The sequence below is a fragment of the Orcinus orca genome, chromosome 8 (genome assembly GCF_937001465.1).
Source record: "Orcinus orca chromosome 8, mOrcOrc1.1, whole genome shotgun sequence".
In the NCBI taxonomy this organism is placed as follows: domain Eukaryota; kingdom Metazoa; phylum Chordata; class Mammalia; order Artiodactyla; family Delphinidae; genus Orcinus; species Orcinus orca.
This window is the reverse complement of record NC_064566.1, coordinates 4,183,460-4,254,219: the sequence shown is the minus strand read 5'-3', so window position 1 is coordinate 4,254,219 and position 70,760 is coordinate 4,183,460. Positions and strand designations below refer to the sequence as shown.

The 70,760-nt window shown below is 52.7% G+C and overlaps 1 protein-coding gene and 1 long non-coding RNA gene across 2 annotated transcripts; one reads left to right on the top strand and one right to left on the bottom strand.

Annotated features, from left to right (window-relative positions):
- Window positions 1–20,321: 20,321 nt before the first annotated feature.
- Window positions 20,322–44,353, top strand: LOC125965174 (spore coat protein SP85-like; the record flags this gene model as incomplete). Its single annotated transcript, XM_049713418.1, has 4 exons — window positions 20,322–20,559; window positions 42,600–42,776; window positions 43,745–43,806; window positions 44,054–44,353. Coding segments are annotated over exons 1-4 (777 nt in total), but the record flags the coding sequence as incomplete, so codon positions are not given.
- Window positions 44,354–51,907: 7,554 nt separating this feature from the next.
- LOC117195928 (uncharacterized) lies at window positions 51,908–53,028 on the bottom strand. The gene is made up of 2 exons (XR_004475828.2): window positions 52,786–53,028; window positions 51,908–52,228 (listed from the first exon to the last, which is right to left on the bottom strand). It is a non-coding gene; the product is annotated as an uncharacterized LOC117195928 (long non-coding RNA).
- Between the last annotated feature and the right edge of the window lie 17,732 nt (window positions 53,029–70,760).

The window sequence follows — 70,760 nt, the reverse complement described above, 5'->3', positions numbered from 1 at the left end:
TGGCCAGTGGGAGGACCAGAGGGAGGATCTGGCCAGAGGGAGGACCACATTATCCCTCAGCAAATGCGGTAGGGGGCGGCATTGTGGATGGAGAGACAGCACTGAAAGGGGCTGCCTGCTGGCCGTGATGTGGGCCTGGTTCGGAGACCAGCAATGTGCTCAGGACAGTGGGAGTGTGTGGCAAAGGAGAAGAAGCTGGAGCGTTGTTGGGGGTTTGGAAGACCAGGCTGAAGCGATTTAAAATTTAAATCATAGCACAGAAGAACTGGTGACGCAGCTGAAGGACATGGGAAACAGAGAGGGCAAGTGACTTAGCCAATGTCACACAGCGCTTTAGTGGCAAACTGGGACAAGAACGGGCATCCTGCTTCTCAACCCTGTGCGGTCTTCCGGGTACTGATGGGCCAGCTGTCCCAACAGCTTTCTGATCTGAGGTGCGGCCTCGGAGGTGAAATACCAAGCAGAGAGTAAAGCCTGCAGCACCCTTGGCCTGTGTCTGGGGGTGGGGGGGTGACATTTCCGAGTTATCTTTACTTTGCCTTGAAATCAGGCACAAGTCCTTTGCAACACAGGAAGTGGTCTCTTTGGGCCTGACATGAAATATTATTGCTGTCACCTTGCATTAAAGACTTAGGTCTCAGAGGAGAGGCATATTGAAATGGCTGGTGGGGTCAGCCCAGCCCAGAGAAGCCTTTGATAGCACAGCTGATAACAGACCCCCAGCTACAAATGCCCAGAATCAATCAGTGGCCGCTGCTGACAGCCGCCGTGTTCACATATCACGGCAGATGGGAGGAGGGCAGGGATAGCCATTTGTCTTGCTTTTCATATGGATTTCCTGTTTTTTAGGGAGCGAGAGAGGGCCCATCTGGTGATCAGATTGCGGGCTGAGATAGCCGCCTTCAGGTCACGAGCCCCCCACTCAACGTGTCCCCTCGGCCACGCGGCCCCAGCGTCGCGGTGGCTCCAGCGGTCCGGCCTGCGCAAATGGGATCCATCAGGGGGCCTCCCACCCCGTGGAAAGTTCCGGAGGCGGTAGGGCTGGGGCCGTTCCTGCCTTTCATCTTGCTTCTGCTTCCTTTCTGGGCACCTGGCTTTGCTCGCAGTCATTTCATTACGGTTTTTCTTCGAAGGCTCTTCCCAACTTGTACATGCATGTGCAAATGTCCGCACGCACTTGCGCACGTGTGTGTGCGCACACGCACTCCACGGCCGTCTTCCCTGTCCTGCGCAGGGCACTTCCTAGCCGGCTGGCTGCCTGTATGCTGTCCTGGACTCTTCATCCAGGTGGAGGCCGTGCGGTCCAGTGCTGATGAAAGCCTGGAGCGCTTCTAGTTCCCGTTCAGATCCAGCCTCCCCACCTGCCAGCCTTTGACCTGGTCGGCTCGTTCAATTTCCTGAACCTCAGTTTCCCCATCTGCATCACAGCGCCTCTGCCTCAGGTCCTTGTGCATCCGCGTAAAGCACTCAGGGAGAGCTCTGCGTGCAGTGAGCCCTTCGTGGTACTATTGGTTCTGATGGTGGCGTTGTAATTTCCACTCCTGAAGTCTTGTCCGCAGCATCACACAAAGCAGCTCTTGGAGAGGTGCCTTGGAGATGGAGGGCCCCCGCTCTCCTTGCCCCTCCTGGGGTGATGCTGTCATAGACCCTTCTCCATTCTCCCTCAGCCCCCAGCCCCAGTTATTCATGGAGTGTGTCCTTCCCCGAGACCCCGCGCTGGGGGCTGGGACATGTGGATTCTCTTCCTTTCCGGGCAACTGGTGAGGGGATGCTTCTGCTGTGATCACATCTCAGATGTATCCCCTCCCCCGGCTTATGAAATCTCCTGTCCCCCAAATTACATCCAGACAGCAGCAGTAGCAGGCATCTCTCCCTTCCAGCTCAGGGGCCCACCAGCTGGCCAAATGGGGCGTTTAATTGGAAAGAGAAGCTGGCGGTCTGCCCGGAAATCCTGAAGAAAGGCACCAGAGTGGACCAGTATTTTTTGTTTTTTTTTAAAATAAATTTATTTGTTTTATTTTATTTATTTTATTTTTGGCTGCATCAGGTCTTCGTTGCTGCACGCAGGCTATTCTCTGGTTGTGGCGAGCAGGGGCTACTCTTCGTTGTGGTGCGTGGGCTTCTCACTGCGGTGACTTCTCCCGCTGTGGAGCACGGGTTCTAGGCATGTGGGCTTCAGTAGTTGTGGCACGCGGGCTCTGTAGTTGTGGCTCACGGGCTCTAGAGCGCAGGCTCAGTAGTTGTGGCCCCCGGACTTAGTTCCTCCATAGCATGTGGGATCTTCCCGGACCAGGGCTGGAACCCGTGGCCCCTGCATTGGCAGGCAGATTCTTAACCGCTGCGCCACCAGGGAAGCCCTGGATCAGTTTTTAAAACCTCACCACACACCTTCACCGTGTATTTCTGTTTCAAATACTTGAAGGGGTTCTTGGGACCCTTTGAGAATTAAAAGCATCCGTCTGAAGGTATGCACTGCAGACCCCAGTCCCTGGGGTGAGGGGTGTGGGTGCCATGTGATGGCAGAAATGGACCACTTTGTACAGATGGGGAAACGGAGGCAGTTCAGGGGTGGAGAGAAAATGCAGTTCAATCTAGTTCAGGTCTTCAGATATTAACTGAGGTTCTTTCTGTGAAGCCCACGCTGCGTGCTTGCCTTCCCTCCTCTCCCTCAGATTCTGAAGTCAGAGCCTCTTTACGGATGTCAGCCAGAATTCCTCCCAATATTTTGCTCCTGCTGGATAATTCCTGAGTCTACGGGATGTAAACAGTGCGATGTCGAGTGGATGAAGGAACGGGTGGCTGATGGGGGAAGATGACTCCTAGAGGCCCTGAAGGTTTATTTGCCAAGCAGGTGGGGCTTCTCCCTTCAGAGAGGAATCGGGTCCGTCAGGGCTGCAGTTAGATCACAGGATGCTGAGAGTGAAGACAAAGGAAGGACTAGGGTACAGAGGGGCAGCCAGAGGCAGCTGGTCAAGCAGGTCCAGGCCCCGAGACCGAGGGTGGTCAGTGACTACCCTCCCCTAAGACCACAGTGGCTGGGATCTCGTCACCAGGGTCGTGTGGTTAAGAACTCATGCAATTGGGTGACTGTGGGCCAGACCTTTACCAGCCTTGCTTTCTTCCCCTGTAGAACCATAGCTGCAGTATCACGACAGAGGGCTGCCCCCATGCCATGCAGAGAGGCTGGTCCATCAACCCAGGGGCTGTTTCCATCAATTCAGGGCCGTCCCAGCTTTGACCTTTGTGAACCGTCTGACTCTCGGCAAGTTTCTAAAGTCCTGTGTCTCAGTGTTCTCACCTGTGAAATGGGACAGTAACAGTGCTAATTCATAGGGCTGGGGGGAGCTGAGCAATGGATTAATCCACATAAACCACCTGGAACAGTGCCTGGTTGGTGCTCAATGTGGGTTAACTGTTGCTGGTATTATGATGGTGATGGTGATGGTGATAATGATGGTGTTGGAAGTAATGATGGTGATGATGATGGTGGTGTTGATGCTGGTGATGATGATGGTGGTGGTGATGAACTGAGCACTTGTTATATTCTAAGGTCTGTCCTAGGCACAGGGATACCACAGTGAACAAGACAAACGTGGTCCCTTCTCTCCTGGGAATCCAACCTGACGAGGGTACAGCCTGTGAACTGAAAATACATAAATAGAAATATATATTTGAGTAAACTGATAAATATATAAAATCGTGTCGAAAGGACAAGCTAGAGAGCCATGTGATGGGCGGGGTACCCCAGCAGGCCCCTTGGAGGAGGTGACATTTGGGTACAGTGGGAGGGGTAGGTGTTAAGGACAGCCTCCCGTCCTTTCTTCCCCTCTATGCCCTTCCTGGCCCGTTTTGACCCTCAGCTGGGAAACTGAATCTCTGACATTCTTTGTGGCTTACTAGATCTGTGGTCTTGGATTAGCCGTTGTCCCCTCTCTGGGGCTCAGTGGTCCCATCTATACCTGTCGGGGGGCGGGGGCTGCAGCCAGACACTGGCTCGGCCCCTTTCATCTCTGGGATCCCGTGCTCATGGCCTGGACCCGCCGCGGAGCGATTGGCAATAAATGGAAAGCACGAGGGGCGCCTGTGGGTCAGGGCCCCGGGGAGGGTCAGCCAGTTCACATCGCAGCAGTTCTCCGTGGCCTACCTGAGACGAGCTGGCTCCAGGAGCAATTTCCCCTGGATGAAACAATCTTTGGAATCTACCGTATATCATTGGCCATGACGTCTTCTGTTTAAACAGCGGCAGCCGGCGGAGGGTGTGCGCTGAGGCCGGGTGTCCAGGGGGAGGGGACTCGGTCCCAGCCCCCTGCCCCGGCTCCCTTCCCCATGGAAAGGCCCCACTTGGGGGAAAGGGGCATATGGAACCCATTTGGGAAATTCTTTCTGCATAAACCGCTTTTTCCAGGTAAGACACACACGCGTATTGACTGTGAAAGATGAAATAGTTCTCTCGTTTGGCCGGCTACGATTTTATGGGTCTTAATTAAACACATGCCCTCCCCGTGTTGGGAAATTGAACCCTCGCTGAGCAGCCCCTTCTCAAGAGGTGGTGTTGGCCCGGGGGAGGCCCAATTATAACCTCCATCCTTGCCACCTCCCAGGACCTCCCAGACCCTCCAAATGCTTGGAAAATGTGTGCCCGACAGAGGGGCTTTGATTCCGCATGCCTGGAGAGCGTTAGGCCTGTTTCCAGGCCCGAGGCAAGGGGTGGTCAGAGTCCCAGGCCACCGATGGGAAGGCCTTGGGGACCAGGGCTTTCAAACTTCATTGAGCATCAGAGCTCTTCTTTCACACCCAATCACGTGTAGACCTCTCGATACAAACCAGATGAAACTGCTGGACTGAGGGGGAGGGGCGCCCACGTGGCCCCTTGCTCGCCCCCCCATGCCTGGATGGTCGGTTACGTGCTGCTGGGTTTGTTACGTGCATCTCCTCATTGATCAGTCACAAAAGCCCAGTGAGGGAGGTGCCACTGCCATTTCACACTTGAGGGAACCTGGGCACAGGGTGGCAGAGTGACCCGCCCGGTGCCGGCCAGCAGGGGTGGGAGGCGTGGCATCTAAGTGCAGCCACCCGTCTGGACCGCGGCTGGGAAGCTGCTGATGGGCACAGGGCTGTCCTTTCATGGCAGTGATGCTCCCAGCTCGGTGGCGTGCCTCCCTCTCTCACCGTGGTCCCAACTGGCAGGGTCCCCAAGGGTAGTCCCCTTCCTGTGTCTGGCTGAGTGGTTCCCAGGCACGCAGGTTCACCTCTTCCGGCAGGCAGGGCTGCATGGAATGTCTCTCAGCCTGGTGCTAGCATTCCACGGTTCTTGGGAGCATCTTCTGTTGGAGGAGAAGGCATTCTCACTCTCCTTTGTACTTTGGTGTTTTGCAAATAGTTCATTTTAAGGAAGAGATTCATTGATCAAAATCAGTTTGCTGACCTCAGGGTTACTACTCCTCCACGAGTGGGGAGGGCCTCGTTCTTCCTGGAAGTGATCCCGTCAGGCCCCAGAGCCCCAACCAGGCGAAGGGGGGCCCTTACCTTCTTTTGTTCTGAAGTCAGGTTAATGGAGGTGTAATTTACATACAGTGCAATTCATTCTTTCCAGGTGTACAGTTGGATGCATTCTGACAGATGTGTGGAGTATGTGAAAGTATGGACCATACTTTCCTTTTCCGAATTACCCAATTGTGTCCCTGGCCCATTTTTCTATTATTGTGTTTTTCTTTCTTATTGATTCATAAAAACTCTTTGTATATTGTAGATAGGATGGATTGGGAGCCATCATCCCAATCAAGACACAGAGTATTTCCATCACCCCTGAAAATTCCTGCCCACCCCAGGCCCCGCTCCCACAGATCTGTTTTCTGTCTCCTTTCTTCTGCCTTTTCCAGAACGTCATGTCAAAAGCATCACACAATATGCTGTCTTTGAAGTATGGCTTCTCTCACTCTGCATTATGTCTTCACAGCCCAGCCATATTCACGGGGACATTGTTTGCACCTTGTAGATTGGGTGGCTTCAGGGGAGGCAGAGATGGGCTGACCCACGGGGACACTGGAGCAGAGCGAGGCAGGTCCAGGAGCCCCGCCCAGTCAGCACTGAGGTGGGCAGCTCATGGCCGCACGTATCAGAGACCCGGCCTGTGGTCTGGAGGTCTGGAGGAAGATGGCCCCAGGGTCAGTTAACCCAAGAGCTCCACGAGGTGTGGGACCTGGTTGCCTCCTCCGGAGGCAAGATGGCGGCAGCCTCTTCTAGCATGATGTCCCTACATTACAACGTCCAAAGTGGCGAAGGGGCACCTCCCCATTTTCCTTTGCAAGTGAGGCAACGTCCAGGGGCACTCCCCAACCTCAGCTGCCTTCCCTGTGTCTCACGGGTCAGGGTTGCGTCACTTGCCCAGGGCTAATGCCACAGCAGAATTAAGACAGCCTCTAGGCTGGGGAGGGGCCCGTGAGGCACAGAGCAACAAGCACCTGGACAAAATTGGGGCTCTACTGGCAAGGAAGGGAGGGGGCACCCGTGGCGTGGACGACCAGCAGAGTTTGCTAGATGATGTGGGCGGGACCACCAAGTACAGCGCGACAGCAGGAGGGTTCTTGTACACGGAGGACCTGGGTCGAATGCGGTCTTCAGGGAAGTAGGTCACTGCCATGGCCAGTTGCGTGCAGTGGGCCCTTTCTGCAGCTGAGCTTCCCATGGGACTAGCCTTTATTTGGGTGTTCCTCAAAGGAGGGGGAACAAATGAGTGACGTATGAGCTCAGCATGCTTTCCATCCATTCCTGCATCCCTCCATCCCTGCACTCCTCCACCCCTGCATCCCTCCATCTCTCCATCTCTGCGTCCCTTCATCCCTCTAGTTCTTAAGACTTTACCTGTAATCACTATGTAAACCTCCAGGTGAAGAGCCCCCTTTTAGTTCTCAATATTCCAGGAGTGCAGATTTCCCCTTGCTTTAAAACCCTCCAACAAATTCTGCAGCCAGTCAGCTAACTTTCATCTCTCTGCTTGCTGTGTTTAACTAAGCTACACACATTCCAGATCAGGAGGAATACAAGTGTCCAGGTACCGCCGGCCTTTTGTCTGTTCCACTTGCCTGTGATGACGCAGGCCGTGGAGGCCCACCAAGATGCAGATAGAAATAACCCACTTTGGCTTTTCTTGCCGGCAGACTTTCTGGATGGTTTTGAAACACCAGACTGGGTCTGTGGCCAGAAGCCTTAATCCTTGGCCCAGGACGGTCTGGGTTGATATCATTTGAGAATACACTTGATTGGCTAATCTCCTTGTTAGCAACATTTGTGAAAAAATGAAAGTTGGTCGGTTTGTTTGTTTATTGTCTGCAAAGGAATTTTCAAGACTTACAAGGAAAGAACCTTTGCTGCTCCCATGCAGGAGCCTTTCCACCTGGCAAGAGAAGTCATCCGGAGCCGGGTGGTGGAGATGTCACATCACGTCATGTGGGAATAAGTAGGTGAAACTTCGCAGTGGTTCTGTCCCGACCTATTTAGGGTTAGCAATGCCTGCTCGCAAGCTGGAACACCGTCCACAAGACTGTGAAGGGCTAGGAGTCTTAGACGTTAGTATTCAAATCTAAAAATGAACATGGCGTGAGAGGGACCAAGGGCTGCCACCTGCCCGGGCAGCATGGGCACTGGTGTTACATCTCACTGAAGATTCTTGGCTGTGCTGGGCAGTCTCCCCCCTTTTCTTGGAGGAATGGGGAGGAGGGAGTGTGGCAGATTGCCTTGGGACAATGGGCCCCTGTCCTGTTGCATGGGCCGCTGGGCCGCTTGGCCCCAAACAATAGGCCGGGGCCAGCCCCTCTCCTGCTGCCCCCGGCCTGAGACAGATGCCCGGGAGCCCCCCGTGAGCGCCCCGGAGGTGACCTCTGGGGCTGCCCTGTTACTCCATGGACGAGACCCTGAAGGGCGGGAGGCAAACAATAGGGCTCATGCCAGGCGCCCGGCCTCTGGCACGGGCCGGGGACTCCCCAGGGAGAGCAGGGCCTGGCAGGTGCTGTTATTGTTTGGGGCATGGGGGCCCTCCCGGGGGTCTCCCAGCTCGGCAGTGGCAGAGGCCTGGGGCTGGGGGCCCTGTTGTTCTCTGGGGAGGACCCAAGGAGCTGATTTGGCCCCATTCATCCTGACAGCCCCTGCCCGGCCCTGGACTTGGCCTCTAAAAATGTCATTCAGAAAAGCAATTAACTGGCCTTGAACAGCACCGCGATTCCGAGTGTCAGAGTTTTACAACCAGACCTGCTGTAGGAAATGCCCGGCTTCGACCTGACATTCTTTCCTGAGTTGGGGCACAGGCAGAATTTTCCGGAGGAATATGTCAGCTTAGGTGGATGAGGGGCAAGCCTGGAGTGTGTTTTCTCTTCCAGCTATTTCCTCCCTGGGAGAGAAACCGCAGCATAAGCTGAAAGCAGCCCAGGAGCACATCAACTGGCCCTCCACCCACGGGAGAGGCGGCAGCGGTGTGCAAGTGCGCGCACGTGTGTGTGCGCTGTGCTGGGGTATTTTTCCCCATGATTATTCATAGCGTCTTTGTTTGTAAAGGCCCCAAACTGGAAATAACCGAAATATTCCTCAACAGGTGATTAAACAGAACGTGATAGTCCACACTGTGAAATACTACTCAGCAGTAAAAAGGAATAAGCGATCTACATACACAGCTGGAACCGTCCTTGTGTGTGTCTGCTTGGGCCGCCATAAAACCACCACAGACTGGGCGGCTCAAAGGACAGAAATTCATCTTCTCCCAGTTCTGGAGGCTGGAAGTCCGAGATCAAGGTGTCGGCTGCGTTGTTTTCATCTGAGGTCTCTCTCCTTGGCCTGCAGATGGCCACCCTCTCGCTGTCTCCACACGGTTTTCCTCTGTGCACACACATCCCTGGTATCTCTGTGTGGGTCCAGATTTCCTCTTTTTCTAAGGACACACGTCAGACTGGACCAGGGCCCGTCCAACAGCCTCATTTTCACTCAGTCACCTCCTTAACAGCCCTATATCTCAGGACTTCCCTGGCGGTCCAGTGGTTAGGACTCTGTGCTTCCACAGCAGGGGGCCTGGGTTCCATCCCTGGTCGGAGAACTAAGATTCCGCAAGCTGTGTGGCATGGCCAAAAAGAGGAAAAAAAGATCCAATCTACAGACAGCCACCATCAGGTACTGGGGTTTAGGACTCTACCCCATGAACCTCGGGGGACACGGTTCAGCCCCTCCCTGCCAGCTCTCACAGGGGGTAGTCTCAGTGAATCCAGCCAACCTCAAAAGGTCCCAGACTGTAGGATTCCATTTCCATGCCATTCTGGACGACAAAATCACAGAGATGGAAAACAGAATAGTATTTGCCAGGTACTGTGGATGGCGGGTACCAGTGGGTGTAACTAGAAAGGGTAGAATAAGAGAGATGTTTGTAGTGATAATTCTGTATCTTGATTGCGATAGATGCTGGGGATTTTTACAAACATCTATTCACCTGATCTTTACAAGAACCCACCAGGAAAGGCACCATTATCTGACTTTACAGACAAAGAGATGGAACCCCTGAAAGGCGTGTTACCTGACCAAACTCAAGGTCAAATCTGTGGGACTTCACAGCTGTGTCTTTTTTGACATCCGCTCCCCAGAAGGCCCTTTCCTTCCTCACCCCTGCTGCTTCCATGATCCAGGAGTGTGGCTAGGCTGCAAGGGTCACCTAACGGCTGGGTGGCCCCAGGGTCGGCACCTATACCAGGAATTGTGAATGAGGCCAGAGCTCCCCTGAAGGGCTCTTCGTCACCCTTGTTTTTCTTTGAGACGCCCTCTGCCCGTGTTGGCTGCTGGCCCAAGCTCCTTGCTGAGACCACTGGGCATTTGGAGGGATGACCAACCCAAGGGTAAAAGCCACCATGCCTCACTCGTAATAGAAATTGAGTAGAACCAGCCACGGCCCCAAATCCCATGGAAATTGGCCCCAGGCAGCGGCAAGTGGCTTCTTTAGGGGTTCCAGTGGGTTTGGAATCACAGGAAAACAGAATTTTAGAGCTGGAAGGGTCACTAGAAATGACCCCTCTGCACAGACTCGGAGACACAGAGAAAAGGGCTTGCCTGGGTCCTGGGGCTGCAGGCAGGGTTGCGTTAGAACCCGGGCGGGGATGCCCGCCGGGGGTGCACAGACTTTTGCTCTTTGGTGCTCCGGGCTCAGCATGGGGGGCAGCACTGCTCTGCACCTGGGTCACACGATGATTTTCTGGTGAGTTTTGCTTTGCACATTTAGAACTGTAATGACCCTGCGGGGTGGGATGACAGTGGACGGACTGGTTCACTTCCGACGGTGCAGACAGACGTTCGGGGCAAATTGTTTCGCCTAATTTGCCGAAGGTGCAGCAGAGGAAACGGTCAGGGACTCAGGCCTCGGAGTTCGGTCCCAGCTGCATGGGTGGTCACTTAGCTTCCCAGGCCTCAGCTCCCACATCTGAAAGGCGGGTGATAATAAAACCGCCCATGAGTGGGTTTATGCTGGCAAAGTTTCCTGCGTTGTGCCCGGCGCTGGCATGGGACAGGTGCCTCTCCTCTTTAGTGGAATCATTTGACCGTGTTGGTGGGGGACACCAGTCTGCATGGGGAAAATGGCCTGGAGCGTGGCGGGAGAGAGCCCCTCTTCTACACCGTGATGGGGGCAGGGAGGGAGGGATTGATCCCTGAGTCCGTGTGTTCACCCGTGGAGGTGGTGTTCTTTGCCCCAGGAAAGAGGCTACATTTGGGGCCCAGCGGGCTGGGTGCTTGGTGAGGACCGGCTGGCTGGGGTGCCCTGGCGTGAAGGAAGAGCCTGGACCTGTGTGGCACAGTGACGAGAACCCTGGCCCTCTGGACTCAGTTTCCTCATCTGTAGCTGCAGCCATGACCTTCAGCTCGTGAGCCAGGCCTGCGTTGCTGTCTCATCAGACCCAGGATCAAGACGGGTTGGCTGGCTCCCCACGGGCCCGAGAAAGGGCCCAGCGTGGCCAGGGTTGGCGGCAGGTCCCCGTGCCCCGCAGGCTGTCTGGGCCAGGCCAGCGCCGACCAGCCGGCCCCGGAGAAGCTGGTGATCTGGTGGCGGCTCCCCTGCTCTGCGAGCCGTTTGTCCCCCTCGGCCCCCAGCCCCCGCCGCCGATGACAAGTGGGCTTTCAGTAGATATGACAGCCACTGGTGGGGGGTCCCTGGCCGCGGTCCACGTCTCCACACTTGACTTGCTCACAGTTCACTGGCCCGAAATAATGTCCCCAATGCAAGTCGGCGGACGGAACACTCGGAGTGGACGCCTTGCTTTTTTTTCCCTCCTTTTTTTAATACATTAAACATGCATTACTGGATTTCTACCCCGTTCCTCTGACAGCTGTGGAAAAATAAAGAAAATTCAGTTTGAACTTAAAAAGCCGGGGCTTAATTTATATCCCGCACCTTTGTCTGCCCGGTTCTTTTTCCTCTTCCGATGGAAAGGCCCCAGGGAGCGGGAGACACAGGCTCTGCCACCCCACGTGGCCCCGTGGTGCCCGGGCCTTAATAGGGGCGCCCAGTGGCCAACACGAAGGGGAGTTTTCAGATGGAAATGCGGCCAGACAATGCAATCATCTGTCTCGCAATCTGTTTTGAAGGGGGGAAGGAGAGAGCCGGCCGGGAGGAGAGTCGTTTCTACTGGGGAGGTTTCATTCAGAGCGTTTTATAGGAAAAGACAGATGTCATGAATACTGATGTGGACGGCCTGGGTCTGGTAGTTTTTTTAATTTTCTGAGTTGTAAAGACAAAGTGTTTTAATGACACAGGGAAACACATGTTGATGGGAGGGCCCTGGGTTCATTCTAGTTTAACTCTCTCTTTCTCTCCCTTTCTTCCCTTCCTTCCTTCTTCCCTCCCTCCCTCCCTTTCTTTCTTTCTTTCCTTCTTTCTCTTTCTTTCTTTCTTCCTTTCTTTCTTCCTTCCTTCCTTCCTTCCTTTCTTTCTTTCTTTCTTTCTTTCTTTCTTTCTTTCTTTCTCTCTTTCTTTCTCTCTTTCTTTCTTCCTTCCTTCCTTCCTTCCTTCCTTTCTTTTCTTTCTTCCTTCCTTTCTTTTCTTTCTCCCTTTCTTTCTTTCTCTCTTTCTTTCTTTCCTCTTTCTCTCTCTCTCTCTTTGTTTCCTCCCTTCCTCTCCCTTTTTCTTTCTTTCTCTCTTCCCCTCCCTCCCTCCCTCCCTTCCTTCTTTCCTTCCTCTCTTTCTCTCTTTCCTTCTTTCCTTCCCCCTCCTTCCTTCCTTCTTTCCTCTCTCTCTTTCTTCCTTTCTTCTTCCTTCCCTCCCTGCCCACCTTCTGCTTCTTTTCCCTTTGGGGGGGTCATTCTCTTGGAGTGTCGTTTATCTGTGCTGAGGAGAACAGGAAAGTGAGACACAGTGAGCACCAACCACGTCTGCACCTGGAGACACAGGCACAGGGCGCCCTCTCCTTTTGGCCCATCGTGGGAGTTTGGGGGCACAAGAAACACTTCCTTTCTGCACCTTCTGGCGCACCGTCCAGTTGAGGGAAGGGACCTGCTTTGCTGGGACCCTGGGATTCTGCCTGAACCTCACAGTGTTTCTGCGTCAGGGTCAGGGTGGCTGAACTAAAAGAGGCATTTGTTCATGCAACAAGCATTTATTAAGCACCAAGTGTAAGCCAGGAGCTAGGAGAGAGGGGTGGGTCAGACAGGCTGCCCGTCCTTAAGGAGCTGCTGGCCTGAGGGAGGAGGTGGAGGGCCGGACAGGTGAGAGTGAGGTCCTGACCTGCTGGGAGAGGTCCCTGCCTTTGGGCAGCGGGGAGCTGTAACCCTGAGGGAGGCCCCGGGCCTGGTACTGGAGCTTCTCACCCGAGGCAGCAGGCCGGTACCTCTTGCCGTTCCCGTGACCTTGACGGCACAGATGCTAAGCTTCCCATTTGACAGTCAAGGAAACCGAGGCCCAGAGGCACGGAGCGACAGGTCCCAGAGGGGTGGCCAGAACTGCCCCTCTGCCCTGGGAGCCCAGATCGGGGTATGGTTCACCCCACACTTCCTGGATGCAGAGAAGGCCCACCGAGGTCATCAGACTAGACGCCACTTGTGGACGCTTAGTGCCCACCTGCTCAGGTAACAGGAGCCCTGCAGGGGAGGAGACACACAGAAAACAGAGAGGGCCAGCAACTTGCCTGTGGCCACACAGCTCCTAGCTGGTGGAGGCCCATTTGAGGTCAGAGCTGGGTTCTTTTTAATTGTAGTAAAATTGAACACGATGTAATATTTATCACTTGAACCATTTGTAAGTGTGCAACTCAGTGGCAGTACATACATTCACAACGTCAGGTAACCATCGTCACTGTCTGGACCTAAAATGTTCATTGTCTCCAACTAAAACTCTGTGCCCCTTAGGCAATAACTACCCCCAGCTCCTGGCACTCAGAGTCCTACTTCCTGTCTCTACGGATTTGACTCCTCTGGGGCCTCAGATGAGTGGACGCGTACAGGATGGTCCTTCTGTGACTGGCCTGTTTCACTCAGCACACTGTCCTCGAGGTTCATCCTCGCTGTAGCCTATGTCAGAATCTCCTCCCTTTATAAGGCATACTGTTGGGTTGGCCAAAAGGTTCATTCGGGTTTTTCCATAACATCTGATGGAAAACCTGAAGGAACCTTTTGGCCAGCCCCAAACTACTATGTTGTACGACTGGACCACATTTTGCTCATCTGTTGCTGGCAGATCTGTTTTTTAGGATAATGACTCTCTTCCACAGGCCTGTGTCTGGGTGGGTGGGGCTGCAGGGGGCGGGCCTCTCCTACCCACGAGGCCCAGGCCCTTCATCTGTGGCTGCAGGTCTGGGCGCAGAGGCCCCTGAGCGGGGCCCTTCAGCCGTCGGGGGTAGCTTTGGTGCCCGCTGTGTCCAGGCCCTGCACAGGGCACCGGATGGGGATTCAGAGGTGAGCAGACCGCCATCCTCTGCTGAGGCGGGGAAGGTGTAGCCAGCACATTTGTTCGTATGACAAGCGAGGACTGAGTGCCTTCTGCGTACAAGCACCTGGCGCCGGGGCCACAGCCTGGCCTTCGGATCTGACCTCCACCCTGTGGCCTCTGCCGGGCTCCTCCCTGACCTCCGAGGGAGGGGTCGGGGGCGAGCACCTTTCCTGGTTACCTGATGGGGACGGTCAGCTGGTGCCCCTGCCTTCACATACACCCCGAACGTGTCCCTGTCTTACGGCAGGACGATATCTCAAGTCAGTTGCCGAGCCATTATTAAATGCCTACTGTGTTCCCAAGCCTAGCACAGGGAGCTGCTTCTAGCTGCCTCATTCTTCTGTACTCCACCCTCCCGGCTGTACCTCCCACCCCTCCCTGGGTCGCCAAGTTCCCCAACTACTTCAACAGGAAAAGTCAAAAGCCTGTTGGTGAGGCACCCGCGAGTCGTCCCAAGGCCCCAGGTGGTCCTCAGCCTGCTCCACCCTTGGGGCCTAAATGACTGACCTCCAGATGGGCTTCCTGGAGGGGGTCCCCTTCTCTGGGCCTGGGAGCATGGGAAGGATGTAGCAAGGTGATGGGGAAGATCAAGGACTTAGGTGCATACCCACTCCAGGCCAGTCTGAGCCTGGGAACTATGGTCCATAGACCATGGCTCAGGCTGGCGGGGGGCGGGCAGGGACCACGAGGCAGGGGGTGTAGGGGTGGTAAGAACACCCTCTGGAGCCAGACACATCCTGACTCTCCCCCTTACCAGCTGGTGGCCCTTGCAAACCTCTTTACCTTTCTGTGCCTCAGTCTTCTCCTCTGTAAAGTGGGTCTAACGAGAGTCTTATAAGATAAAGGCTCTGAGGTGTCACTAGTGCCTAGATCAGAGCAAGAATGCAATAGTGTTGGCCATTCGAGGACCAGGGATGTTCCTCCCGGGGTGGTCGGCACAGGGACGCTTAGCAGGAGTGCAGGGAAGCCTGCCAGGTGGCATCTCATGGAAGTGGAAGCCTGGTCCTGGAGTTTGGCTCACAGGTGTCTTCCCAGAAAGCTCTGCCCTTGTCTCCCTGACCTGCTTCCTCCTTGACCCTCAAAGGCAGCCCCACACACCCTCCCCAGGGAAGGCCTCTCTGACCTCCTGGAGCAGGACAGACCCTTATCCTGCTCCCCCGGCCTGGACACAGACACTGTTTCCCACCTCTTCTCTCCGCAGGCAGGAACCTGTTGGCTGCCCTGCATGTCCCCAGCTCTCCAGCAGTGCTGGGGACTTGCTGACACAAAGGAGAGGGGTCCTGAGTGACATTCATACGGATGGGTAGGGCCCCACTGTGGCAGGAGCCCATCGCCTGAGGCTCACCCGTTCACAGCAGGGACACACGTGGTCTCTGGTGACCCAGTTTGGGAAGCTCGGGGAGGGTCTGGGGCTCTTAGGCGCCAGCTCTGGTTTGAGCCGGGATGACCTTGGGAGAACATCTGCCCTCAGTTTCCCCATCTGTCAACCAGGGCATTCCCCATGCAACCTTCCAGTTCTGATATTTGAGTTCATTGTTCCAGGGGTGGGGGGCTCCGGTGATAGCTGGGCAGATCTGCCCTGGTCTGGGGGGAACAAGTCTGCTTTGGGGAGGGGGCCTGTGCTGAGGAGTAGCCCCAGGGTTCGAAGGAAGCCTGGACACATTTCTGTTTGGGACCCCCCCAGGACCAGGCTCTCTGCTTCTAAAAGCAGGTCCTGATGGGTGGTCTGCTCCCCGTGGCTGCCACCCACTGCTTCTAACGCAGATCTCTGCGGCTCCCAGACCAGGAGCGCACGCTCCATCCGCGAGGCGCACGTCCACAGTTTCCTGGAAGTCCAGGCTGCCTGTGCCGAGGGGCAGACGTGTGCCTGGAGACCGCAGGGAGGAGCCATCCTCCTTCTGCTGACACTTCAGATAAGGCTCAGTGCCTGGGCCCCCAGAGCCAAGCCTCTGTGCACTTCTTTGGATTCATAAAAGTGGCGCTGCTGGGTCAAAGAGCACGCCCCCATCTGGGTGGGGCTGCGTGTGGCCAAAGTGGCAAGGGGGGCTTCACCAGCTGTGCCTCTGCTTGCTCCATCTCACTAACCTGCTGTTACGTTCTTGCGCATATTGCCGGTTTGGTAGGTGCAAACTAAGATGTTAGTTGTCTGTGCTTCATGTTGCATTATTGGCAACATTAAGCATTTTGTTACCCGTATTTATGGACCATACTTTCCTCTTCCGAATTACCCAGTTGTGTCCCTGGCCCATTTTTCTATTATTGTGTTTTTCTTTCTTATTGATTCATAAAAACTCTTTGTATATTGTAGATAGGAAGAAAGGTGAATGTTTCTTCATGGGTGACATCTCTTTTTTCTGGAGAGGACAGACAGAACTTTCACCCCACCCCTCAAAATTAGCTAATGTTTGAAATTCTCATTGTCCATTTTTCCCCGCTTGGCTTTACACTTTTCTTTGCGTTTTGCAGCTGTCTGTGCACAGACGTCCCTGACAAGCAAGGCTAGAGAGAGCTACAAGGGGACCTTGATCTCCGAGCAAAGGGCCCCGCCTTTCTGGGTCCCCAGGTGCAAGAAATGGTGTCTGAGTTCAAGTTCTCTGTCTCTTTCTCTGGCCAACAGATGATGGGGAAGAACCGAACCACCACCATCCCCTCCCCACAGACACAGCCCCTGGCCTCGCCAAACATGCGGCTACTTCTTTGGGGACAAGCAGGTTTTTCAAACAAAGTTTGCCAAATAAGCACATTTTGTGTGTGTGTGTGTGTGGTTTTTTTTTTCCTCCAGGGCAGATGCAAACGGTCTTTTCAAATTGGTTTGGAGGAAAATAAATGAGCCCATGCTGGGGCTTCAATAAATCTTTGCGTAGCCACAAGGGTGAGTTTGGGGCCTGATGAAGGGCCCAGTGTGTGGCTTATGAATGATGCCCAGTGATGGCTCCCCACCCCTGCCTTCCTCCTTTCTCCTCCTCCGTCCCCCGACCCAATTTAGAATTGGACATTAATGTTTTAAGACAAAGGGTGCTTTGGGTATTTCTCCCCCTCCCAGAGGAAGTCTCCTGGTGAAATATTTGTCATGGCGGGGCTCCGTGTGTGACTGGGGTCCGTGTCTCTGCGCCAGAGCCTGTGTCCAGGAGATGATGCGTGTGCGACCTTCTGCCCGGCGCTCGAGGACCCGCATCCCGGCTGCAGGCAACTCCGGTCCCCCCGAGGGGATTATCCCTCCTCACCTCCCCGCTGGATACTGGAGAGCACAGGGCAACCAGCCCGGCTCACATGCGCGCTGCCTCTGGTACAGTCCCCCTGCGCTGTCCCCATCCCCTGCCCAGATCGTGGCCAGCCGAGGGATGGTGCGAGAGGCTCTGAGCCTCTTCCCAAGATCAAGCCCACATCCTTTGCTCAGCAGCCTGTCTTCTCCTGCCCTTTCCCTGCTACGTGCTCTGCGTCCACCATCCCAGCCCTGAGCATGTGGCTCAGGTGGCTTGGCGCCTGGGGTGACCCTCGCCCACCAGGCCCACCAGGAGGAACCCCACTCTTGCTTAAGGGGTGCCCCCAAGGCTCCCCGATGCTGTGATGCTGCCTTGATTTCCCACCCCCACGCCTGGCAGCGGCCGTCACTCCCCTTGGCACTCGGTGGTGGGCGTGTGGCCAGCGCTCGCCCCATCCTGCGGTTTCCACCTGGTGCTGCCTGGCTCTTTCACCTGTCTCCTCACTCTGAGTCTGTCTGGCTCCGTTCCTAGAGGAACGTCTAGGGTGAAAGGCAGCACCAGGCATGGTGCATGTGCATTGCACAGGCCTCGGGGAGCCGTGAAGCCGGAGGCGTCTGTCTAGGTGGGCCAGGAGGGGGTCTCAGCACCCAGTGGAAGAGCGGGGGTCCCTCGATGGCTCCGTGACACACAGAGGGGCCACTTGCCCATCTCTGCCTGAGTGTCTGTGCTGGATGGAATCGTGTCCCCCCCAGTTCATATATACTTGGACCCTCAGAATGAGAACTTATTTGGAAATAGGGTCTTTGTAGACATAGTTAAAATAACGATCTCAGGATGTGACCTTCCTGGAAGAAGAAGGGTCCTACATCCAATCAGTGTCCTTATAAAGGACAGAAGCAGCGAAGATGACACAGAGGAGGCCATGGGACGACGGAGACAGAGACTGGAGGGATGCGGCCACAGCCAGGGACTCCTGGAGACCCCAGAGGCTGAAAGAGGCAGGCAGGACCCTCCCCTGGAGCCTTTGGAGGGAGCGAGGCCCTGCCAACACCTTGACTCCAGAGCTGTGAGAGAATCGATTTCTCTTGTTTGAAGCCAGCAGGTCTGTGGCCCTTTGTTGTCGTGGCCCCCGGACGCGCAGACAACACCCAATGCCAAGGAGACTAAGAATCCTTTTTGAAGGAGCAGGTGGCTGTTTTCAATTGGCAGGTTTCCCTCTTTGAGCTGAGGAGGTCTGTCCTCCCATCACTGCTGGGAGACATGGGCTGCTGTCACCCCTTCACCGGTGGGAAACAGGCTCAGAGCGGCGGGTGCGTAATCACGGCTACAGAGCTTGACCACTGGCTTATCTCCGGCTTGTGGCCCCTGCCCCCGGTGACCTGCCCAGGCCCTGGCGTGATGGAAGGGAGCCAGAACCAAAGTCCCATCGTCGGTTTTGTGACTCCAAATGGTGCTTGTACCCGTGGGGCCGCTGGGGTGGGAGCCCGTGGACTTTCCTGCTACCAGCATGTTTGCCCAGGAAGCAGTAAGAGTTCTCTGAATGACTGAATGCCTGGGTATGAAGGAACGGATGGGTCGATGAAGCCATTCTGGCAGACTTCAGGGTTAATAACCACTCGTAACTTGGTCCTTTCTTTTTCCCTGTCTTCTGCACGTGTATATAGTTGAGAAACAGAAACCTGCGAGCAAAGTGCCTGGACAGGTCGCTATGCGCCTATCGTTGTAGTAGAAATGGCAGGAGTTCGGTGGCCTCACCATCTTCAGCTACTCCTGGAAGCGTGACTCGTGTTGGATGTGTTTCGTTCTGTAAGAAGGACTCAGACGCGTGGCGGACGGAAAGAAGACACTTGGGTTGAGAGGACGGTGTGAACCAAGGCCAGGAACCCTGAAGTAGGGCTGACATGGGGGTGGACTAGGGGGCTGGGGGGGTCCTTTGCAGGAAGCTTTGCATGTCCAGGGGAGGCCCTTGGATTTTGTCCTGTGGACACTGGAGATTCTTGAAGGTTAGGGCAGGGCAGTGATGTGTTTCAGTCTGGCCCTGAGGGAGGATGAACCCAAAGGGACATATGGAGGTGGGACCTCAGAGAGAGACTTAGCATTGCCTGGTGGACCAGGCTACAAGCTAGTCATTCACTAAGTTACTGATGGATGGACAAACTAGCCAGCCAACCAACAACCAACCAACCATCCAATCAACTACTTCCTTTCTTCCTTCAATGGGAGGTGTACCTTGTTCCCCTTGCAATGCGCCTTTGGCATATTCCACTTGGGGAGTGGACGGCTCTCCCCGTTTTCTGAGAACGTCCCTGGGTTTTGCCCCTTGGTGATTCAGCCCCCTTCCATCCACAGACAGGCAACCTCCGGAGGTGTTCTCAGAACACAGGGCCAGCCAAACCTTGGAGTAGGTTTCAGGGTCTCCCTGAACGTTACATGAACATCTTGGCCTAGTCTGTGTTATATCAGGGGTCACGGCAGAGGGCTCCAAGTTCCACTGCCCTGTTCCGCCACCATGATTGGAAGTTTTAGCCCTGGCTGAGACGTCGGAGAATTTCTCCATTCTAAGGTCTGGTTTCTTCACCCAGGGAATAAGCTTCCAGGTTTATCAATTATGACAATTTCCCCCTAGGGTGACACTATCACAGCAGAGACAGCTGAGGGTGTGAGTTCCTCTGATTCTTATTTATACGTGAGGAAACCAAGACCCCAAGTTGTGTGACTAGCCCAAGGTCATTCAGTCAGCCTGGAAGGAAGGGAGCCAGGATTCAAAGCCTGGCTCGTGTGCTCCAGAGCTGGGAGGCTTCCTGCCAGGCCAACGGGAGACAGCTTGCGTCTCCTGGCTGGGCGCCACCTCCCACCTCCCAGCTTCCCCAATACATCTGACACAAAGGCTTGTCTCAGGGTGTCTGGCTGGTTTTTCAGCTCCAACCTGGCTCAGAATCCCATCTTGTTTGTTGGATCCATTCCCGGTGAAGAAGTGGGTGGGCTAGTAGCAGCAGAAGGAATCTGGGCTCTACCACCCAACCGTCCATCCATCTAATTACCCACCCACCCACCCACCCACATGCCTATCCATCCATCCACCTACGCATTTATCTATCCACTCACCCACCCATCTATCCATCCACCCACCCATCCATCTACCTACCCATCTATCCATCCCTCCACCCATCCACACGGCCATGCATGCACCTATCCACCCACCTACCCATCCACCAACCCACATGCCCATCCATCCAGCCATCCATCCACCTACCCATCCATCTACCCATCCATCTACCCATCCCTTCACTTATCCACATGGCCATGCATGCACCTATCCACCCACATACCCAACCACCAACCAACATGCCCATTCATCCATCCATCCACCCACCCATCCATCCATTTTCCCCCATCTATTTGTTGAGCATCTGTTGTGCTAGGTCCACTCACCTTCAATGCTGAGAGAGGAGATTTACTAGAGAGGATATGAAAACAAGTGCAGAGAACACCCATCCCTGTGTTTCCAAAGTCCGATTTCAGGTACACGTGGACTGTCTTGTACCGGATTCCTCTTGTGTCCTGCCTCCCGTTGTCTCAACTCACTTTTTCAACCAGCTGCAGGCAAGTGGGATCTGTCAGTGTCTCCTCTCGGCTGCCCCCATGTCTGCCCTTTCTGCTCTGGGCTTCTCGGCCACCTGACTCATGCACAAGCCTAGAAGTGTGAAGGCCACCCTTGACCATGGGGATGGGGGATGCAGCTGGTGGGCAAACCTCCCCCTTTTCCATGTCTTGGGCTGACACTCGCGAGAGCTGCATTCCATGCGGCTTCTCAGAGGTCCCCAGCTGGCGGCAGCCTCTGGTGCTCGGAGTGGTGTCAGCCCGACAGCGCATCCTCAGACTGGTTCATCCTCCTGCCATCTCTCACTCTTCATCTGTTCATTCATTCACTCGCTCATTCATTCATTCTCTTACTCCTCAGCCGGTCGCAGGTTCCTTTAGGATTGGGACCATGCTTGCCCTCATTCTGTCCCCTATAGTGACTGGGCAGCATCATTGCTGAATAACTCTTGGTGAATTAAGTTGAGGAGGCAGAAGCGTGATGAAAGGGGAAGATGCTGGAGCCAGACAGACATGGGTTCAGATCTTGCCTCCCCCGCTTTGTAGAAGTGAAATCTTGGGCATGCTGTTTCACCTCTCTGAGCCTCAGTTTCCCTATCTGCAAAATGGGCATAAGAATACCTACTTGAGTGGTCTCTGTGGGGATGCGACCAGACCTCCTGCTTTAGGCATGGAGCCTGGCGTGCTGTGAGCTTGTGTCAGGGCGAGGCGTTGGCTGTCGCCAATGGTGAGTGGGTGTAAGCAGCTTCGGGCAGTGGGGTCGGATTTCTGGCACCTGGCACCTCAATTCCGTTGGCCTTCCTTAGTCCCTGAGGCTACCCAGCACCGTCCTCAGGCTTGGACATGGCCAAGAAAATCAGCAGCCCATGACTCGTCGGTAGGAACCCAAAGAAACAAACATCTTGGTCGCCAGGAGGGGACGGCACCTTCCCTCCCGGTGAGGCCGCCGCTAGCAGCCTGACGTGGGGATCAAAGGTATCGGTAGGGCAGAGAGCCTCGCCCTGGCTGTGAGATGTTTCCTTGGAAAAATATCGCTCCTTTATGTGTATGTCAGCTGGTTATGAAATGAGAACTTTTTAGAGGCTTAAAGAAACCCACCCTGATCTTTGGAAATCTCTGCCCGCCCTCGTTCAAGTCCCAACAGCGCTTCCCTGCCGACAGCTCGTGAGTCACAGAGGCTAAATGTGCGACGTTAGCGCCCCCAGAATCGGATTTAAAGATAATGGAAACTTTCCAGTCGGAAAACACCTGATTTCTGAGGACATGCGAAAGGGCTGGCCACCTGGTGGGGTACCTATAGGCTTCCCTCCATGGGCCCAGGGAAGGACCTCCTTCTGGTAGGACTCGTGGTCCCCAAACCAGGGGTCTTTCCTGATTTCCGGGGGGGTTGCCATTCTTAAAGGAACAGAAGGATCAGATCATCTTTCTTTTTTTTTTTTTTTTTCCTTCTCTTATCATCAGGTCACTTCAGCCATCCTTTAGTGAAAGCTTCCATCTCATTTCCTTGTGTCGGCCTCACATCGTCCTTCAGAGCAAGGTACTCTCATCAGCCCATTTTACATATAGAGAAATCGAGGCTCAGGAAGGGAAGTATCTTGCTGGACGTGATGCAGCTGGGAGCAGAGGGGCCGGGACTTGGGCCCAGGGGGGGGCAGCCTGCATGGCCACGCACCGTACTTTCCTCTGCTCCCACGTGGGCTCTCCGGCTGCCCTCTGAACCCCACCGCTAGCCTGCCAGCTCTCGGCCACGGAGGGGCGAGGCTGCGGCTGAAGATGGGGCGTGAAGGGAGCCCTCTGAGGCTGCTGGTTCGTGGGTGGCCCACTGCCCCGCTGCACAGTTTCATGCGCTGCCAGCGCCTTGCAGCCCTGGTCCTGAGGCTGGGTGGGGTCACTTGGGGACGTGGTCCTCCCGCGGCCGCGGCCTTCATTCCTGGAGGGAGGGAGAACCCCAGGGGAGGGGCGGAGGGGCACCTCAGACTTGGAGGCCTGGGTCCCCCTGAATGCCCCATCCTGCAGACGGCTCCCGGCTGCCCGGCTGACCATGAGGCCGTCCTGCCTGGAGCCAGCCTGCCCGGCCTCGTCCGGCCTGCCCTCACCACGCGGCCCATTGGACTGTCCCCATCTGTTTCCCTGTGGAGTCTGGCGGGTGTCCCCTGGCCCAGGGCCCGGCAACAGCCTGGGAAGCACCAACCTCCATCCATAGCTCTTTGTTTTAATGCTTTATCCAATCGGTGAGTGTTGGGTGAGGACCTCAGAGAGCATCAGGTCCAGACTCCCGTCCCTCACAGATGGGGAAACCGAGGCACAGAGAGGCCAAGGGGCAGCTTAGTGGCAGAATTCAGTGGAGTCCTGCAGTCTTCCCAAGCCCCTGTTGGCTAAACTGCGGTCCCCAGAAGCCCTTGTCCATGCGGAGTCGTTGCTGGAACAGGGAGGGGACCTCTTGGGGATCACGTGGGTCAGTTTGTGCTCTGTCAGGGGTCTGCTTGCCCAGCAGGCAAGGGAGCCAGGGGCTAGGGCTGGTGAGAATGGAGGGCGTGGGGCCAGCCGCCCGCCCTCCCGGGGGTGGGGGCAGCCACCTCTGCTGGCTGCTATATTTGACGGGCCCTCTGGCCCCCACCGCATTCGCCTCTCTGGCGCATGGAGGGGTCCAACATATGTGCACACGCGACGGCAGGGAGCAGCTCACCAGCTCCCCGGATCTCCGTCTGCCGCGTGTGTGGCCCTGAGCAGAGGGCCCAGCAAAGCCGGGCCCGGCCTCCAGATACGGCCTTGGAGGACTAGTCCAGGAGGGGGCTTGGGAGTTCTGCTGCCTGTGACGCGGCCCTGTGGAGGCCATGATAACAACAGGAGGAGAAGTAACAGCTGAAATGTACCTAAGCCTCTGCTGGCGCGACTCAAAGCGGGTGAGCGTCTCATGGCAGCCCCGTAATGGGGGCAGGCAGTCCTCCCATTTTACAGATGAGAACATGAAGGCACAGAGAGGTTGAGTAACTTGCCTAAGCTCCCAGAGCCAGTTGAGCTGGAGCTGGGATTTGAACCCAGGTGGTTCCTATTCTCAAGTACTACCCAAAAGCGGCCTACAGAGAGGGGGGTGACAGGTGGACCGTGGGAAAGGTGTGAGGCTGGAGGGTGTGGTGGGAGGAACCAGAGCCCAGCGGAGACTTTGCAGGGGTGGGAGCAGAGCCCTGCCCTCTCCCTGCATCCCCGCCCTGGCTTTGCTCAGGGGAGCTCCTTCTTCCCACGTGGTCTGGCTGGAGGACGTGGCTTTAGTCCCAACCTTCCAAATGGCCTGTGCTGGGCGCCACTGAGCTACTGGCCTTCCCCACCTCGGTTTCTCATCCCTAAGGGGGGCCGAGAACACGGGCTGGGCTGGTCTCTCCAGGCTGTCTGCAGGGATGGGAACAGACACGGGCGTGGAAGCCCCAGGCGATCCTGGCTCTCCCGCAGGAGCCCGCATGGTGGCCTCGAGGTGGGCCTGTGGCTCCGAGCCAACCGCATTCTCGCTCCCTGTGCAAATCCCCCCACCTAGTTGTCGGGCCCTGAAAGGCAGCACGACTAGAGGCATTTTCTCTGTCTGCCTTAGTTGGCCACCGAGGACCTCTCAGAGGTCAGACAGGTGCCAGGAGAGGAGAGTAGAAAGTCACAGCCCTGTCCCCAGCCGTGCCCGGGAGCAGCAGTGCTGAGTCCGGCCCTCCCAGCTCCAGCTCTGACTCTCCCTGAGACCTCGCCATGCCTTGAGTCTCAATCTGAAAATGAGGAGTTTGGACCCGATGACCTGCCAGGTTTCTTCCAACTTCAAGATTACATTCCGAGACTCAGGTGTAACAGACGACCCCTGCACGGCCACTGTCCTCCCAGCTACCTGCCAAGGGCACCAATTCCCCTTTCTTCTCTGTGGGCAGAAGGCACTGCTGGCCGAACCCCTTATTCTGGGGAACGACACCCTGTTATCACCAGAAATTGGGGCACTACTATTCAGAGGGGCAAGTGTTGGTAGATATGACAATTCTGGGACTGAGCTCCTTGTGGAGGAAAGAGAGAGCCTTAAATAGGGGAGAATAAAGTTCAGATTTGGAGAAGAGGGGTTGTCAGACAGAATTCTCCAGGGCAGCGCCATCCAACAGAAATCTAAGATGGGCCACAAACATCGGCTGCTGGTGTGATGTCACACTTTAAAAAAAAAAAAAAAAAAAGAACAAACGGGCGAAATTTATTTTAATAATATATTTCATTATCTCCAATATATGCAAATATAATCATTTCAATGCGTAATCCATCTAAAACATTCTGAGTGAGATACTTTACACTTTTTGTTCATAGGAAGTCTTAGAAATCCAGCACATCCCATTTGGGGTTAGCCACATTCCACATGCCCAATCGTGGTGGGCGGCTGGTGGCTACCCTAGTGGACCGCACAGCTTTCAAGATGGAGATGGGTTTGAGACCCGCCTGTACTGCCAGCTGGCTACGTAACTTACACTTACGGTGTGCCAGGCGCTGTTCTAAGAGCTTTACGTGTATTAACTCACCTAATCATCATTCCCATTTTTTAGTTGAAGAAATGAAGGCACAGAGAGGTTAAGTAATTTGCCCAAGGTCACACAGCTATTGAGAGGCGGAGCCGGATCTGAACCCTGAGTTTTAGTTGTTAGAGCGCTTTATAAACTATTCCACAAAGTCAGATCATTAATCAATCAGTGAGTCAATGCACAGGGCAGCTCCCCCAGAACGGGGCTGAGCCGTTGAATGTCTCCGTGCTCTGGGAATTCACTGCAGTTCAGCAGACATTTATTAGTTGTCTGCATCGTGCCAGCAGCCCGAGGCAGACCTGGGTTTTTCTCCAGGGATTAGCTTTTCCTCTCCTTCCCACGGAGCCCCCTCCTGCTGCCGGGTGTCCATCCAGAGCCCTAGTGGGCTGGGTTCCCCCACCCTGGCCTCACCCCGAGAGCTTGCAAGTCCAGGCCGAGACCTGTGGCAGCCTGGGCATTCCTGCGGGTCGGGGAGGCTGGGCCTGCGTCCACGGATGGAGTTTCACTGCCCTGCCTGCCCTGTCACCGGCCGGGACTTTTGCCTGGGAATCTGAAGGATGCTTCCTTTCCTCTGGGGCCTCCTGGGGCCTCCTGGGGCCCTGGAAACAGGTACGGGTCCCAGCAGCCAAGTCACTTCCTGGTCTGGGTTTGTTTCTCCTTAATCACAGACTTGCTCAGCCTCTCCCCTCTTTTCTCACTCATTGAAAAACCATTGAAAATTATTTTTTTAAGTTGAGCTTTACCATATGATTAAGTAACATGCACACACCTCACGTGGAGCACACACTGGGTTCATACGTATGTCTACACCCGTGAGGCTACCCTAGGTCAAGGTCAAGTACAGTCCCACCCCCTGCCAGGTTGCCCTGGGCCCTTTCCCAGACAGTATCCTCAATAACCCCACTCCAGGTACCAGTCACCTGATTTCCGTCACCGTAGATTAGTTCTGCCCGTCTCTGAACTTCGTAAAAATGGGATCCTTCAGCATGTGATTTTTTTCTATCAACTTCTTTGATCAGCATAATCTTTTTGAGATTCATTCATACTGTTGTGTAGATCAATGATTTGCTTTTTTTTTTTTTAATTGTTAAAACTTCTACCTTTGTAGGAACCTTCCGCAGTTCGTCCACTCACCTGTTAGTGGACACATGACTCGTTTCCGTCTCAGGCCGGAAGTTATTAACAGAACTTCTGCGAGCATTCTAGTGAATGTCTTTGGTGGGTACACGAGTCATTTCTCCTGGACTGGAGATGCTGGGCCAGAGCTTCACGCTTGTTTAACTTTTATTTTGAGATAAATGTGGATTCACATGCTGTTGTAAGAAATAACAGAGAGCAATCGCATCTCCCTGCCACCCAGTTTCCCCAGTGGTAACATCTTGTAAAGCTATAGTACAACGTCATAACCAGGACCCTGACATGGATACAGTCAATTTACAGAGCGTTCCGTCACCAGGAGGATCCTTCGTGTTGCCTTTTTATAGCCACACCTACTTCTCTCTTATCCCACCCCCCTCCTTAGTTCCTGGCCACCACTGTTGCCACAATCGGAACCAACACAGAATCACGATCTGTTGTCCATTTCTATAATTTTGTCATTTCGAGAATGTGTTATACATAGAACAATACGTTAGCTTTTTCCCCACTCAGCACACGTCTTTGGGGACGCATCCAGTTGCTCTATGTGTCAATAATTCATTCCTTTGTAGCGCTGAGTGGTATTCCATGGGGTGGATGGACCACAGTTTGTTTGATCCTTCAACTGTTGAAGGGCATTTTAGATGTTTCCAGGTTTTGGCTATTACAAATAAAGCTACCTTAAACGTTTGTATACAGGTTATTGTGTGAACATAAGTCTTCCTTCTTCTGGCGCAAATGCGTAACTGCTGGGTTACATTGTCAGTGCATGAGTAACTCTTAAAGAAACCCCCAAACTGTTTTCCTCAGTAGCTGTACCATTTCACATTCCCATCAGGAATGTATGATGTGCCCACGTACTTTGCATCTTCACCAGCACTTGGCATTTTCACAATTTTTTTTTTAGGTGGGTAGTTGTAGCTTGTTGTGTTTTTTTTTTTTTTTTGCGGTACGCGGGCCTCTCACTGTTGTGGCCTCTCCCGTTGTGGAGCACAGGCTCCGGACGCGCAGGCTCAGCGGCCATGGCTCACGGGCCCAGCCGCTCCGCGGCATGTGGGATCCTCCCGGACCGGGGCACGAACCCGTGTCCCCCGCAATGGCAGGCGGACTCTCAACCACTGCGCCACCAGGGAAGCCCAACTTGTTGTGGCTTTAAAGTGCATGATTAATGGCTAATGATGTCGAACATTTTGCCATGTGCTTATTCACCATCTGAATATCTTCTTCCGGGAAATGTTTCTTCATGTCTTTTGCTCATGTTCTAATTGGATTGTTTGCTTCCCTGCTGTTGAGTTTTAAGAGCTTTAAAAAAAAATATGTCCTAGATACTTGTCCTTTCTCGTATATATAGATTGCAATTTTTTTTTTTTTTACCAGTCCGTAGCTTGCCTTTTCGTACTCTTAACAGGGTCTTTGGCAGAGCCAAAGTTTTTATTTTTGATGATGTCCAGTTTATCAAGTTTTCTTTTTATGCCTGGTGCTTTTGGTGCCAAGTTTAGGAACTCCTTGTCTAGCTCGAGATCCGGAAGCTCTTCTCTCATGCTTTTTTCTAAAATTTTATAATTCTACTTGTTGGAGAGGCACATGATCCATTGAATTAACTTTTGTTAAAGATGTGACACTTAGACCAGAGCTTATTGTATTGCCTATGGCTGTCCAATGACTCCAGCATCATTTGTGATAGATGCTATCTTTCCTCCACTGAATTGCCTTTGCACCTTTGTCAAGAATGAGTGGGGCATATTTGTGTAGGTATATTTCTGGGTTCTCATTTCTGCTCCATTGATCTAGTTGTCTATCCCTCTGCCAGGAGGACACAGTTTTGATTGTTGTATTTATAAAGTTTTGAAACCAGGTAAACTGATTCCTCCCATTTTATCCATCTTTTTCAAAATCATTTTAGCTATTCTACTTCCTTTTTCTTTCTATACACATTTTAGAATAATCTTGTCTATATCTAAAAAATCCTGACTGGGATTTTGATAGGAATTGCTGTATATCAATCAATACCTTTATACTAATCTAGTTAGAATTGACACCTTTATTATGTTGATTCTTTCAATCATGAACATGGTATCTCTCTCCATTTATCTAGATCTTCTTTGATGTCTTTCATCAGGGTTGTGTAGTTTTCAGCCTATAAGTCCCATACATGTTTTGTTATATTTACAGCTAAGAACTCACTTTTGAGCACATTAAATGGTATTGTATTTTTAATTTTGCTATCCACATGTTTATTGATACTATATAGAAATACAATAAATTTTTGTATGTTTATCCTGTATCCAGTGTTGTTGCTGAACTCACTTATTAGTGACAGGAATTTTATTTTTTTTTGTGTGTGTGTGGCAATTCCTTAGGATTTTCTACATAGACAACATGCCATCTGCTTATAGGGACAGTTATTTCTCCTTCCTCATCTGTATGGCTTTCATTTCCTTTTCTTGCCTTATTGCTCAGGCCAGAACCTCCAGCACTATATTAAGTAAGAATGGCGAGAGCAGACTTCTTCCCCATCTTTGAAGGAAAACAGTCATTCTTTTATCATTAAGTATTATGTTCGCTTAAGGTTTTTTTTTTTAATAGATGTTCTTTATTAAGTTGAGGAAAGTCCTCTCTAATCCTGTCTATCTCAGAGTTTTTACCATGAATTCATATTGAATGTTGTCAAATTTTTGTACATTGGTTGATATGATCATGTGATTTTTCTTCTTTAGCTTATTACTATGATTACATTGATTAAATTTTGAATATTCAACAAGACTTGCATTCCTGCAATCATTTGGTCATGGTGTATAATTCACATTATATATTGTTGACTTGTATTTGCTAATTGCTTCTAAAGGATTTTTCTGTCTGTATTCATGAGGGATATTGGTCTGTAATTTCCTTTTTTCTTTCCTTTTCTTGTACTGTCTTTGTTGGATTTTGGTATCAACGTAATACTCGTTTCATAAAATGAATTGGAAAATGTTCCCCCCTCTTCTATTTTCTGAAAGACATTGTGTAGAATGGGTGTTAATACTTCTATAAACATTTGGAAAAACTCTCCAGTGACATCATCTGGGCATGAAGATTTTTGGAGGGGAGTTTTTAAAAATTATAAATTTTGTTTCCTTAATAAGGTATTCAAATCTCCTATTTCACATTGGGTGAGTTGTCATTTTCCAAGGAATAAGTCAATTTCACTTAAGTTGTCTAATTTAGGTGTGAAGAGTTGTTCATAGTATTCTGTTATATCCACTCGACATTTCCAGGATCTGTAGTGATATTCCCTTGTTTTATTATTGATATTGGCAGTTTGTATCTTCTGTTTTTCTCTGTCAGTTTTGTTAGAGGTTTGTCACTTTTATTGTTCTCAAAGGACCAGCTTTTTGTTTCTTTGTTGTTTTTCTGTTTCCAATTTTTAAAAATTTCTGCTCTTATGTTTATTATTTCTTCTGTTTTCTTTAGGTTTACTTTGCTATTTTTTCTCTAGGTTCTTGAGGTGGGGGCTTAACTTACTGATTTGAGATGTTTCCTTCTTTTCTCTTATTCATTTACTGCTATAAAATTTCTTCTTAGCACTGCTTTAGCTGTGTCCCACTAATGCTTATAAGCTGTATTTTCATTTTTTGTATTTTTAAAAAATTTCCCTTGAGATTTCCTCTTTGACTCAAGGATTATTTAGAATTGTGTTGTTTAGTTTCTAAATGTTTAGAGGTTTTCCCGTTATCTTTCTGTGCTTTTCCCTCAAAATTTTTTTTTTTGCCCATGCCACACAGTATGCAGGATCTTAGTTCCCCAACCAGGGATCGAATCCATGCCCCCAGCATTGGGAGCATGGAGTCTTAACCACTGGGCTGCTAGGGAAATCCCTTATCTTTCTGTTATTGATTTCTAGTTTGATTCCACTGTGGTTGGAGAACACACTCGTATGATTTCTATTCTTTTAAATTTGTTGAAGTTTGTTTAATAGTCCAGGATATGGTCTACCTTGGTATATGTTCCATAAAAAAAAATGTATATTCTGGTGTTGCTGGGTGGAATGTTCTGTAAATATGGATTAGATCCTATGGGTTGATGGTATTGTTGAGTGCTTCTGTTTCCTTGTTGATTTCCTGTCTAGTCATTCTATCAATAATGGGGAGAGGGGTGTTGAAATCTCCAACTATGATTCTGTCTTTGCCTATTTATCCTCTCAGTTCTATTGGTTTTGCTTTTGCATTTTCAAGATTTTATGCTTAGTTTTCAGAAGTTTAATTGTTATGTGTCTTGGTGTGGATTTCTTTGACTTATCCTATTGAGGATTTACTCAGATTCTTGAATCTGTAAGTTCATGTCTCTTTACGAATTTGGGAAATGTTCAGCCCTTATTTCTTAGAGTACTTTTTCAGTCCTGTCATCCTTCTCTTTTACTTCTGGGACTCTGATGACGTGAATGTTAGATTTCTTTTTTTTTTTTTTCCCCACAGATCCCTGAGGTTCTGTTCACTTTCTTTTAGTCTATTTTCTCTCTGTTGTTCAGATTTGTTAATTTTTATTATTCTATCTTCCAGTTCACTGATTCTTTCCTCTGTCCCTTCCATTCTGCTGTTGAATCCATCAGTGACTTTTTAGTTTCAGTTATGGTATTTTTCAGTTCTAAAATTTCCATTTGATTTTTCTTTATCTTCTGTTTCTTTGCTGAAGATTTATATTTTTTCAGTTGTTTCTAATGTATTCGTAATGGCTTATTGAAGTATCTTATCATCTTTGTGTGTCAGATCATTCTAATATCTTTGTCACCTTGGTGTTGACATCTACTGATTGTCATTTTTCATTCAGTTTGAGGTATCCCTAGTTCTTGGTATTTCAAATAATTTTCAACTGAAACTCAGACATTTTTGTATTATGTTCTGAGACTCTGGATCATATTCAGAGCTTCTGGTTTAGCTGGGCTTTTTGAACACAACTCTGGCAGTATAAGGGGGGATGTTGCCTCATTAATGCCAGGTGGAGGTAAAATTAATTTTTGTGCATGGTGTGAGTTAGAGGTAAGGGCTAATTTCCCCACATTGACTATCAACCTAGACTATTTATTGAAAAGATCATCCTTTCCTCCCTTGGTCCTTGTGACTTAACCAGGTAATTGTGCAGGTGTGGGTCAGTTCGAGACTCACTGCTTCACTGTTAAAGTGTCAACTGTGTGCCAGAATCCAGGCAAGGAACAAGAACCTCATGGACTTAATGCTTATAAAGACATGATCTTGAAAAAGGGAGTAAGTGTAATGGTGAATAAACTCGTAGCTGTATTACAGGGGCACAGCAGAGGGCTCCGCAAACTAATCTGGAGTGGGGTGTGGTATCATTGAATGTGTCCTGGAGGTGATGATCCCAGAGCCATGTGTGGAAGGATGGGTAGGAGTTGTCCAAGAGAAGAGGATGGCAGCAGAAGGACACTCCAGGCCAGAAGGAAGGGACCATAGCTACAGAGAGTCAAGAAACATCTGTTTTGGGACTTCCCTGGTGGCGCAGTTGTTAAGAATCCACCTGCCAATGCAGAGGACGTGGGTTCCAGCCCTGGTCCAGGAAGATCCCACATGCCACGAAGCAGCTAAGTCCGTGCGCCACAACTACTGAGCCTGCACTCTAGAGCCCGTGAGCCACAACTACTGAGCCTGAGCTCTAGAACCCATGAACCAAAACTACTGAAGCCCACGCACCCTAGAGCCCATGAGCCACAACTACTGAGCCCATGTGCCACAACTACTGAAGGCTGCATGCCCTAGAGCCCGTGCTCTGCAACAAGAGAAGCCACTGCAATGAGAAACCACGTACCGCAACTAAGAGTAGTCCCTGCTCGCCACAACTAGAGAAAGCCCGCATGCAGCAATGAAGACCCAACACAGCCTAATAAATAAATAAAATTCATAAAAAATAAATTAATTAAAAGAAAAGAATCATCTGTTTCTTGGGGTGTTGTCCATGGGGTGCTGTTAGCAGTTTAGTTTTGCAGGAGCCAAAATTTCTGGAGATGAGGCTGGAGATGTTGATGGGGGCAAATCCCTGGGGCATGACTGACCATGTCACAAAGCTTGGGATTTACTCTGAAGGCAGTGGGCACCTAGGGGAGGGCATGGTCAGAGGATCCTTGGGGACAGAGGGGAGGATGCACTGGAAAGGCCGGGCTAGAGGCTGAAAGACCCATCAGGAGAATGACGCAATGGTCCTCAGGGATGATGAGGGACCAGCCACACTGTGGTATGGGGCTGGGGAAGGGGGTATGGGTGGCATCTGCTCCCACCAGTCAGGTGATTGTCAGGCCAGGGAAGGAGCAACTGGGCTTTAATGTGGGTTCGCCAGCCATGCTGGTAGTAGGCCTGGAGTGGATACCAGATCTCCTGACAGCAGTCCTCTCGCCACAGAGACAGAGGCTGACCACAGGTGCACAGGGCAAAGGGGCCACCTGATGTGGGAGACAGCTGAGGTATAAGGCGGTTACGTAAGTGAGGTGCTGCTGTCTCCAAGGCCCAGTGGTACTCAAGCAAAGCAGACAGAACACGATTCAGGTCAAGCGGGAACGTGAGAGACTGATCGGATAAGCAAGGAGGGTGATGAACACCCATCGATGGTGGATTTGTAAACACAGATCTCCCCAGTGCCTGGGGGCCTGGGGAAATAGTTTGCTCAGTTTCTGCCTTCTAAACATGGACGCTGCACTCGTGCTCTGACCACTGCCTTGTCTGAAAGGAAGGATGTGCTAAGTGTAGACACTTGGCGGAATGCCTTTCTAGAACCCCTTCTCTTAGAACAGGCGTCTTTCTTGTCATCTCACTTGGGCACCCCACCCTTATGTCCTCTGCCCCTCCCCACCTGCCACGGAGATGGAGCCAGGATGGGCCCCTGACCACACCTGTGTTGACCATGTTGTGTCTGGGCTGGTCTCTTGACCAGAAGAACTGAAATGGGCCCTGTTGGAGGGGTGGCCAGGTGTCCCAAGAAGCAGAGAACAGAGGAATGAAGGCCATCAGACAACCCTGTGCTTGGGGACAAGAGATGCCCCGTGTCCTTATGTAGAAGCGGCCCTCTTGTTTAAGCCAGCCTGAGAAGGCTTCTCTGTCTACAGCCCTCAGTGCTAGTTGTCGCACTGAGGGTTAACATCACGGCCTTGTTGAAATGACCCTATAATCCAAAGTCTGGGTGTGTGCCCAAGGGAACGGTGTCAGTTATCCATTACTATGTAACAGAATGTCCCCAAACACAGCGCCTTCAAACAATGGTAGACAGATAATGGCATTATCTCACATGGTTTCCGAGGGTCAGGAATCTGGAAGCAGCTTAGCTGGGTGTTTCTGGCTCAGGGTCTGCAGCCTCTGTGAGGCTGCAGTCAAGCGGTCAGCTGAGGCCGGAGGAGCCCCTTCTCAGCTCACTCACTGGTTGTTAAGATGCCCCAGGTCCTCACTGATCGTTGGTCAGAGGCTTCAGTCCCTTAAGACAGGGCATTTCTATAGGACTGCAGCTCGCTTCCCTCAGAGAGCGAGGGAGGAAGAAGAGGGAGAAGGAGACAGAGAGAGAGGACGTGTGGGATGAGTGGGGTTGGTAGGTAATGGGGAGGAGGGTGGGAACAAGCGTTCTGCAGAGCTTAGAGAAAGCCTGTGGTGTTCCAGAATGTTGCTTAGGGCCCTAGTGATAAGATGCAGCAGATGAAGAAGGTGGGGGACCATGAAGGCCTCGGTGGCACTGAGGGAGCGGGGGACAGGGACATCCTGGGGGTTATACAGTACGGAGCCCAAGGGTTTAATCAGGGAAACGACATTTTCTCATAACTCCGGCATCAATGTGTAGAGAATGGAATTGGGGAAGCCAGGTGACAGCAGAGAGATACTTCATTTCCTGTTCTCAGATGTGGAAACTGATTCTTAGAGAAGTGAAGCAGCTTGTGGGAGGCCACAGAGCTAGGAGCTGTGGAGCTGGCTGTGAGCTTGGGCAGTCTGCCTGGAGCACACGCCCTTCACCTGACTGCTCTAAGCACCTGTGACAGGTTGAATTGTATCCCCCCAAGAGATATGTCCATCTCCTGATACTTGCGAGTGTGGAATGTGATCTTATTTGGAAACAGATGTAACCATGTTAAGGATCTTGAGATCATGGTGGATTTGGGGTGGGCTCTATAGCCAATGACTGGTATCCTCATAAGAGAAAGGAGAGGGAGGTTTGAGACACACACACTGTGGGGAGAAGGCCAAGCGGAGAGGGAGGCAGAGACTGGAGTGAAGGATCTTGAGATCATGGTGGATTTGGGGTGGGCTCTATAGCCAATGACTGGTATCCTCATAAGAGAAAGGAGAGGGAGGTTTGAGACACACACGCAGGGGGGAAAAGGCCAAGTGGAGAGGGAGGCAGAGACTGGAGTGAAGGATCTACAAGCCAAGGATGTCCAGGTCCGCCAGCAGCAGCCCCGGAAGCAGAAAGGCACGAACAGACTCCAGCGGGAGCGAGCGCCTGCCGACACCTTGGTTTAGGGCTTCTGGCTTCTGGGACGGGGAGAGAATGAATTCCTGCTGTAGTAAGTCACCCCACTTGTGGTCATTTGTTACAGCAGCCCTAAGACATTAATTCAGCTTCCGAAGCCCCTTCCAGGGACAGCCAGATGTCCCCATGTTTCCAGATACTCAGCAAGCCTGGAAAGACCCTGAGCACCCAGACCTGAGTGGGAGAGTGAAGGGACCCCGCCTCCTGCTGCCTGATTGTCCCAGGAAACTTCCATGATGCCACCTGCTCCTCTAGGGCCTGACCTGAGCTAAAGATGGCTTCAAACCAAGATGGAGGTGGGGGGAGAGAAGGAGAGAGAGAGAGAGAGAGAGAGAGAGAGAGAGAGAGAGAGAGAATGAACCCAGATGGAGAAAGAAGGGCCTCTCAGACTTCAGTATTCATAAAAATCATCTGGAGGGCTTGAAACACATCCCTGGGCACCTCTGCTCCCCCGCTCCGACACCAAGAGGGTCTGATTCAGTAGGTGGGAGGTGGGCCTGGGAACGTGCATGTCTCACACGCTTCCAGTGACATTGATGCTGCTGGTCTGGGGCCCACACTCTGAGTAGCACTGTTCTAGGCAGAGGCAACAACCTGGACAGAGGTCAGGCAACAAGAGGGGTTGGAGCAGAAGCGTGGGCAGGAAAACCCCAGCAGGCGTGGAGCACAGAGGCCCCACCTGGGAACGCCTGATGATGGCGTGCAGGTGGGACGGCGCACGTCCACGAGGGTCAGGGGCGTGTCTGAGGCCAGGATGCCAGCTCCAGGGTCTGCTCCTGGAAGGGGAGCCGTGCGTGCACCAGGCATACACAGGAGAGCATGAGACTTGGGGGGCCAAGTGGGTCAGTTGGGGCCTTGGGTCAAGGCTCTTGAGCATGGGGGTTGGTGGCTGCCATGGACGTTCAGAGAAGGCCCCCACCTTCGGGCTGGGGGAGCCAGTTCCTAAACGTCAGTCCCACCAACAGCATCTCCGTCAACCCAACTGGGTCTCTGCAAGTTTCTCAAAATCCCCAGCCTGTGAACGCTGGCACTGGGGCTGGCAGGCGAGCTCAGCTGCAGGGGGTCCAGCTTCAGATTGTCTTCAGGAGACAAAACTGATACACAGGCCATATTGAAACCAGTCAGGAGGCCTCAGAGGGAGCCTCTGTCCTCCCGTGACTGTTCCCAAAAGACAAGACCCCTTCCATCTGCAAGGCTAGGTCCCTGGCTTTGCAAATGCCACCCACCCCCCATGGAGCCCCGCAGAGCCCAGGCAGCTCGGCGGGCCCTCATAAACAGCCCTTCCCCAGCTGGTAGGAGCTGTTTTCTTTTCCCCTGTAAGAGGTTTGTTCCTGGTCATAAATTCTGCAGGCCCAGTCGGCCGGGCTAGGATGTACACGTTGGTAAACACTGCAGTTAAAAACACGCTTCCCGGCTGAGAAAGGGGCCCAGACAATGGAGCCTTGTCTCCAGCAGCAAATCTGACAGCCACCTTCTTTGATTCCTCAACCTTGCTGCAGGCTTGTATGAAATTGGCCCCATTCTCCAGGGTCCATCAAACGTGCATTTAAACTCCTTCATTAGCATCTTCCTCTGATCCATAACCGCTCGGCAAATCCAACAGTCATTTCGGTGAGGGCAGCGCGGTTTCTATCTGGTGAACATCTAAAACTCCTTGACAAAGTTCCTTTTAGAATTTACTTCCTTTGTTCCGTCTTCGTCTTCTGTTGAGATCTTTAGTGGCCAATGTACTCCGAGATGACTTGGGGACAAAAATCCCGTCTGGCCCAGACAGTAAATCTAGCCTCCATTCAGACGGGTTAAATGCATGCTTTATGCCTATTGTCACAGGCTCTCCAAAGTTCCTGCGCCTTTAAGGGTTTCCTACAATAAATTAAACCCATCACACCCGGTTGTGGTGGAGGGAGGACCGGCCTGGCTGCAGTGCGGAGGGTCCGCGTTCGCCTGGGACGAGCGGGCTGGACCGAGGCCGCCAGGCATGGGCACCAACCTCCCTGCACAGCCCACCAATCCCCTTGGACTTCTGGCCTCGAGCTACTTGGCAGTCTTGTTTGCAAGAGGCCAAAAACCCAACTCCAAGTGGATGTGGCCAAAATGCACTGGCAGGCACAGGAAGCCCTGGAGCGGGGGAGTGGTTTGCTCGGGCCTCCACCGGCCCAGGACTCCGCTGCACTCTCTCACCATCCTCGGGGGCCACCATCCCCAGGCTCCCTCCTGGTGGTCACAGGATGTCGGCAGTGGCTAGGGCCTCAGGCGCCTCAGGTTCCCGTCTATCAGGACTGAGCGAGAGTCCTTGCCCAGCTTTCCCTAGCAAGAGCCTTATTGGCTCGGACTGGGCCACATGACCTTCCCTGACCAATCCCAGCATTCCCTAAGAAGAGCCTCATTGGCTGGGATTAGGCCACGTGACCATCCCTGATCAATCCCAGGCCTGGGTTGTGTGCCCTGCCTCTGGTCAAGGCAGTGAGTCCACCTCCAAAAGGGACTGTGGGGTAGGGGAGTGCTCCCCAGGGGAAGAGTGAGTTCTGGCTCCCAGAAAGCAGGGGATGGACGCTGGGTAGCCAGACCAAGGGCACTGGCTATGGTCTCTAACCAAAGGCATCCCCCTCGTCCCACAGACCTAAGAGTCATGGTGGCAGCTGGTGGCTCGGAGGCGGGAACCCAGGCACCTGCCTCTGCTTCAGCCTGGGATTCTGTCACCCCGTGGCCATCGTGCTACCTCCTGTTCACCGCAATGCAGATGGGCTGCCCATGACTCCCTGGCGTTTCTCTTTGGGAAGACTTTCAGCTGGAAGGGGATTAGTGTTCTGCAAGTCAGGAGTTCACTGGTCTGGAGACCGCCACGAATCTGAGCGCCGCGTGTGCTGGGGATGGTGGCTCTGGCTAGCATGGAGAGCACGGGCAAAAGGGTCAGGGGTTTCAGCAGATGCTTTTGAACCCTGGGTCTCTGACCATGGACCAGTCCAGTAGAAAGAGCATCGTGGAGTGTGGCAGAGACCAATCCCCCCATCTTTCATTACTGTCAAAACCACGATTTGGACAAACACTGACCCAGCCTTCTTTACCGATGTGCCGAGTACATGACACGGTAGTGGCCAGTGACATATGATGGGGGTTATTGGAAGGGGCTCCTGGGGAGATCCCTTAACAGCTAAGTGGCCCCTTCTGCCCTTTCCGTACCCCCTGCCCCAAACACACATGTGGTGGGATCCCATCCTCCCATCATGGTCTATATTTGACACTGTCAGACTTCTTCCTTTTTTTTTTTTTTTTTTTTTTTTTTGCGGTATGCGGGCCTCTCACTGCCGTGGCCTCTCCCGTTGCAGAGCACAGGCTCCGGACGCGCAGACTCAGCGGCCATGGCTCATGGGCCCAGCCGCTCCACGGCATGTGGGATCTTCCCGGACCGGGACACGAACCCATGTCCCCTGCATCGGCAGGCAGACTCTCAACCACTGCGCCACCAGGGAAGCCCTAAATGTTACCTTTTTAAAGATACTTTTTATGATTGTTGTTGGTGACTAGGAATGTAATTGAATCGCTCTGATTTTCTTGGGAGAAAATAATTTATCAGTGAATAAGGGCAAATAGGTATAGTTAAAGATCAATAGAGAAATAGAATTCCAGAAGATATTCAATTAAAAACAAAACAAAACAGGCAGGAGAGGAGGAACACAGGAGAAAATGAAACAGAGGAGACAAATAGACCTAAATCCAGCTACATAAAAATTGTATATATGCTAATGAATTAAACACTTCATTCTAAAAAAAGAAGCAAAGTCCAACCTGCTCTGGACAAGAGGCACACTTTAATATAAAGACACAGACAGACTGAGAGTAAATAGATGGAAAAATGTTAAGCCAGGCAAATGATAAGCATAAGAAGGTTGAAGTGGTTTTATTAATGAAATAAAATAGGCTTCAAGACAAAGTGTAATGCTGAGATAAAGAGGAACGTTTTGTAAGCATACGAACTAAAGATATCAATAGTTAATAAATTTAGAAAATAGTAAAGGAGCGTGAATAAGGAAACCTTCAACTGTAATCGTCAATGTGCTCACTTCTGTTTTCAGTTCTGTCATTTTGTGCTTAGAGTATTTCGATCCTCTGTTACTCAGCACACACATTTAGGATGACCACGTCTTGGTTAAGTGACTCTTTTAGCACTGTACAATGTCTCTCTTTTTAAAAAAAATTTTGTTTTACTTATTTATTTTTAACATCTTTATTGGAGTATAATTGCTTTACAATGTTGTGTTAGTTTCTGCTGTATAATGAAGTGAATCAGCTATACGTATATATATATATCCCCATATCCCCTCCCTCTTGCATTTCCCTCCCACCCTCCCTACTCCACCCCTCTAGGTGGTCACAAAGCACCGAGCTGATCTCCCTGTGCTATGTGGCTGCTTCCCACTAGCGTTAGCAACCTAAGTGTCCATTGACAGATGAATGGATAAAGAAGATGTGGCACATATATACTATGGAATATTACTCAGCCATAAAAAGAAAGAAGATTGCGTCATTTGTAGTGAGGTGGATGGACCTAGAGTCTGTCATACAGAGTGAAGTAAGTCAGAAAGAGAAAAACAAATACCGTATGCTAACACATGTATATGGAATCTAAAAAAAAATGGTTCTGAAGAACCTTGGGGGCAGGACAGGAATGAAGACACAGACTTAAGAGAATGGACTTGAGGACATGGGGAGGGGAAGGGTAAGCTGGGACGAAGTGAGAGAGTGGCATGGACATATATACACTACCAAACGTAAAATAAAATGCCCTCCTTGTATCTTTTCTTCTGTCTTTCTACTTTAAACCTAGTTGTGTATTTATATCTAACGTGGGTTTCTTGTATATAGCGTGGAGTTGCGGCTTGATCTTTTGTTTTTTTTGCGGTACGCGGGCCTCTCACTGCTGTGGCCTCTCCCGTCGCGGAGCACAGGCTCCGGACGCGCAGGCTCAGCGGCCATTGTTCACGAGCCCAGCCGCTCCGCGACGTGTGGGATCCTCCCGGACCGGGGCACGAACCCGAGTCCCCTGCATCGGCAGGCGGACTCCCAACCACTGCGCCACCAGGGAAGCCCGGGCCTTGATCTTTTTTTCCAGTCTGACAGTATCCAGGAAGAATTTTGAGTGTGATTAAATACTTTCTTCTGACTCAAAATTGCCACCACATGCCCCATGTCTCATTTTTTCAGGGACCCAGAGTGTGTCTTCCTCTCATTCCTCGCCTTAAATCGGTCCTCTCTGGTCAGCAGGGAGAATGACTTCCATTTTACAGATGCGGATGCGCAGACTCCAGGAGCGGGTGTGAAGCGCTCCAGCCCCTCCCACCAGACTTTCCAGCTCCCCTGTCCACGTGGCGGCTGCAGCTGCGGGGCAGGAGGGCGACCTTGAACGGACCCTGTGGGCTGCCACGAGGAGCTTCTCCTTGTTTACACAAATAAATGGATCCACACAGGCTGTTGTGCATTTAAATTGGATTGATCAGGAACCCACTTAACACTGAAGTGAATTTTCCAGAAACTACAGGACGTAGGTTTGCCCTAGAATTAATTGGCACCTTGTACTTATTGTTAAAAAAGAAAAAAAAAAAAGGTTCTTGTAAACCTCTGCCCACATCTTCAATGCTGGGATAATGAGTATAATTGAAAGAGATTTAGGAATTTTTTAAAAAAGAAAACCTCGCGGCCTTCTGCTTGGCATATGGCTGAGATGGGGCAGAAAGGGAAACTGAGCTTGCCTGAGCAGGGAGATTGAATATCAAAGGTGGCAGTCCCTCCCGAGAGTGTGGTGTTTGTTGAGCCCCATCTGGACCCCTGCGCAGTCGGGAGGTGGTGGATGGGGAAGGCCTCCACTCCCAGGTCACTCGATCTGCTCCCTTCCGCCCACTCTCTGCTGGCTCAGGTTAGCCCCGGAAACCCTCCACACGTCTGCAGGTACACACGTCATCTGTCCAGCTAAATCAGGAGGGGATGGATGCCTCCACGGGATTTTCCAAACCTCGAGGGGCATTTAAATCTGCAAGTACCTCCTGATTGGCGTGGGGAGTCCCTGCGAGGCCCCATGGGAGCCAGCCTCAAGCTCAGCCTGGGCCACCCGCTCGTAAATGGTGGAGACACATGAGGCTCAGACGCGAGACACAGGTCCCCTGAACTCCAGGACAGCACTAACTGTTAAGTGACAGTGGGGACAGCGGGGGCTCTGGGGTCAGAGAAGGGATCCAGAGGCAGGTCTGAGGAGTGCTGACGGGACACGGCCGATATGCCCCATGGGAGGCAGGTTTGCCCCAGGACGAGGTGAGCGCTTGTATCTATCGTTTGAAAGGGATACAAAGCTTGTAAGCATCTTGCCCCTCTGACCTGTGGGAGCCCGGTTTTCCACACACAGTCTCTTTGGCTCGTCCGGAGCTACCCCATCAGGTTCTTATTACCTCACATCTCAGTGGGGGAAGCTGAGGCTGGGGGTCCCTTCAGGCACAGTTGCAAAGATAGGCCTCTCAGAGGAGGGCGCCTGTGTCTCCAAGGCCAGGTGGGGCTGGGGTGAGGCTGGAGGGCTTTTCTCTTGCACAGCAAACAGGGAAGCTGGCTTTGGAAGCGGGCTAGCTCAAGACCTGTCTGGGACCCAGCAAATGGCCCAATGGAAACAGACCACAGGGTCTGGGCAGATGAGTTACTGGATAAGGATGGGGCTGTGCTGGGAGCTTGGAATCCCAGACAAGGTACGGCCTGAGTCCAGCATGGTGGGTTCATAACTGTCCTCCTACTAAGATTACCTCTGTCCTAGCTCCGTGGGGCTGGATGAGACGCAGGGATGTTGTCTTATTTTACAGACGAAGAGACCAAGGTGCAGGGGGAGTGAAGGACTTTCCGGAAGCACCAGCTGAGTAAATGGCCAAGCAAAGATGAGACTGCCAATCTCCCCATCATGGTGGGCTCTCCATTCCTGGTTCTCACACTGCCAAGGGCACCATCCTTTCCTAGAAGGTAGGGCTGCACCTGGGCCCGGCCCACGCGTCTGGCTTCTCCCTTGGCAGTAGAATTTGTGGGGTCTGTGTGTGGCGCCGGTGGGATGGGGGTTGATGTCGAGGGTCTAAGGCTGGGCAGCTTCTCCCACTCCCATGAAACTGAGCCTTTTACATGTTCCCCCACTTGGTGAAAACCCCCTCCTCTGTGCTCAGTAAAGGTTGTTGGGGTGGGAGGCTGCCCCTTCCCCCAACCCTGGATTCCCTGAGAGACCCAGGGGAGACACTTGCAATACAGTGAGGCCTCTGTGTCTCCAAGCATGGGACTGAGCACCTCCACGTGGGGATGTCTGGAATTGCAGGTTTTAGAAGCCTAGATTAGGGCAATGATTGACAGTTCTCCAAATCCCAGTGCCTGTGGGCATGGCCACTTCCCTCCTCTGGATGCCTTTTTGTCTGTCCGCTCTCTGTCCTCCCACCAACAGAACATGCAGGCTGCTTCCTTGGTGTGAGGCATTGGCCTGACTCCCCGGCCTGGCCTGTGGGCCTGGTTATAGGAGGAGGCTGGAGGTGCCTTTGGGAGCCAAGCCCCTGGGCGCTTGCAGGAGGCATCACCACATGGTCAGTGAAGATGATGAAGTTTAAGCACCAGACCCTTCACTTACCTGGGTCCAGCCCAAGGTTCGGCTCAGGCTTCTCTGCCCCAGCCTACGAGCCACCCCTCCCCTAGGTCTTGTTTCTGGGTTGGGGGCTGGCCCCCAGGACAGCCTGCCCCAGGTGGACCTCATGGAGATTCCTGCTCGGGACCGCAATGACCAGGAGTCAAGGCTACATGTTCCTTCTGGGACCAGAGATGGCAAGGACCTTCCTGAGCTGGCCTGGCTGCTCCCCTGTGGTCACTGGGGGCGTGAGTGATGCCAAAGGGCTACAGTCCCCCAGCAGACACCCCCCCAACACATACACAGGAAACTGCAGGGGACACTTCTGATTTGGCCTTAATAATAAACAAATCTCAGTCAAACGTGCTGAGGATGGGTCTTTCATTTATGAAGTAGAAAATCATATTATAAAATCACTGTCACACGAAGAGGCAACCAAAAAGAATGCAGCCCTAAAAACATGTAGGAAAACAAGTGTAACAGGGGAGGGTCAGGCAGTCAGTTAACCATGCCATCATATGCTCTTTTCCTGCATTTGGTGATGTTTATAATATGTGTCATTTGTTGTGTTTTCTTTCTCATTCGAAATGACTATTTTGGGACTTAATTTGTATTTGCAATGTAGTATGCTTTTTCTTAAATGGGTGTCCAGATTGCATAAGCTTTGGGCCCCAGAAGTCCAGATCCACCCAGCCCCAGTCTTGCCATTTGCTCAGAGGTGAGCTTCACTCTTCCTTTCTCTGGGGCTCCGGGTGGAGGCCCAGGTTTTGTATTGCCCTTCCCACGAGGAGACCCGCTTAGGGACTTATGTCCCATCCCCTTGAAGGGGGCGAAAGCCGTTGCAGGTATTCAATTCCCCGATCCTGGGGTTTGTGGGCATCTTGGGTCCCCACGGAGGCCTCTGGTGAAAGAGGAAGTGAGGGAGGCAGACAGGGGTGGGGGGCAGGGCTCTGAGATCCAGATCAGACCAGATGGCAGGAACAGGTGAGCAGGTGAGCAGGGTTCCAGGATACCCTTCCCCTGCCCCTTTCCCCTGGATCTCCAGGCCCCACCCTTGCCCAGCCCAGGACAAGATGCCAGAGGAAGCTCGCTTTGTGTGCTGTTGCTACCCCCAGTGAGAGCTGGCCAGCCCCCGCTGAGCACAAGGGCATGTGGGCTGCTTTATGGCGGCAGATGCCCTGCTATCTGGGGCTTGCATGTGCACCTTTGTGGGTAGGTGCCCATGCGCACGTCGTGAGAGGGAGAGGCATCACCGCCAGGAGGCAGATTATGCCAAGAGTAAGGAACTCTTCTCACCAGCACTTGGAATCCAGACCTGTTCAACGTGGCTCTTTGGCCTTGCTGACTCTGGGGATATGTCTGTAGATAAACTTTAAGGTCCCTCTTGGCTCGGGATTTCAAAGAGTCCCAAGTAATTATTTTGTAGAAGAAATATAGGAAAAGCCAGCCATTTATCCACCCATATAGCCATTCATGTACCATCCAGGTATCCATATATCCACCCATCCACTCACACAGCCATCCACCCATCCATCTATCCTCCTCTCCCATCCATCCACCCATCCATCCATCCATCCATCCATCCACCCATCTATCCATCCATCCATCTGTCCATCCATCCATCCATCTATCCATACATCCATCCACCCATCCACCCATCCACCCATCCATCCATCCATCCATCCATCCACCCATCCATCCATCTATCCATCCATCCATCCATCCATCCACCCATCCACCCATCCATCCATCCATCCATCCATCCATCCATCCATCCACCCATCCATCCATCCATCCATCCATCCACGTATCCATCCATCCATCCATCCATCCATCCATCCATCCACCCATCCATCCATCAATCTGATCAATGCTCAATGAACCACACATAATGCTGAGACCAGCTCTGGCTGCTGGGTGCTGGGGACACAAGGGAATCAGACATGGTCTTTGCCCTGAGGAGTTCTCAGCTTTATTCTGAGGAAAGATCAGGGAAGAAACAATTGCAACACGACAGGATCCATGCTCTGGTTGAGGCCGGGGCAGTGGGCACCCAAGGAGCCTTAACTCAGCTGGAGTTAGACCGAGGAAGTCTTCCCAGGGGAGGAGACCTTGACTCTGGGTCCTGAGGAAGCCAAGGGGTTCAGGTGGAGGGAGATGGAGAAGGACATTCCAGACCAAGGGACAGACCTCTACTTCAGCCTCAAGGGACAGCCTCTAAGTGGATGTGCATGTCCCTTACCTCCCAGATTTCACACCCTTGTGTAGCGTCCTCCACACTGAATCAAGGTTTCTTTGGGTGATGGATAAAGTGAAGGAAAGGTGACAGTGTGTGGTTAGGTTGTAAAGGGCGTTGTAGTTTCCACTTTGCTCTCATGAATCCAAGCCAGCTGCCATGACATGAGGACACTTAGCATGTCCTGTGGAGAGGAACTGAAGCCTCCTACCAGCAGCACCAACTTACCAGCCTTGGAAGCAGATCCCCGAGCCCCGGTCAAACCTTCAGAGGACTTCCCCTTGCCCACAACTGCCTGCTGCCTTGGGAGACATGGCACTGCTGAACCCCACCCCTCCCGCATTCCTGACCCACAGAAACCATGAGGATGACAAATGCTTATGACTGCTTTGACCCGCCATGGTTGGGGTAATTTGTTATGCCACAGTAGATAACTAATACGAGGGCATGGAGAGAAAGCTGCTAAGCCCTAGCACTGGCCCTTCCTTTCCTGTGCCAGCCACCTGGACAAGGAATCTGGCTACCATGAATGGTTCTCCCCAGGGCCAGGGGCCAGGTAGAAGAAATTTCCAGAAGTAATTTCCTGCTCATTCGTTCATTCAATGGATAATTTTTTGAGGGCTCACCCTCCTGGAGCCCTCTGTCTGGAGGAAGACAGACGATGAAGAAATAAATGAAGAGGTGAGTGCTGTGAAGGAAGATTAAGCAGGATGAGAGGGTGGGGAGCGTCTGGATACGGGTGTGGGTGCTATTTTCATTAGGGGGTGTCAAGGCAGGCTGCATTGATGAGGGGACATTGAGCAGAGACCTGAGAAAAGTCTGAGAGTGAGCCCTGTGGTATCTGGGAAATAGTGTTCCAGGTGGAGGCAACCATAGCTCGTGCAAAGGCCCTGAGGCAGAAGCTTGCTTGGCCTCTTAAAGGAACAGCAACGGGCCAGTGACGCTGGAGCAAAGTGAGAGAGAGGCTGAGTGGGAGATGTGAAGGCAGGCAGTGGGGGGCAGGCCACGCTGATGTGTCTGGAGAAGGTAAGGGGCTGGTTCCAGGCCTGGGGACTTATTCCAGCAGTTCTCACACTCCCAGCGCTTTGCCACTGGCTGACAGAAGCCACAAATGAATGCTCTGGGCCACCCTTCAGCTGGGGATCTATGTTGAGGGCCCCAAGCTGGGTTATGGCCAGCAGGAAGCACTCCATGTGTCTTGCAGCCAGCTTTGGCGTTAGCTTCAGGGTGTGGAGGGGGAACTGCCTTTTCTGCCTCTTGTCAGCCATGTTGCTGCATCTCACTTCCTCCAGAATAAACCTCAACTCCCTCAGCCTGGAGTTTGAGGCTCTTGTGAGTTCGCCTCCAGCTCATGTGTCTGGCCTCCCCTTCCGCCTGAGCCCACCTTGTTGCCTGAGCTTGCCCTCCCCTCTGCGCTGTGTGGCTGCCCAGCCTGAGAGGCATTCTCCTCCTTTGGGGTTGAGTTCATACTGTGTGATGTTACCAGCATCTCCCCCAGCCCTGGCAGAGGTGCCAGGCGCATAGCTGTGTTTATTCTTTATAACTGACTGAATTCTATTTATTGATCTTCTAAAATGGAACACAGTTGCTGTTAATGTTTTTTTTTTCTTAAGCTTGTGAGATCTTTGGGTGAGATGGGAAGGGAGTGGCTCTCAATGTACAAAAGATTCAAGGAAGAATCAGAATCCCTCCCATAAAAGTAAGGAAATGGCTTTTACTTCCACTTTAAGCAAGACACAGTGGAGAGTCTCAAATCTCAAGGTTGCAGTAAAGACTGTCGCGAAGCCTGGTTAGAGAACCCCTTTCCACCCAAGTCCTGGGTGGCAGAGGGAACACTGAGGACCCCAATCCAGTCACTTTCCTGACAAGGAGACCGAGGGCTGAGGTGGACCGAGGGCTGAGGTGGAACCCGATCTCCCCTCCTACGCTCCAGCTCTATGCTAACTTGTCAAATAGATATGTGATCTTAAAACCCTTAACACTCGTATCTCTCAACCCTGATGAAGAGACATGACCTCCCTGTGTGCCCAGCTGCCTGGCAGACCTTAGGGACAACTTCCCGTGGGAAGGACCAGTGATGCCAGCTCCCTCCTCCAGCTCCCCTCAAGGTCACCAAAGTCCCCACACACTTCCCTCCAGTCCTCCGTCACCTGGCTCCCCCATCCTAGCCTTACCTGGATTTCTCATTCCCTAAACATTCATTAATTTAACAAATATTTATTGAGCACCTACTGTGTACGAGGCTCTTGCTGGGAGCTATGACTATAGCGGTGATTGTGTCAGCCTGAGACCCTGGCCTGCTGTCATGTCTCTTTTTCACTAGGGTCCAGGGAGAGAGCTTTGAGTATCAATACTCAGCCCAGGGTGGGCCCTGCCTGAGTGGTACTCAGCCCTGATGTGGCCCTCTGGAAGTTTCGTCTTTTTTTAATTTAAATGTTTTTTTTCAAAAACAAACAACTTTTTATTAAAGTATAGTTGATTTACAATGTGGTAGTTTCAGGTATACAGCAAAGTGATTCAGTTATTCATATATATATATGTCTATTCTTTTTCAGATTCTTTTCCATTACAGGTTATTATAAGATATTGAGTATAGTTCCCTGTGCTATACAGTAGGTCCTTGTTGTTTATCTATTTTATATAGAGTAGTGTGTAATCTGTTAATCCCAAACACCTAATTTATCCCTCCCCCATCTTCCCCTTTGGTAACCATAAGCTTGTTTTCTATGTCTGTGAGTCTATTTCTGCTTTGTAAACAAGTTCATTTATATCATTTTTTAAAATTCCACGTATGTTACAGCATATAATATTTGTCTTTCCCTGTCTGACTTACTTCACTTAGTATGATCATCTCTAGGTCCATCCGTGTTGCTGCAAATGGCATTATGTCATTGTTTTTACGGCTGAGTAGTATTTTATTATTTTTATTTATTTATTTTGGGCCATGTTGGGTCTTCGTTGCTGCACGCGGGTTTTCTCTAGTTGCGGTGAGAGGGGCTACTCTTCGTTGAGGTGCACAGGCGTCTCATTGCGGTGGCTTCTCTTGTTGCAGAACATGGCTCTAGGCACATGGGCTTCAATAGTTGTGGCATGTGGGCTCAGTAGTTCTGGCCCGCGGGCTCTAGAGCGCAGGCTCAGTAGTTGTGGTGCATGGGTTTAGCTGCTCCGTGGCATGTAGGATCTTCCCAGACCAGGGCACGAACCTGTGTCCCCTGCCTTGGCAGGTGGGTTATTAACCACTGTGCCACCAGGGAAGTCCCAAGTATTTTATATATATATATATATATATATATATATATATATATATAGTAAATAATGCTGCTAAAAGCAAATATCATATATGAATGCATACATGTGGAATCAGTAAAAACGGGTATAGACAATCTTATTTACAAAGCAGAAATAGAGACACAGATGTAGAGAACAAATGTATGGATACCAAGGGGGAAAAGGGGGGTGGTGGGATGAATTGGGAGATTGGGATTGACACCAATTGTTCATTGCAGCATTATTTACAACAGCCAGGACATGGAAACAACCTAAATGTCCAATGACAGATGAATGGATAAAGAAGATGTGGTACATATATACAATGGAATATTACTCAGCCATAAAAAGGAACGAAACTGGGTCATTTGTAGAGATGTGGATGGACCTAGAGTATGTCATACAGAGTGAAGTAAGCCAGAAAGAAAAAAACAAATATCGTATATTAATGCATATATGTGGAATCTAGAAAGATCTTACAGATAAACCTATCTGTAGGGCAGGAATAGAGACATAGACGTAGAGAATGGACATGTGGACACGGAGGGAAGAGAAGGGTGGGACGAATTGGCAGATTAGGTCTGACATAAATACACTACCGTGTGTAAAATAGATAGCTAGTGGGGACCTACTCTATAGCACAGGGAGCTCAGCTCTGTGCTCTGTGATGACCTAGGTGGGTGGGATGGGGGGTGGATGGGTGGGAGGGAGGTCCAAGAGAGAGGGGATATAGGTACATATGGCTGATTCACTTCATTGTACAACAGAAACTAACACAACCTTGTAAAGCAATTTTACTCCAATAAAAAAGAAAGAAAAAAGAAGACATATATACACTATTGATACCAGGAATAAAATAGATAACTAATGAGAACTTACTGTATAGCACAGGGAACACTCCTTAGTGCTCTGTGGTGACCTAAATGGGAAGGAAATCCAGAAAAGAGGGGATATATGTCTACGGAGAGCTGATTCACTTTGCTGTACAGTAGAAACTAACACATCTTTGTAAAGCAACTCTACTCCAATGGAAAGAAAAATCCTCTGTGCTCCACTGAACGCCTGATCTATTTACTGTCTCCATAATTTTGCCTTTTCTAGAATGTCATGTCGTTGGAATCCAAATACAGTATTGCAGCCCTTCAGACTGGCTTCTCTCGCTTAGCAATATGCATTTTTGGTTCTTCTGTGTCTTTTGTGGCTTGCTAGCTCGTTTCTTTTTTTCTCTAAAAAATGAACGAACATAACATCGTAAAGCAATTATACTCCAATAAAGATGTGGGAAAAAAATAATTAAAAAAATGAATGATATTTTTGTGACTGCCATGCATGCGTGTGGTTCAAAATTCAAAAGGTACCGAAGTCCCCTTCTTAATCCCATCCCCCAGGCACCTGCTTCTCTTCCTTGGAGGTAACTGATGTTAACACTTCCTGAAAGAACATCCTTCTGAAGGTGATTTTATACATAGAGAAGGATTTTTCTCCGTCCTCTGTTTTCATTGTGTTAAAATACACATAACACAAAATTTACCATCTTACCTTTTTTAAGTATACAGTTCAGTGGCCTTAGTTTCATGAAATACCTTCTGCAGCCATCCCTGCCAGCCATCCCCATTACACTTGCCTTCTTGTGAATTGGAAACTGTCCCCGCGAAATATTAACTCCCCATTCTCCCCTCCTCCAGCCCCAGGCACCCACCATTCTACCTCCTGTCTTCAGGATTTTGATTACTCTGAATACCTGGATCGTTTCTTTTTATCATCGAATAATACGGGAATCCTTTTATAGAGCCTCCGGTGATTTGACGGGGGAGCTGGATTGAGCCCTTGGGCTCTTCAAAGGGTCCCCAGCCTGGTGAGGTTGCAACACCCTCCTTCAACCTATGAACAGCCCACTGGGTTCCCTTTCCTTCCCATTTTTGTAGCTGGTTGATCTTTTTAAAATTGATTTTTATTGTAGTATAGTTAGTTTCTGCTGTACAGCAAAGTGAATCACCTCTATGTATACATATATCCCCTCTTTTTTGGATTTCTTTCCCATTTAGGTCACCACAGAGCATTGAGTACAGTTCCCTGTGCTCTACAGGAGGTTCTCATTAGTTATCTATTTTATACATAGTAGTATATATGTGTCAGTCCCAATCTCCCAGTTCATCCCACCCCTGCTTCCCCCTGTGATAACCATAAGTTTGTTCTCTACGTTGATCTTTTATTTTCTTGTTTTCCGGTGTTGGCATATGAGCTGCCCCTCCAGCCCCCCACCATGTCCCCACCTGTACTGTGAGATACGCTGCATGTGTCCTGTGGGCTTGGTCATCACTGCTCTGCTCCTTGGTGGTCAAGGAGCTGTGTGCTCCTCAGTGTGCCAGTCTGCACAATGGGTGTTAGATCTGCCGAGCAGGTACCTGTGGGCTCCAGGGGACTCAGGTTATAAGCTCTCTGCCTGTCGGGGGATGGTGCATTCCCACCGTGTTTTCTCTGGCTCCTGTGTGGGGTCCCTTGCGGGTGGTTCGTTCCTTCTCAGGACAGCAGGGAACCAGGGGTCTGGGTCTGCCCGTGGGGAGTGTGTGAATCAAAGGAACCGGCCGCAGCTGAAGCAACCTCGCCTGGATTCTTAATGCGGCCTCTTGACAGACCGATTGTGTAACGGCATTCCTCCCAAGGAAACACGTCTGCCCCCTCCGAGAAGGTGCGAGAGCTTCCCAGACACTGAAAGGGCCCTGCTGGGTAAATTAATTCTTCATTATTCCGTTCCCGGGGCTCCCACGTTGGCTCAGTGCCCGGCACACAGACGCCCGCCTGCACCGGGTCGCCCAGACGCGGGGGGCTCCAAGTGCCAGGTAGTCTCGGCCATCCATAGAATCGGAGGATGAGTTAAAAAATGCAAATTCCCATCCATCCCTTGTCTCCTCCGCCTGGGACAAAGGGGCTGTTGTTGACATGCGAGCGGGCTCTCTAGTATCTAAATATTTTACCCCTAAGGACGCATAGGGTCACGTCCATCTGCACACGACAGCTTTGAGCAGGGCTGGGGTTCCTCCTCCGTGGTCATTGTTTACCCCTCGGCACCTCTGAGAACACTCCCACGGGACCGGAAATGCCACCTGCTGTTAAGACTTCCCAGTGGGGTCATCAAAACCCCGAAACTGGCCAGACCCAAAGATCAAGAGCGCAGCGCCGACCTTGATGTCCCAGAAGTGGGCGTCCCGGGGGCACGGCTGCCGCGGGTCATCCCAGGCAGGGACAGGATATATCTTTACCGCGATGGCGCACACGCTGGAGGCTTTGCCTGCGAGTGAGCCAGCATCCCTTCTCCCGTCTTTCCTACCCCCGCCCCCCTTCATCCAGGCTAGAGGCGGAAATCCATCACCCCACCGATGAGCTGGGGGGGTCCTTGGCCAGCTACCGAGGACCCTCAGTTTCCTCATCTGTAAAAGGGGGATGGTGATCTTGCATCCCCATGTTGGGATGTTGGGAATGGGAAGTGTTTGGGACGTGCCTGGCCTGGGGAGGAGCTCAAGAAACGGTGCCTGTTTCATCCAGTTGCTTTTCTTACTGATTCAAGAAGCCATGGGTGTGGGGGTCCCTGCCCCAGTGGGGTGGGCGGTGGGAAGGTCGTGAACAGGAAAAGTGTGGTCAGGGAATCCCTTCTAGGCGTCACCAAAGGGCCCTGAGTTTGGAGGTGACAATCAGAGCAGTGAGGTGGCCACAGTCACGGACACGGACGCCAGGCACCCGGGTTCAGAGCCAAGGCTGCCCATTACCAGCTGGGGCCCCAGTTTCCCCAAATGTGGGACGCAGGCGGTGCTGGCGGCAGCTGCCCCTGGGTGGTTGCGTGGATTAAATGAACGAGTGTGTCTGTGACGCAAGACAGCCTCCAGCAAATGCATCTTGGTGTTTATTAATACATAACTGTGTCTTCACCGTCATGCGGCTGGTATCACGGCGCCCAGAGGCCAAGACAGAGGACACAGAAGTTGATGGGGATTTTGTCCCTCACGGGCCTGAGGTCAGTGGTCCACGCAGGACTCTTCTTGGAAGTAAGTGATCGGGAGGCTAGAGCAGGAAGCTCTCAGGAAACCTTGTCCCTCCAGCCGCTATCTCTCTGGGCTCCGGGCTCTTCCTGCCACTTCCTTCCCAGGGGAGCAGGCCGGGACACCAGAGCTGCTGGCAGGAGGCGTGGGCCGTTTCATGCACCTTGGGATGAGAGCGAGGTACAGGTGAGGCCATTGTTCTGGAGCGCGGGTGGGGATAATGCGTCCTGACAGCCCGGAGGACGGCCCCGCCAGCCTGGCTCGAGCCCCAGGGCGGCCCTTGTGGGCACCCGAGTTACAACACATCCTGTGAACGCTCTGGCCTCTTCATGTGTTTCCAGCGCTGGCGGCTTGGACACACCTGGGAGCGGCATGGCCCATTCACCAAGCGCTTTGGCGAAGGTCACCAACAGCTGGGGACAGAGCGTGTATTGTCAAGGGCGCCAGCCCGGCCTTTGTGCCTGCTGGCTGCCCCAACCACAGGAATTCCTCGAGCTCACCCTCGTTCACACCAGCCAGGCACCCACTCCCACCGGGGTTGGCCTCCCTCCCTGCCTCCCTCCCTCCTTCTCTCCCTCTGATGCTACCTTCAAGCCGGAGGCTGCAGCCTTGGCCAAACGAGCCTCGCCCACCATTTTCCACAACCTAATTGCCGCGCTGTGTCTGTGATGGGCACAGACCCAGGGCCCAGTCCTGCCAAGAATTTCCCCGTGTGAATACCTGCACAGGGCATCTCCTGTGGGAACCGGGAGTCACCCAGGGCCTGGCGTTTGTCCCCGGCTGTCTTGTGACATTAGGCAGATCAAAGCCCCATTGTCAACAGTTGTGTTCGCTCTGTTCGTCCGCTTGGAGCCCGTGTCCCGGGACTGCCCTTCCCTCATCTCAGACGCAGGGCGGGAGCTGACCCCCGGGACCGGGCTCCTGTTCCAGCTCCAGCACTCCTTCTGGAAGGGGTCCCACCGAAAGTGAATTGTCTTTTCTGAGTCTGAGGCCAGGCACACCCTGACGAAGAATGAGAACTCGGGGCAGCCCAGCTCACCCAGTGTCTTCAGAGTAGCAAGCTCTGACTTGGCTCTGCATGTAGCAGCTCAGAGGGGGAGAAGAATGTCACCGATGCTGGAATCACTGCCGGAGCTGGCGATGGGGGAATGGCAGCAGGAAGGGGCTGGGGGCGGCCGCCCCAGCTTGGCACCCCTTGGAGAGCAGGCAAGGAGGAAGGAACACTTTGACAAGCACGGAACACAGACCGGTAGGAAGGCGTCAGATCCTCCCAAGTCCCACCATTTGTGCCCAAAGAAGGGGGGCAATCAAATGATTCAACTACCCGAGGGGCAATGTATGAGCTCGAGGGATCTTGTCACATCTCACGGTCTGTAGATCCATTGGTATGGGCTGCCTGTTCACTTGCTGAGCTGGGGGAGGAAAGGACGCCCTGATGGATTAGTAATGTCTGTCCGGGAGCCAGTCTCTTGGTGACAGTGTGTGCGCCCCGGCTCTTCTGTGTTAGTCAGGAGAAGCTAGGTTTTGTTGCAATAACAAATGAGCCTCCAAATCTCAAAGGCTTCATGCCACAAAGGTTTGATTTTCTCTCACACAGAATCCAAAGTGAAGGGGGCAACTTCTCAGGGCATCTGTCCTCCCTGTGGTGAGTCTGTATCCAGGCTGTTTCATCTCAGGGTTCTGCGGGAGGATGGGCACACGGGGCTCTTCACAGCCTCAGCCTGGAAGTGACTTGGTACTTCGACTCACTTATTATCCAGAGCTACTCCTGTGCGCTCTGCCCTCCCTGCTCCCTGGAAGTGCAGCGAGACTCTGGGAGGGAGGGGTGTGAATGGGATCCTGCCGGGTGTAGAATGTGGTCCCTGCCACACATGGTAAGGTCCAATCTTCTTTTAGAGACGAGGGAAACGGTGCCTGGGCAGGGAGGTGACTTGAACCAAGCTGACGGAGGGAGCTGGCCGTGATCACAGTGTGGACCAGCCTAACTCCTGTGCTGGCATTGTTTTGGGTGGATCACAGTGCCACGCTGTCTAGATCCCCCTTTCCAGGCACTGCTCATCTGTCACTCTGTGAATTCTGTCACCCAGAGGTTCCTTCTCTTACTGGGAAGTCCATTGGAGGGACCATGGACCTTGGCTCACTACTGATGGGTGCTGCCCCCAGAAGCACCGTGTCCTCTCCAGTCAGTGCGGCATGACTGGGGGAAGGGCAGACCATAGGTGCCCAAGCTCCTGGAAGTACGAGGCCTGCCCCTTGACTGAGCGACCTCCCTTGTTCTCCAAAGACCACAGGAGCCGTACTCACACTTCGTATCTGTTACTGGACAGGAATCTTTCTGAGTATCATGACTTACACTCAGAAAGATTCTATAGCCAGTTACTAGAGCCAGTCAGTCAGAAGAATCTTTCTGAGTATAAGTGGCTTATGCATTTGTTGAGAAGCCCAGGGATTTCAGCTTCAGGAACGGCTGGATCCAGCGGCTCAAATGATATCATCAGAACTCAATCTCATTTTCTTCATTTCTCATTTCTGTCTTCCTCTGAGAAGGCTCTAATGTCTGGATGGGCTCTGATTGATTTGATTGGGGTCACATGCCCATTTCCAAATAAACCACAATAGCCAGGGGGCTAAGAAACACGGATTGATAACCCCTGGTCTGGGGAACATCCTTTGCATCTCTTGAACCTCATGGACTGAGAGAGGCTTGCACTGGGAGGGGCGCCAATGCACAAGAAACAGTGCACCGTGATGCCCCGTCTATTAGCAGGGGCACACATGCCCGGGTCTTCCACGCTGGAGAAGTTGGAGAGCATTCTGCATCCAGGGCAGAGATGGGCATGGTTGCCTGAAGAGGCTGGTTAGGCAGAACTGAGGTCTGGCCAGGTGCGATATTGTGATTTTTAATAAGAAATATATATTCGGTCTTTGTCCCATTCCTGGTCCAGAGCCCTTAAAGCCCTTGGAATTTCCTGTGGAGAGAGCATAAAGGTGTCTTTTGTTATGTTAATAAGGTGGTTTTTGGAAATTACCTAAGGATGGAGGCTGGTTGTCAGAGGAGCCAACCACATGAACAGAGGTGAAAACTTTCAGTCCCACCTCCAAGGAGGGGAAGGGGGCTGGAGGTTGAACCCACCACCAACAGCTAATGATTTCACCAGTCATGCTGGTGCAATGAACCCTTCAGAAAACCCCAAAAGGATGGGGTTCCAGGAGCTTCCGGGTTGGTGAACACGTGCAGATTTGGGGAGAGTGGTGCTCGGAAACGTGGAGGAGCTCCACGCCCTTCCCCCACACCTCGCCCTGGGCATCTCTTCCATCTGGCTGTTCCTGTTATATCTTTTTATAATAAACCTGTAATCTAGTGAGTAGCATGTTTCCCTGAGTTCTGTGAGCTGCTCTACAAATTAATCAGACCCAAGGGTGGTGGGAACATCCAAACTATAGTCAGAAGCACAGGTGATAACTTGGATTTGCTACTGGCATCTGAAGTGGGGTCAAGGGCTCTTGTGGGACGGAGCCCGTAACTGTGGGGTCTGTGCTATCATCTCCAGGTCGGTAGTGTCAGACCTGAGTTGAACTGTAGGACTCCCAGCTCGCGTCTAAGAATTGCTCGGTGTGAGGGAACGACACGCACATCAGAATTGGTGTCAGTATCTTAGTTGGAACCAGAATCATACCAGGAAAAACACTGAGAGTCAGCCTAAGGAGCTGAAGTTTATCCTTCAAGCAGTAGGACCCACTGGGGGGTTTCAAGCACATGGGCCTGGTCTGATTCCTGCTGTGGACAGAATTCGACGGCTGCTCTGGTGTGTAGTATGGGTTGGACAAGGCAAGATGGCCAGAGGTAAGGGGGTTGTCCTAATAGCCGAACTGGGGCTGATCGAGCACCCGTTAAGCTCAGAGCTAAGAGTGGCGCTTAGCTTAGCTAGGAGCTGGGGCAAGCAGGAGACGAAGGGAGCGGGGAGGCTTAGGAGAATCACCAAGCCCTAACTTGGAGACTATCAGCTGTTCCGACCCCAATCAAGAAGTGGGAAGGAAGCAAATAAAGCACAAGTTTTTCCCAAAAGGCTCTGTGTTGATCCATCCACTATATGCAGCCCCTCAGTCATAGCCTGATGACTCTTACTTTACACAAAGTGGTAACAGATTTTAAAACTTCTGTTTCTACTCAATAGTAAATTAGGGACTTGTAAATTGGCTGTGTGTGTGTGTGTGTGTGTGTGTGTGTGTGTGTGTGTGTGTATGAAAGAGAGAGAGAGAGAAACAGAGAGCGAGATTTGGAAGGAGAAGAGCAGGAAGGGTAGCAGCTGAGATGAGATAAAGGAACGCTGTGAACTCATTGGGGCCACTTGGTGCGGGACAAATAGTTTTACAAGAATCAATAAACCTTAAAGAAGCAAATCCCATTCGAGGGTGGGAAATTGTCACTAGTAGGTGTTGGTAGTTGCTGCCTTTGGCCACTTGAGGGCAAGACAATGGACAGTGACAGGGATGCACCTGGCTCTCTGTCTGGGTCTCCTCTGCTGACACCCCCTCATTCCTGAGAGCTGCACCCTCACACTGCTCCCCTCTGCCCACGGATGCCAGACCCTCCCAACCTGATGTGTGGGCTGCCCAGAGAGGAACCCACAGACTCCATGGGATGGGTGGGGGGATCCTACCCAGAAAACGTGGGTAGCATCACCCATGGGTGCACTTTTGCTGGGATCCTGGCCTCATTGGCTGCAAACCTGGCTGGGCTGGGCTCCAGACCCAACAGGGGACTGTTGTATAACCAGCAACACTGGACATCCAACCCCAAGGCCTCCTGGGAACACCAGGCTTTGCTTACTGGAGAAAAAAGGAAGGGAAGGGGCAAAGCCTACTGGTCCTGGGTCCCTTCCCACTTCAATCTAATGTGAGTGAGGGCAAGGGGGTGCTGGGTCTCCACTCCAGTACACGTGTGCACATTAACAGAGGTTCCTGGAGACAGATGTTATGGGCTAAGTTACGTCCCACCAATTTCCTATGTTGAGGTCCTAACCCCCAGCACTTCACTATGTGATCGTATTTGGAAAAAAGGCCTTTAAAGACATAATTAAGGTAAAATGAGGTCACTAGGGTAGGGCCTTTATCCCATAGGACCTGTGTCCTTATGAGAAGAGGAGATCAAGACACAGACACACACAGAGGGATGACCCTGTGAGGACACAGGGGGAAAAGGGTCATCTACACCACGAGGAGAGAGGTCTCAGGAGGGACCAGCCCTGCCCACACCTGGATCTCGGATTCCAGTCTCCAGGACTGGGAGACAATAAGTTTCTGTTGTTCAGCTGCCTGGTCGATGGGACCTTTGGAAAGGCAGTCCAAGCTGACTGTACAGACGCCTGGTTGCAAAGTAGGGGGTCTGCAGAGAGGCTCCAGGCTCAGGCCAGGGGAGAGCGAGTGCTGGGGACACAGGGACGAAGCAGGCAGGACACTCAGAGGCAAATGCCCACTACCTGCAGATGCTGATGAACAGCGTGTGTGCTGGGGACTCTGTGATGGACCCGCCTGGCCTTGGGCCAGAACACAGAGAGGTCAAAGCCACACTGGAGATTCCAGAGATTCCCGTTTTGAGGGATTTGCACGGCTTTAGGAAATCTGAGCCATGCCTCTCGTGTACTTCCCAAGCGCCCCCTCTGTGACGCTCCCCATCTGGGTGCCCAGGACCCCAGAACACAAATAGCAGGGACCGCATCCCCGGTTCACTTGCTCCAGGCCTGGCCCCGACGCAGGTGTGCACTTCCGCATCACCTGTAACCATCACTGCGGCCTGGGACAGACGTCCTCACCCACTATCCAGAGCCTGGGAAGGTCCCGGGAAGCCAGGGCCACACAGCTGTTGGGTGGCGTGCCTGGGATTTGAACCCACATCCACTTGAAGCCCAGGCCCCCGGCCACTCAACCCCTGGCTGCGTGTGGACATTCAGCAAAGGGCAGTTCTTGGCCACTTTCGAAAGGCTCCATGCGGTTTCTGGTGTGGGACCCTCGGCAGCTCCAGACCGGGCCCCGTGCATCTCAGCTGGTCCCCTCGACCCCCAGTGTTGGGACCTGGGCTTTGGGGCACCAGGGCCCTGATGCAGGGAGAAGGTGTGGGGTTCAGGGCCTGGGGTCTCCAGGATGACCCCTCTGCTGGCCGCGAGGCCTAGCTTGTGGTCTCTGAGGGCCCACAGGGCTGGATCCATGGCAACAGTTCTGGCCTTCTGTGTGCCCTGTTCCAGCCCAATCACAACACAAGTGGCAGTGAATTGCCCTGCATTCTGGAGCCATGGCCACCGGCCCCTCCCTCTTGGGGTCCCTGCTTCTCCAGAGCAGGCTCTGGATTGGTCCCATGAGGACTCTGAGCCCCTGCAGACACTGGGAAGCAGGCAGAGCTGTCAGGACCCCCAGTGGAGACTGGGGCCGCCCTTCCAACCCTGCCAGCCAGGGAGAAGGGCCAGAGCCACCACCCCGTGGGACACACCATCATGTCGCTGAGCATCCCCGACTGGGGCTCTGCGTGGCCGGCGTCAGCGAGGGGGCACCTAGGAGGGCTGGTCCGGGAGGAAGGGAAGGCGGTGGGTTGAGTGAGTGCCTGGGATCAGAGTCACAGCAGGCAGGAATGTGGCCACTGAGAGAGCCACCTGCGTGACCCAGTGGAGGCCTGGGGTTGGTCTCTGAGTCTCGCCCAGGCTGTTCCTTCCACCTGGAAGGCCTGGTCCTTCCTCGGCTGGCCCTCGACTCCTCTGGGAAGGGAAGTGGGGTGTGCTGTGTGCCAGCACTCTGCTCACAGCATCGTGTTCTGTCCTGCAAGGATTCCTCTGACGGCTCAGTCCCTTCCTCGGGCCACCCAGCTGGACTCACCTTAGGGTCAGCCAGAGGCCACACCCACACCCTGCTAGTTTTAGACCTGGGGTTGATTTTCTGAGATTGCCTGGGAGGTATTTACTGGGGGAAGGGAGAGTCCCAAGAGGCAAGAAATTCACCCAGGAAATTGAGGAATTGGATACTTAGAGAAAAAACCCTTTCCCACAAGTGGCTGTGTCCCCTTGAACCTCCACACCTGTGAATTCCTGGCACTCACTGTTATCTGCTGGAGATTAAAAATCTAAAAAAGTCAGCTGTTAGCATGCAAATCCCAGCAGAACCGACCTGCTATGATTTGCATGGGAACCACAGCTCCTTCTGTGGCCCAGCCCGGAAGGTTCCCAGTCTTCAGAATGGCCCCAACTCCCAAGCCAGGCAGGGCTTCGGGGGCCTAGGACAGTAGTTCTCAGAGTGGGGTCACCTGGCCATGAGGTAGAAATGCAAAGTCTCAGGCCCTCCTGATCACTGCATCAGAAACTCAGGGTAGAGGGTTGTGGAGAGGCGTTCCATGTTCATGGATTGGAAGACGCAATATTGTCAAGATGTCCGTTCTTCCCAACTTGATCTGTAGATTCAACAGGAGTCCAATCAAAATGCCAGCAAAACTGCTTCACAGCTATCAAGGAAACGACTCTAAAATCTAGGCAGAAAGGTGTGGGTAACAGAGTAGCCAACAGAATCCTGAAAAAGGAGGAAACTTGGGGAGCAGGCTTAGCCATCTGTCTTAATGAGCCCTCCAGGTGAGTCCGGGGCACAGTCCTGAGAACCACTGCGAGAGGAAAAAAGCTGGGTGATGGTGCAGAGAGAGCCATGTCCTGAGGCCCCCTCCTTAGCAGAGTCCCTTTATATCTGGCCCCAGGGGCCCCTGCAGTCCTCTCCTGGTGGCAGTGGTCTGCGGTGTCTTTGATCCCTTGCCCATCCCACCCCCTGGTCTTTATTCATCATCCTACCTGAACTGAAGCCTCAAGGGCTCCACTCAGCCTGACTCACCTGACAGCTGACACCTCCATTCTCCATCAAACACACCCCAAAGTCCCTTTTGGGGCAGGGGAGGGAGCGAATCTGATCCAGTGGAGATGACGTTCTCTCTAGCATCAAGGATTGCCTGGGGAAAAGACAAGGAATAACACTTGTTTCTATCATATGTATTTAAGCTCTAACGTAATCCTGGCATCTCTCTCACACCCCTGCTGGCCACTGCTCTGGTTCATTCTGATATCTCCTCTCAGGACCAAGGGCACGTTCTTCCCCCTGGACTTCTCCTAAATTTCCAGCTGGTATCCTCTGCCAATGCTTCTCCCATACCTGCCACCAGAGTGGCCTTCCTAAAGCACAACCTTGTAAGACTTTTTATGTTGTGTATGTATGTGTATGTAATATGTATGTTGTGTACTCAATTTTTATTTCTATTTTTTCTTAATGGCTTCTGGGTTTCCTATCTTGCTTAGAAAGACTTCCTGCACAGTGGTGTTATAAGAATATTTGCTTCTATGATCTTCCATATGTTTAGAGTTTTAAAAAAATTCCTTTACTTTGGATTCATTTGGAAATTACTCTTGTATATGGTGTGAGGTAGGGATTTAACTTCGACTTTTTCCAAATGGATCGTCAATTGTCTCAACTCTTTCGAATAAAGAATCTGTCCTTTGTCATATTTTAAGTTCCTATATGTACGTAGAGGGGTTTCTGGACTCTTATTTCTTCCACTGCTCTGTCTGTCCCATGGCAGGAACGGTTTAATTACCGTGGCTGCAGAGTGAGTTTTAAATCCGGTCGGTTACAATCCCCTGAAGGGTCTCTTTCCGAAGTTGTTTTGACAATGTTTGCAGATTGATTTTTCCACCTGAATATCAGATTCATATGGTCCAATTTTTAAAAAATGAAGATTTGGTCTAGTTTTTAAAGCAATGACTCAGACCCAAACTCAGAACCCTGCTGGGATTCTGAATGGACTAGAATAAGTATATTAATACTTGGAGACCTGGCCAATTGTTACAGTCAAATCTTCTTCTTAGAGAACATTTCTCTTCATTGATTCAGGACTTGATTTAAGTTCTTCAATGGCGTTTTGTCATTTTCACGGTAGAGATCTTACCTTTGTTAAACCGATTTTGAAGTATTTCATGGCTTGCTTACCAAGGTTAGGGAATTAGGATGTGACAGGCCTGGGGGAAGCAGGGCAAAACCAATCACATGTGATGGCAAAGGGAGTGTCTAGAAAGCGCTTACTCTGTGGGGCCCGTGGCTATACCAGTTTGCAAGCACAGCTTGAGGAGACTTCCAGAGCCATGTTCATCTCTGAGCAAGATGTTCCCCCAGACTCCTTGGAACTCACACTTGTGGTATCAGGATTCATCTGGAAATTGCCAGGTGGATGGTGACATTAAGGGGTGGGTCCCTCCCCTGTGCCCCCAGCATACACGTTTAAAACTGCTGGGGCCCTTTAAGACTTAAAGGGCCAGACATCAGCTTTGACATGGTGACTTGAAGTGTTGGAAGACCTTCAGCCTCAGACCTCCTCTGCGGGGGACCTCCTTCCTGCCCTGAAGTCTGTCCCTGTAGCCCTCCTTAGTGTCCCCTCTATATATTAAAAATAGTCTTGTTCTCGGGGAGTAGAGATTCTGGTCGGATTTAAATCAGAACTGCAGTCTCATATCCGATTTACAGCCCCTTCCTACTCCATGGCCCTGCGGCCCCTCCTTCCTCCCAGGATCCACCCTCCTGGCCGCTCTGAAGGTCCCTTTTCCAGCTTGGCGGGATGGAAGACATGACCAGCCCTTGCGTGGCTGTGCCTTTGCCACCAGGCTGTCCTCATTGGGACCCCGGCATGAATCGCTGGCCCAGGTAGGAGCCCTCCAGCTGAGCCCCTGTGACTCCCCCAGCCTCCTCTCCAGGGAGTCCCCACCTGGCTCAGGGTGGTGGTTTCATCTTCTTGGGCAGGAGGGACCCATTCAAGATGACCTACTCCTGGCTTCCTTCCAGTTTCAACCACAGACAATACCAAGTGTCTGTGAGGATGGGAAGAAATGGGAACCCTCCAATGCTGCTGGTGGGAATGTAAAAGGGTGCAGCCAGAGAGCTTGGCTCCTCCTTAAAAGGTTAAAAGCAGAGTTACCATAAGATCCAGCAATTCCGCTGCTAGGTAGATACTCAAGAGAAATGAAGACAGGTCCTCAAACAAATACTGGTACATGAGTGTTCACAGCAGCACTATTCATAACAGCCAGACAACATCAATGTCCATCAGCTGACGGATGGATGAAATGTGGCAGATACAATAGAATATTCTTTAAATAGAATATTAAATAGAATATTGTTTAGAAAGCAGTGAAGTACTGATATTGACACATGCTACAACATAGATGAAACTTGAAAACAGTATGCTGAGTGAATACAGCCAGTCACCAAAACCACTTATTGCATGATTTTATTTGGACAAAATGCCCAGAATAGGAGAATCTATAGAGACAGAGTAGATTAGTGGTTTCCTGGGGTTGGAGGGGATGGGGATAAATGGGGACTGATGACAGATGGGTACAGGGTTTCTTTCTGGATTGATTAAAATGTTCTAAAAAGGATTGTGGTGGTGGGCACACCGCTCTGGGAATATACTAAAAATACTTTAAATAGGTGAATAGTATGGTATGTGAGTTATGTCTCAGTAAAGCTGTTAGAAAGAATAGCCCAGCCATGACTTGCCTTTCTAGAATAAAGAGACCCAGGTCCGGGGATGGGGGTGGGGGGGGGCTGCTCTTTAGCATCTTACCTGCTCCTTCCTCCTTCCCGCTGTTGCTCAGCGTCCCACCTGCCTGGCTGTGGTCCCCTTGGCTCCTTGCTTCCTACAGCCCCCCATCCCCAGAGTAGGAGCAGAAGGTCTGCCCTCACTATCCCTTAGCACCCCCATAGCCCCTGGCTCCCTGGAACCACCAGAACCTCAGCTGTTGTGGGCTCTCCTCCCACTGTGTGGTCCCCACCCAACAGTTCATTTGCACCAATGAGCTTGTGCCTGCCCACATCCATCCTTCCACCCACCCACCCATCCATCCATCTATCCATCCACCCATCCATCCATCCATCCATCCACCCACCCAACCATCCACCACCCACCCACCCATCCATCCACCCACCCATCCACCCACCCACCCACCCATCCACCCACCCATCCATCCATCTCTTAGTCTATTCAGGCTGCTATAATAAAAATACCCAATACACTTGGGTGGTTTATAAACAACACAAATTTATTTATTCCCTCCAGTTCTGGAGGCTGGATGTCAAAGATCAAGGTGCTGGCAGATTTAGTGTCTGGTGAGGACCTCTTTCTGATTCATAGATGGCAGACTTCTCGCTGTGTCCTTACATGGCAGAAGCGGGGAAGGAGCCCTCTGGGGTCTCTTCTATAAGGACACTAATCCCATCCATGAAGGCTCCACCCTCATGACCTCATCACCCCAAAGCCCCCACCTCCTCATACCATCACCCTGTGGGGGGCGTGGGGCATTAGGATTTCAACATATGAATTTTGGAACGCACACATTTAGTCTATAGTACCATGCATCCTTCTATCTGCCCTCTCATCCCAGCTATCCATCCATCCACCCACCCATCACTCACCTACTCACCCACCCACTCGACCCTCCATCTACCCCGCAAGCGCTCAGTGAGCACCTGCCGTGTCAGCCTCCATCTGGTGGGAAGACAGCTGAGTAAACAGACAGTGACAACTGGATATCCAGGGCCAAGAGAGAGAACATTTCCCACTTGGGTTCTGAAAACACGAGTCCACACGCCTTCTCTGCTCTGGGCTGCGTCTCCAAGGTAGCTGACCTGACCTATTTTACCCTCTACACCCAAATTGCTCCTCCTGGATTCCAAGGAGGCAGAAGGTGCCTGATCTGGGCTGAGACCAGGGCACTCAAAGCCCACACAGGCCCCAGCTCGCTCCCTGACTGGCCACACGACCTCAAGCAGTTTGCTGTCCCCCCACTTGGTCCCCGCTGCCCACACTGTGCAGGGACCGGGTTGGCTGCTTTCCAAGGCCCCTGCTGGGACTGGGCCACTTCTGCCACACATGGAACAGGTTGCCCGCCACTGAGCACGAGGCCTGCTTCTCTGAGTTCAGGGGTCCCTGGGCCTCCGTGGCTCCTTTTCTCCCACCTGTGCTGGGGCTACGGCACTGGTTCCGCCTCTTCCCCTAAACACCACCAACTGTCCTGTGCACCTTGACCCTGGAGCCCTGCTGAGCACCCAGCGCAGGGCTGGCCACACGGCGAGCAGTCGTGCAGTTTGGCCCGACGTTTTGCAGGGCACGCACTTGGTTCTGCTCTGCAGTAGCTATCTGGAAACTCTTCATCATTTTTGAACAAGAGCCCCTGCGTTTGGCCCCGCAGGTCCTGCGCATGGTCCTGCTGCCCAGGAACCCAAGTCCAGCCTGGGGAGCCCTGGCTCAGGCCACGCCCCCGTGTTCCTGTGTGGGAGGAGGGCTGGGGGTGACTCGGGGCTGGGACTTGCCCTCTCTGCCGGTCAGGGATGGAAGCTTGTCAGGCGTGCATTTCCAGTGCCCCCCCACCCCCGCTTGGAGACAATCGCTGGTCAGGAGCAAAATCATCTCTCTTCACGAGGGCATCAAAGCCGGGGTGCCGCCCGGGGTGCCTGCAGTAGATGAACAGAGGGTACCCAGAAGGGATGGGCACGGACTTTTCAAGCCAGGACGGTGTCAGAGCCTGGGTCACCTTCTGTAAAGTATGGCTTCCCTGGGGCCCAAGGCTCAGAGCTGTCCCAGGGCCACCTGGTGCAGGTCAGTGTGAGTATCGGACAATGAAATGCCAACCAGAGCAGCCTTCTGTAGTTTCGTCCAGAGGGGCCTAAACTCCCGTCCCGGCCCTCCTTGCATGTGAACGGAGCCATTGAGAGCAACTTCCGGCCTCAGGTTGTTCATCTGCACAGTGGGTGTAATCTCATCGGCCTCCAGGGTTGGGGGTGGTGGGGTGTCGTAACTGCTCTGGGAGGCCTGTGAGAGCCCACAGTGTTGTGCTGTTTTTGGACAGGACCACAGATGCGGGCCCTGTGCTGGCACAGAGGAGGCATTCAAGGAAAGCCGGTTACATGAAGGAAGGCAGGAACACATGGGTGGTGTGAGCTCCAGCAATGCGCCCAGACGCAAGGTTGCCAGGCTCGGGCCCTGTGGTGAGGCAAGGCCATGGCTGGGAGGGAGGGTGGGAGGGAGATGGGGCAGGAATGTCAAGGGGAAGAAGGAGCTGGCTGGCACTCAGGAAGGAGCAGTAAGTAAGCAGTGCCCAGGGGATTAGGAAAGCACCAAGCGGAAAGGAGAGGCGTGGAGGGCCCTTCACAAATCAGATGGGAAGCAGATTAGATGCTGAATCAGTTGAAGAGTCTCCAGCCGGATCAAAGGTGCTTCTGGGGGATGTGGATGGCTATTCGGGGTCAGGCTGGAAGGAGGAGGGCGCCAGGTGGCTGGGGAGCTGGGCCAGCTGGGACCTGCCTGGTGCCCACCTGGATGCCTGCCATGCCCCTCGAGCTGGGTCCTGCATTTGCCAGCTCTGTGGCCAGACCTCCTAGACGCTGGGGGCCCCAGAGACTCCTGGCTGGGGAAGAGCATAGCAGGGCGAGGAGAGATCTCAGAGGGCAAACCCCGCCTGCTTTATTCCTCCCCAGGGGACCCAGCCACCTGTCTAGGCCTTCCCGATGCCTCCTGAAGCTTTTGTCTCGGGCTGCGGCCTCCAGCCTCTGCTGGGCCGTGGGGCACTGAGCTGTCTCTCCAGGGGCCCAGGTGGGGAAGCCGTCTGGCTCCCATGTCCTTGGTGGTGGTGTCGTGGGCTTTGATACCACGTTAATCCTCAGAGGAGGGAGACAACGGCAGGCGTCAGTCACTGAGTGTGGGTGGGGGGATGCCAGGAGCCCACGCCCAGTACCTGGGGTTTTCTAAGCAACCTCCTCCGGCCCCAACCCCACACCGGGCTGGGCCGGAGCCAGGAACCTAGCCCTTCGGGGCTTTGTGGGCAACTTGGGCAGTGTTTCTTAAAGAGGGTTTCAAGGAACACTGGTCCCATAAAATGTTCCAGGGAAAGAATTTCCGGGGTCAGATTAGCTTGAAAAACTCTGCTTCCTCCTGTGGGAGGCTCATCGTAGAGGCTCTGACCAGTCCTCAGTAAAGACTTTGCTTCGTCCTGTGATTCCCAAACTTCTTTGATCCTACTGATGTCCCGTGGAACTAGAGGTGGCTTTGGGAAACGTGTATCTGTGTTCTCTCCAAGCTAAGCGGGTGTCTGCAGTGCTGTGATCTTTATTTTCTCGAGTGGATTTTGTCTGCAGGGTGGGTCAGGTGCTGCCCTTGCCCCACACTGCAGATGCTGCATCGTTCCCCTTGTGGGTGGGGCAGGGATAGGCATCAGCGACCCTCCAGAATCCTCCACACTGTGTGGGGCAGCGGAGCGTCTGCTCCCTCGGGAAGGAACACCTTTCTGCCTCTCTGGTGGGAAGGAAAAGCTCTGTCCTGATTGGGTGCTGGGGGTCCCACACTGTTACAAAAACCATCAGAGCGGGTCTCTCCTCAGGCTGTTGGCCCCTGGAGAGTCTGGGGACAGGGGGTCCCCCCAATCCTGCCCAGGAAAGGGAGAAAAGATGGGAGGGCAGAGAGGACCCCGGGGCCCAGCAATGCTGGCTGTGCACAGTGGAGGCTGGGAAAGAGATGCCGGGGCAGAGAGGGGCTTCCCAGACCTCTGGTCCAAAGCTGGACAACCCGGAGCTGACCAGAGACCAGTGAGGAGCCAGTGGACATGGACGGTCAGCACGTGGTGGCAGGGAGCCACTCAGGGAGGTCACAGCTAGGGAGCCGGCCGGGTGCAAGGCCATTTGGGAAGGGTTGGGATCAAGGGAATTTCAGGCCCCTGGTCAGGCCAAGGGGGCTCCCCAGAGGCGGCAGAGTGCAGGTTTGGGCACGAAAGGGGGACCCCTGCCTAGGCTCACCTCCTCCCCAGCTTTTCCACCCCAGCCTTCATGTGAGACTTCCAGAAGTATCTGAACTTCCCGAGGAGCAGCCGGCAGAGGCTCTGCTCTCCTGGCCTTGGTGGGCTGGCACGCCCTCCACACACCCACAGGGAGGGCCAGCCAGGAGCCTGGCCCACAGCCAGCCCCACGTGCTCTGTGGCTGGACGGCTGCGAGGGTGTTGGGTGGGCTCAGTTTGCTGAGTGGTGCAATGGGAGGCGCAGAGCCTTGGGAGGAGCTGGGGCCCCGGGCCTGTGCCAGGCGGGGATCCTGCCGTCAGGGCCCCTCCCCGGCAGCCGACGCAGCGTGGGAACGCTCGGGCTCAGGCTGCGAACGTTCCCGAAGATTGACAAGGTCCAGGGCCTGCGCTCTGCCTCCCGGGGGAGAGGATTGACGGCTGATCAGTGGGGGGCGGGGAGCCCGGGCAGGGTGTGCTGGGAAGAGCGAGCCCCTGACTTCCACTGCGCCCCTCCCACTCCTCCCAGGCCTGGCCCCTCAGTTTGGATATCGGAGGGAAGGGCTGGGGCCCCCGCACTGCGACCCTGAGACGGTGGCTGCATTATGGCGGGAGGTCAGCTCCAGACAGCCACCCTGCCCAGGCCGTGGTGAGCACAGCAGGGGAGGAGGGTGCCTGTGAAGGGACCCTGGCTCCCTCCGCCTGCCCAGGTCTTCCGCTGCCCCCTCCCCCGCTCTGGGGCACGTGTGGCACATCGTGACTCCCAAACCCCCTCCACTCCTTCCATAGCCCCCCCCACCAGGCCCAGGACCTCCCAGACTCCTGCCCCGTAAAAATCCCCATGTTCCTCACACACCCCGTCTTCCAAACGGACTCAGGATAGAGATGGGAAGGTGGTCCCAGAAGAGGGCTTGACCTTGGCCCAGCGCACATCTGAGAGGCAGACACCTTCGGCCAGGTGAGGTTAAGAGCCCTGACCAGCCGCCTTTCCAGTGCGGGCTCCGGTGACTTGGGTTTTCTTGGCCAGAATCTCGGTCTGCTGAAGCTGGATGAGCCCCGGAGACAGTCCCAGCCCGTGTGTCCTGAGACCCCTCACCTCTGAGAAGTAGCGTCGGCGTCTATAAGGGGGCCTCCAGGGCTCCGCCGGCTGCAGCCGAGCGACTCCACCTACACCTGCCTGGGTTTTCACTCTGTCCGATTGCCCACCTGTGGCAGAGTCCCCAGGATGGGCAGGGCCCTCCAGGGATACATGTCAGGTCAGTGTCAAGGCTGGAGATGTGTCTCCAGCCCAGGCCTCTCCCTCCAGCTTCTCTAGTTGGGAGGGAAAGTGGCTGCTGGCTCCCCTCTGCCTGCCACAGGGCTGTTGGCACAGTAGCAGGGACACTGGTTCTATAAGGTGACTCTGACGTTCCCCAGGCAGCACCTGGACCACAGAGCTGGACCTCAGCTTGGGATGGGTTTTGGGTATTTGAGAAAATCTCTTGCACAGCTAGAGTTGGATCAGGTGGGACCTATCTGTCCCCTCACCCACCTAACTTTCAATCCATCTCTCCATCCAGACAGACTTCTGTCCTTCATTCCAATCCTCCAGGCACTCAGCCACCCATCCATTGGCTCGTCGATCCATTCATTGCTTATTTATCCATCTATTCATCCATCTTTTGGCCCATCCATTCACAGGTTTATCCATCCATCCATCCATCCATCCATCCATCCATCCATCTATCTATCCCTCTGTCTTCCCACCCTATTTATAAATGTGGCTCTCATTTACCCAACCACCTATCCATCTATCTGCTCAATTATGCCACTGTCCATCCACCTGTCCATTCATTGACCCAGCCAAATGTCCATGAACAGATAATGTCACACAAGGCTGCCATATTGGTCACAAAGTGCAGAGCGACACCATTTCTTGGATTGTATGACGATCCCTACTTAGGTGAAAACACTGAGGCATAGGAGGCAGCATATATATTGGAAATAACGACTTACGGTCAGACTGACACGGGCTCAAACCCTAACTCCATCCTCTCTTGAGTTGTGTGGTCTTGGGTCGGTCATTTGCCTCTCTGAGTCTCAGTTTCTTCCTGTGTAAAACAAGAATATGAACATTGAGATTGTTCTGGGAATTAAAGATAAAAGGTGTAACATTTTCCTGCACATAGTAGGTTCTTTTTTTCTTGAAGAGCAAACATTAATTTCTCACAGTTCTGGAGGCTGGGAAGTCCAAGATCCAGGTGCTGGCAGATCCAGTGCCTGGTGAGACCCCTCTTGGCTTTGCAGGCAGCCATCCTCTTGTGTCCTCACATGGTGGAGGACAGAGAGAGGGCTGCACATAGTAGGTCCTTAATAAAAGTTTGTGCCCTGGAGGAACAACCGCTGAACCCAGGCTGTGCCCAGGGCTCGTTCCTCTAGTCTCAGAGCTCTTTGCCGTCCCGTTCAGATGGCCATCTGCTCATCCAGTGCAGCTGGGTGACGCCAACAGCAGCCTGAGCTTCGGAGCCGTTGGGGGCCATCGGACGCTTGCCACCCAGAGGTGGCCTGGGCCCGGCCTCCCCCGGCCAAGGCTGGCTGCTGCAACCCAAGCAGGCAACCCAAAGGTGCATGGCCTGTGCTCCCAGGACATAGTCTCCCTCTAGTCCCTGCCGACGTGCCCCTACCCCAGCCCAGCTGCCAGGCCCAGGAGGCGTGCACACACAGCGTGGAGCAGGAACCGAGCCAAAGCCCTCTGAGCTCATCTCTGCCCGACCGACCAGGCAGGCCTGTCCCTTCCCCGCGGTAGGTAAATACAGGCATCTAGTTACGTGGCAACGTGGCCGGTCTGCGGTGGCGGGGGAGGCAGCTTACAGAACGGCAGCGTGGCGCTTGGGCGCTACAGGAGAGGGAGGCCCCCTTCATGATGTGGCTGGTACCCTGCTGCCCACCCCTGGGGGTTACTTGTTTGATCCAGGAGCCGTGGATGTGGCCCAGGCAGCAGGACGTCCAGATACAAGGACATCTCTGTGCAGCCCTCCTGGAGTCACACACAGGTCTGCAGGCTCACCGCTGCCCAGCCGGCATCGCCACGTGCTCTCACGGAATCCTCCCACTGTCCCCACTTTACGGATGGGGCAGCTGACCCCCAGAGAGGAGAGATGCTTGTTCAAGAGAAGTGTTGGTCTGACTCAGCCATGCTCTAGGGCTGAGACCCCTGCTCTGGGCAGCCTGCCCTTAGCTTGGCCAGCCCTGGGGTCCCTGGGGTCTTCCCCAGCTCCTGTCTCAGGAGCTCCGAGGCTGGCAGCCCCCAGGTAAGGCGAGGTGGCCAGGCTATGACAGACCCCATCCTCCCACCGCCTCCTCTCGATCACGTGGCTCAGGGCCAGAAATGCACCCACACTTTCCTCCTCCTCTGCCTGAGGAACCCCTGGGTGCCCTGCCCAAGCCCACTCAGGCTGCCCCTCGGGGAAGCCCTCCCCGACCCCCGAGTCTCCAGGGCGAGGCTCCTGAAGGTCTGTGGACCTCAGGCTCTTCTGCCACAGGGGAGAGTGATCCCGGGAATCACCTTGCAGATTAGGCGAGAAAACTATCATAAAGCTCGTTCCGTGTCCCTCACAAGCAGAAAGGGCCCAACACATAGAAGTTCTAAAATCATAGCTCAGACGGGCACCGATGCACCTCAGTAACCCAGTCTTTCTCAGGCAGCAGCTGTGCCCGGCTTCTCTTCGGCTCTCCTCCTGATGCAGGTCCAGTCCTGAGGGGAGGGAAAACCGCTGGGGACTAGTGGACGGATGGATGGATGGAAAATGGGACAAATAAATGGACACAAGATTTAATGGGAGAGAGGAAGAGGGGAGATGGAGAGAAAGTAGAGGTGGGAGGTGGTCC